At 36.6% G+C, this 71,563-nt stretch overlaps 4 protein-coding genes and 1 long non-coding RNA gene across 12 annotated transcripts; 3 read left to right on the top strand and 2 right to left on the bottom strand.

The window, feature by feature from the left end:
• Positions 1 to 5,185: 5,185 nt before the first annotated feature.
• On the top strand, positions 5,186 to 10,649 carry LOC112273606 (uncharacterized). Of its 2 annotated transcripts, none has more exons than XM_024502547.3 (15): positions 5,186 to 5,551; positions 6,006 to 6,382; positions 6,638 to 6,761; positions 6,939 to 7,059; positions 7,256 to 7,413; positions 7,535 to 7,606; positions 7,747 to 7,815; positions 8,076 to 8,156; positions 8,462 to 8,581; positions 8,896 to 8,970; positions 9,160 to 9,240; positions 9,486 to 9,559; positions 9,726 to 9,786; positions 10,044 to 10,099; positions 10,306 to 10,649. In XM_024502547.3, the coding sequence occupies exons 1-15, from the start codon at positions 5,453 to 5,455 to the stop codon at positions 10,379 to 10,381; spliced, it is 1,644 nt and encodes a 547-aa protein (XP_024358315.1). In that variant the 5' UTR covers positions 5,186 to 5,452; the 3' UTR covers positions 10,382 to 10,649. The 2 variants fall into 2 exon arrangements, 1 of the variants encoding a protein (XP_024358315.1); XR_002967090.3 differs by having other exon boundaries at positions 5,245 to 5,551; positions 8,891 to 8,970.
• On the bottom strand, positions 10,625 to 14,048 carry LOC112273608 (vacuolar-processing enzyme beta-isozyme). The gene is made up of 8 exons (XM_024502548.3): positions 13,911 to 14,048; positions 13,264 to 13,696; positions 12,986 to 13,142; positions 12,552 to 12,837; positions 12,368 to 12,416; positions 11,750 to 11,974; positions 11,429 to 11,632; positions 10,625 to 11,183 (listed from the first exon to the last, which is right to left on the bottom strand). The coding sequence occupies exons 2-8, from the start codon at positions 13,621 to 13,623 to the stop codon at positions 10,962 to 10,964; spliced, it is 1,503 nt and encodes a 500-aa protein (XP_024358316.1). The 5' UTR covers positions 13,624 to 13,696; positions 13,911 to 14,048; the 3' UTR covers positions 10,625 to 10,961.
• A 37,800-nt stretch (positions 14,049 to 51,848) lies between these two features.
• LOC112272943 (beta-xylosidase/alpha-L-arabinofuranosidase 1) lies at positions 51,849 to 56,211 on the top strand. Of its 3 annotated transcripts, none has more exons than XM_024501145.3 (7): positions 51,849 to 52,133; positions 52,373 to 53,275; positions 53,538 to 53,822; positions 53,928 to 54,097; positions 54,191 to 54,288; positions 54,367 to 55,428; positions 55,554 to 56,211. In XM_024501145.3, the coding sequence occupies exons 2-7, from the start codon at positions 52,856 to 52,858 to the stop codon at positions 55,883 to 55,885; spliced, it is 2,367 nt and encodes a 788-aa protein (XP_024356913.1). In that variant the 5' UTR covers positions 51,849 to 52,133; positions 52,373 to 52,855; the 3' UTR covers positions 55,886 to 56,211. The 3 variants fall into 3 exon arrangements, with proteins under 3 accessions (XP_024356913.1, XP_024356912.1, XP_073385614.1); XM_024501144.3 differs by having other exon boundaries at positions 51,849 to 52,216; XM_073529513.2 differs by having other exon boundaries at positions 51,849 to 53,275.
• Positions 56,212 to 56,215: 4 nt separating this feature from the next.
• Positions 56,216 to 58,510, bottom strand: LOC112272944 (uncharacterized). 5 transcript variants are annotated; one of them, XM_090245047.1, is made up of 7 exons: positions 58,358 to 58,510; positions 58,112 to 58,167; positions 57,634 to 57,841; positions 57,144 to 57,505; positions 56,943 to 57,038; positions 56,755 to 56,822; positions 56,216 to 56,643 (listed from the first exon to the last, which is right to left on the bottom strand). In XM_090245047.1, exons 3-7 carry the CDS (start codon positions 57,692 to 57,694, stop codon positions 56,478 to 56,480), a joined length of 753 nt encoding a protein of 250 aa, XP_090101173.1. In that variant the 5' UTR covers positions 57,695 to 57,841; positions 58,112 to 58,167; positions 58,358 to 58,510; the 3' UTR covers positions 56,216 to 56,477. The 5 variants fall into 5 exon arrangements, with proteins under 5 accessions (XP_090101173.1, XP_024356915.1, XP_024356914.1 ...); XM_024501147.3 differs by having other exon boundaries at positions 57,144 to 57,876; XM_024501146.3 differs by having other exon boundaries at positions 57,144 to 57,841.
• A 274-nt stretch (positions 58,511 to 58,784) lies between these two features.
• LOC149987284 (uncharacterized) lies at positions 58,785 to 59,431 on the top strand. The gene is made up of 2 exons (XR_016498802.1): positions 58,785 to 58,938; positions 59,201 to 59,431. It is a non-coding gene; the product is annotated as an uncharacterized LOC149987284 (long non-coding RNA).
• The last annotated feature ends 12,132 nt before the right edge of the window (positions 59,432 to 71,563 follow it).

Below are 71,563 nucleotides of genomic sequence, written 5' to 3'. Positions count from 1 at the left end.
AGATGCTACTTTTGATCAACAACAAACAATTCTCTTGAAGCCAAAGCATCTTCATCTTCAAGCAATGAAATCAACACTAACTGTTGATTCAACTTTCATTAAGCAAGTTCAGTCAAGTATGTCTTCTGATCCTCTTATTTGTAATATTAAAGAAAATCCTTCAAAGTCTCATAATAATTCTAAGTTTGAATTCAAGAAGAATCTACTATATTTTGATGGACGCCTATATGTTCTAAAAGGTGAAGCTCGATTACGTGTTCAAGCTCGTCATGACTTTCCAGCAGTATGACATTTTAGGTACAATAAAACTTTGGAACTAATATCTAGGGACTTTTGGTGGCCTTAAATATGGTAGGCAGTCAAAGATTTTGTACGATCTTGTGGTGTTTGCTCAAGATCAAAAACTCCTCGTCATCGATCTTACAGACTTCTTCAGCCATTATCCATTCCAGAACAACCATAGTCTTCTATTTCTATGGATTTCATCTTTGATCTTCTAATCTCAGGTTCTTATGACTCTATATTTGTGATAGTAGATCGTTTTACTAAGATGGCACATTTTGTACTATGTACAAAATCTATCACAGGTGAAGAAATAGGTAAGCTCTTTCTTAACAATATCTATCACTATCATGGATTACCCAAGGATATTATATTAGATATGAGAACTCAATTTGTATCAAGATTTTGGCGGACTATTTTCAAGATTCTAAAAGTGGATATAAAACTATCTTCGGCATTCCATCTTCAAACTGTCAGACAAATGGAGCATGTTAATCAAGTTTTGGAACAATATTTAAGATGTACCATCAACTACCAACAAGATGATTGGACAATTCTTTTACCATTAGTAGATTTTGCTTACAATAACACGATACATTCTTCTACAAAACAAACACCTTTCCTTGCTAATTATGGTTATCATCCATGACTTGATACTTTTGACTTTTCAAAAGTTGATAATCCTGCTACGAAAGATTTAGCAATTCATTTTTCAGAGCTACATGCAACGATGAAGACATAGTTAAAAGAAGCTCAAGAACAACAAAATGTCAATGTGGATGTCTATAGAAAGGAACAACCACCATTCCTCTTGGGTGATAAGGTATTTTTACTTTGTTGCAATATCAAGACCACCTGTCCTTGTGACAAGTTGGAAAAAAAAGGCTTGGACCATTTTCTATTTCTACACAAATCAATCTAGTTACATATTGTTTAGACCTATTGGAGTCAATGAAAATCCATCTAGTATTCCATATGTTTCTTCTTGAACCATACAAGATAGTGGACATACCAAAAAGAAGACAAGCTTCACCTCTTCCTATAGAAGTGGACAATAATGAAGAGTTTGAAGTAGAAGAAGTCTTAGATTTAAGGCGACATGAAAATAAATTGGAATATCTTGTCCATTGGCACGGATATGATATTAGTGAATGTACATGGGAGCCAGTAAAGAATCTTGTAAATGTAGCAAAGGTGGTGGAGGCTTTTCATCAATGACATCCATCAAAATCAAGATGAAAATCTTCTTTATAAAAGAAACAACATCTAGGCAAGACAACATTCTACTTTCAATCCTTGTTTATAGCTTCTTTGTAGTTGTGACTCTCAGGAGATGGAGAACCAACAACCAACAAATTTGACTCAAGAGACTTCGTTTATTGACCTGCCGGACGAGACATTACGATTGTCACAACCTTCAAGACGATGCAATCGAGATGAAGATCTTCAAAAAAGACACGTTCTTCGTCAAATAGATGGCGAGATACAACGCGTTTGGTTTCACGACCTTAGAAGGGACTCCCGATGTTTGGAAATTTTACTAGAGGTAGGAACAACTACAGATGGTGTTCCAAATGTTTTATTCAAAGGTAGTTATGAAGGCTTCAACAATGATCAAATAACTGGGTGATCTTCCCACCCTGATATGGCATACTACCGATGGTTGAGAGGCCCTATCAATCATCTTCGAAGAGAACAAAGATAAGAGTATGTGGTGAATATAATTTGTCGCATGATAGATTTCCTCAACATATGATTACCACTCCTCGTGGAACTCGTCCCTAGAAGAAGGGATAATGTCACGAACATATGCATGTAAGCCAATAATTACATGTATAAATAGGTAGAAGTAAGTAAAATTAAGTAAAAGTAAGTTAATTCTTTAGTATTTGATATGGTAGCTTCCTAGAAGCTTTATAGACATTGCTTTGACTTTATAGGTGCCTTTAATTGACTTTTTGGGATTAGAAACGTCGTCAACAAGATGGCCATGTGCCACACATGTTAATACAAACTAGATGCACCCATGTTGTTGTCAGAAAAAGTTTGGTTCAAATGAAGAATTTTTTTGAAATATATGTTTGTGAGTCAATGAATATTTTTTGATTTTTTATAAAAAAATAAATAAAATTTAAAATAAAGCTTTCAGCTACAAAGTAAGATAGTTAAAACTATGCCATTGTCATAGATAATATACAAAAAAAAGATAATTTTATTTAAAGAATTATTTGTAAAAATATTAAAATAAATATTAAATTATATTAAAAAATATAAAAGTGTATTAAGACATTCAAAAATTTATTAAAGTCAAATTTAAAAGATATGAAGAAAATTATTATGAAGTGTCAAGGACAAGAACATGATAAAGACAAATAAACAAGTGAAACTTCTCTCAAAGAAAGATGACAAAATAGAAATGTGATTGCTCAAAAAGACAAGTGGTGGCTCTCATTCACTGCATGCACCCCTTTTGGTTTTCATCAAAAAACTTAACTTCGTCTAGAGTTTAAAAGGAAGCAAAAGCTTGACCAAAACTTAAGCGGAGTTCATAGAGACTTCACATGGAGTTCACAAGGCTCATTATTTTTTGCAACTAAATACAATTGAAAGTGAAGTTCAATAATTTAGAGAAAAGTAGGCAATTGAATACCAGTGAGGTAAGGCACAAGTTGTGAGAGGCAATGGAATTTTGCCAGGTGCATATTATTAAATTTGTGGATTATTATTTAAAAAGAAATCTATAGAATATTTACATATTGCATAGCTCTTGAACTTATTTTTCTTATGCTTATCTCTCACTTATAATATGGCATTGTATTGTAAAGTTCTTTGATGGATAGTTAGCAAATAAATTATTAATGGATGAGTGATCAATATTTTTGAATTATTGTTGTGATAAATTATTGATTTTGAAAATTTTGTCAATTACATTTATTATTTAGAATCTTCATATACTATGCTCTTTACTCGAGAATGAAAAAAATTAAATAATGTTGTTGTATGCCTAAAGGTGAACTTTGCATTTGATTACAATAGGTTCTAATTACATTTGATTACATTTTTGCTTTTGATTTGATATGAGCCACATGTTCAAGTGCAATAGTGCGTGATATTTACATTTATTTTTTTCTCTACATTTGATTTGTTGTTTCATTTTCTACAAGTGGAATTGAAGAGAGGATATGAAGTGGTTTTGTATTTTTTTGCTTTTCTCATCCATCATATAATAAGCATAATCTGAAATTTAGAAATTTGATAAAAGTCTTAGGTGCCTTGCCAAGAGTAACTTTGGTGTATAGATATGGTGGGATTTGGTACATACGTTTTTCTTCTATTTGATTGTGTGTTTCAATTTCATCAAGTGTTGAGAATGTACACTTGACCATAGTGCAAGTTTTATGAGTTTATGAGTGAGTTCTTGGAGATTTGGCCCTCAATCCAACGAGGTTGTTAATTCTACACTAAATATTGTTTTTCAAAAATTTTAATTAGATAAATATTAGTATTTTTTATTTTTATTTTAATTAATTAATTTATTAACTTTAGTAAATCTTTAAATGTCTTAACATACTCTTATAAATTTTTAATGTAATTTAATTTTTTTTTTAATATTTTTACAGGTAATTCTTTAAATAAAATTAATTACTTTATTTGCATATTATTTGTGACAACGGCACAGGTTTACCTATCTTACTTTATAGCTAAAAGCTCAATTGTAGATTTTATTTCTTTTTATTTGTAATGTATTGTATTTGTATTTGAAAATTACTCTTTGACTCACAAACATATCTTTGAAAAATAGTGTCATTGGAATCACACTTTCCATGACAATAAGACATGGGTTCATTTAATAAGGCATGAGTTTGTCTAAAAAGGCATGGGTTCATCTAATAAGGCATGGATTTATCTAATAAGGCATGAGTTTGTCTAATAAGGCATGGATTTACCTATCCTACTTTGTAGCTGAAAGCTTCATTGTGTATTTTATTTCTTTCTATCTATGTTGAATTATATTTGTATTTGAAAAATATTCTTTGGATCAAAAAACGCTTCATTTGAATCATACTTTTTGTAACGACAACATGGGTTCATCTAGTCTCTTATATAAAACAACTCAGAGGGATAAACCAACAAGATAAATAAGAGGAGACAAGAACCAACTTTGATTGGCTATGTATCTTATTGTTTTCATTAAAAGTGAAGCAATAACTCAACTTTGGATCAATCAAAGATTAAAATGTGTATGATGTTATTGAAAGTAGCATTGTAAGATCACTAGGCCAAGAGCTCAGAAGCACCACAATGTAAGATGGCATGGAACAGAGTAGAACCACATGCAACATGGAGTTTCACATTGAATGAAGTTACAAACAAAAGGTTAATTTGTAAGACATAGTTTATAATGTTTTTACATGGGTTTCTACTAATATACATACATATATACATAAATATATATAGTTTAATCAAAGGTAATCATTTCAAACTCATATAAATTTATCATAGAAAATCCACTATATATTGATTATTTTTTCACTTTAGTGCTACCAGTTTCGAATTAAAAATCAAGCAAATATATTTTTCTTCATAATTTAGATTATTTGTAATATATTCCTTATGGATAATTATAATTAAAAATCTACATTGATATTCATTTCTAGCTCACAGTTTAATGTCTACATGTACATTTTGTAATGATCAAAACTTGATAATGGATGAATATGGATACTAATAGAAAGCAAATTCATCTAGCAAATTTATAAAGTGGTAATATCATTTCAAAATGCCACAACAAACTGTTTTGTTTGATGAGTAAATATGGAGAGAGGGAATATTATGAAGATCTCACAACCTTCGCCATGATAAGAGGTTACCCTTTAACACTTCCTGAGTGACAAATTCCGAGATTCCCTTCAACTCCATAGAGACAACTCAATAGAACAAACCGAACTTGTGTTTGGTTCCTCCGTGTAGATTGGGAACCTGGGGCCTAAACCCTAAACCTAGAGTGTACCCGCGCTTGCCCTGTGTTTGCGTTGCACACAAACTCAGTCGCAATTCCGAGTTAGGATTTTGCGAACTGCCCTTCTTCCAGCTGCATTCACTTCTCTTGTGGTGTGAAGAGGAGGAAACCTCTGTAGTCGATGCTTTGTGATTTTAAGACTCAATCGCCATGGTAGAAGCTGGATCAGAAGAGGCGATGACAGAGTCTTTGCGGGAATTGTTGCCAACTTTGCCGTCTGCAGTTGTTGTGGATCTTCTGTCTATCGGGGTAAGGCATTGTGTCTAGCCTTGAGGCTGGAATTGAGGAGTGAGGATTAATTTGGCAGCTTGTTTTGTCCGCTGCTTGAACAGTTGCCGGTGCTATCTCCGCGTTTTCAATATTTACTTCTTCATTTCCAATTGTTTTGATGAATTTGGTGGCTCCTGGTGCTGATTGAGAAGGGTGGTACACTTCCTCTTAAGTGGTCAATTCTGCTGTTTCATAGTTTTTTGGTAGCGGAGATAAGCGCTTTCTATTAGTTGAGACGATGGAAGAAGTTAATTATGTTCAACATGCACCCTTTCAGAATGAGAATTTGCAAACTTTGGCGCGGGAGAGAGTTTCTCTCCGTGCTTTATCATTAAACTTTTTACTCGCTGCTCATCAGCGTATTTGAAATGATAAGAGACACACCAGATTTATTTTCTTGCAATTCACATTATATTGTAGTGTGGTCTTGCAGGTTTGTACGCGATGTGTTCTGCGTTTCTTGAATGTACGTAGCATCGACTTCGCTGGCTCAATTCCGAGCCCTGACTTGCTTCTGGCGGAACTGAATTCATCATCATCGTCAACCTCTAAGAAAACTAATGGCAATGAGAAGACATCAACAGCAGAGATGGAATGTGAACCCACTACTGCCATTGAGCTCACCAATAAAATATCAGAGGGCATGAAGAACCCCTGTATTGTCTGTTTAGGGGCTTTGCACATGTACATCGGTGATGGGTCAAAACATCAAATTGAACAGGTTGCCCGTAAGGAAGGGTATGTTTTCGATGACTTCTGCTTGGAGGCCTCGGTTCCAGCCATCACAGTTGTCAGAGACCGATCGCTTTGGTACATCTTCTTTCCATAAGCAAGTTATCTCTCATCCATCTTCTGTATCTTTTTTGATGTATTAGCAGTCGAGAAGTAGTGGGTGTTCTTATGTGAAGGAATCACAGTGCGATCTGTTAATTGGACTTTTGTAGTTTGATCCTTGTATTTTCCTTACTGTAGATTGCTCAAGAAAGCTTGCAATCAAGAATGATCAGCCATTTAGAGCTTGTGTTGAGGACCTCATTTTCCTAAAAATGTGGCTTGTTTGTACAGGTTGTACTTGAAAAAGAAGTATCCCAAGGAGTCTATGTTTGCTCCACAATTTGAGACCAACAGCATTGTTTCTTTGAAAGAGGCAATCAAGTGGTCTGTGATTGCACCTCTTGAGTCGATGCTGGTACGCACGAGAACTTGATGTATCCAACGTGTAATCGTAGATCCAGTATATGCTTTATATCCGTCACTGCAGGATATAGTCAATGAATTGAAATTTAATTTAACGACCGGTTGGTAAATTTACAGCTTCAATTAATATGCAGGAGTGACTTGTCTGATCGGTTTTTATATTGTGTAGGCCGCTAAGTTCAATTCAAACGCTCTAGTGCGGATAGCATTGCTTTACAAGCATTCGACATCTTTGACGGAGCTCAATTTCATCAATCACTCGGGTGGAGATGCGAAACGACGACGTCGTGGTCAGTTCTATGTAATTTACTACATTCCGTTCTGCGAACTTGTTAACATTAATATATACGTTTCACCAGCTGAAATCATTAGGAGGTAGTTTAATGGCTCTAGTTTCTTTTGCCTTTTATTTTTAATATTTTTAGCGTCGTTACGCAAGTCATGTCTGTACACTTTTAAAGGTCACTGTTTGAATTTGAATTACAGGCCAGGAAGAAAGAACACCCAGTCCAGCTGCTGGTCTAGCAGCTGTAGCTGCAGTGCGGACAGCAGAAGCAGGAGAGTCAGTAGCCACTGTTGTTCGGGCTCTTGCAACCATGACGGGGGACACATTTTCGCGCCATTTTTCTTCTCCACCTCCCAGGGTACATGTATTCCCTTCTTGTTCGAAAAGTGCTTTATATATTTTTTGAACGTCATACTTTGTTATTTAGACATGCTTCCGGTCATTGACACCCCGTTGTTTTTATTTTTATTTTTATGCAGGCCTCAACACCTTGTGATCGGAGCATAATGTGCTGGCGCATGCCAGTGTTTGTTGGGGGTCGATATTTGAAGGCACTTCTTATTTCTTCACATACGAGACAAATCTATATTTGTCGCTTGGTTTCTTTCACTAGATTTTGCTTTATCAGTTGATTTACTTGTGGTTCCATTTGTTCAACTTTTAAGCTGAGATTTTGAGTATGTTTTGGCAGTTCTCAAGAAACATAAGTCAAAGTCGCTGGATGATTGATGATGAACGCATGGGAGAGGGGTCTGTTCAGGTTTGCTTTTTCTCCATGTTATTTCATGTGTACTTGTATTTGCCTTACATGGTACTATGTATGTCATATTGTTATTAATAATAAGATTCTTTTCCATCTGAATTCCTCAAACTGGCATTTGGAGGTCAAAGGATATGGAGAGTTTCTAATTTTTGAGGTTTTGAAATTTCTTGAATTTAGAAACCATAATTATACTCCCGACATAGATTTTCTTCTATAGTTCTTGCACACCTAATTTCTTTTGGGGCAATGGGTAACAGGAGGTCATCGGAAATGCGATATTTCCATATTACAAAGGCGACAGCTATAAGTTTCATGCAGCTGGCCGAGAAGATATGGACGTAAGCTCCTCTTCTCTCAGCTGCGTCTTATCATTTTCAAATTAATGTTGATATGGTGACGTGCACGTGGGTCTACTTCTGATGACTTGCTCCTGACTGTAAAGTGTAGTTATTCACTTGGTGGGGAAATTTTACTAGTGTACTGCATGGTCTTTTGTGGGATTTTGAGCTTGTTCCTTGATGTTTTTGGATTAATGGTTTCAGTTAGCGTAAGAAATGTTGGTATGAATTGTGCAGCACTAGGCGTTAGAGCTTTTTGAGTTGACCATGAAGATCCTACTGACGATATGTAATTTGCATTACAGGTGCGCATGCTAGGGCCTGGCCGACCCTTCTTATTGGAAATTTTAAATGCACGCAATATTCCATCTTCATCAGAAATTGCTAAACTAGAGGGCGAAATTAATAGTTTGAAAGAAGGCTGGGTGAGTGTCATTTAGGAACTGAAGTATTTACTAATGGCTGTGAGAACATGTCAAACGCCAATGTTGTCGCACTTTTTATTCCTGGGAATCACGTTCGTTGCCTTCAGAAATAATATGCAAAACAATAATGTAGTAATACTAGCATTATGGGTATGTATATTGCCTCAAGATGCACGCTCAAATGCTGTTTCAACGTTAATCAATATTTCTTTCAATTAATTCTACTCTTAGGACCCTATCATAACGATGGGCGAGAATGGGTTAGTCAAACTTCATTAATGCTGCCAATGATAATATGGGTGAGACCAGAGCAGGTCAAAGTCAGGGAGCTCCGGCAGGTTGGTGTTGAGGCATGCGCTATCATGCGCGAAGGAGAGGCCGAAAAACAGGTTCTTTCTTTGTCCTTATTTGGTCTATCATGAAAAGTCGTAGTTGTCTCTTTTGTATATTAAGTTGCAAGTGCTATGATTTCATGTAGAATTTGTGTGTTGTGATTTTCTTATATTTTTGCTTGAAAATAGAATTACATCAAACATTAGACACCCAACGCTTGCTGGTATTGTCTCTTTATGCCACAGAAAGAGTACGCTGCAGTTGTTTGGCTATCAAGACCAGTTACATCAGAGGATTTTGAAGCACTGTCAAGTTTGAAAGAGCTGGTAGGTGTATCACATGAAATCTTGTGTCTGGCCTAGTTTTACTTTATACATTGATTTCTGAAGAATTCTAGCCTCAAATAGTCGTCAAGTCAATTCGTGGCACCTGGTTAGGAACAATTCATTGCATAAGCATCCTGGTTCCTTTTGAGGAGATATTAAATACAAATGTTGAGATTAGAAAGAAGACAATGGTTCATATTGCTCAGGCTATGTTGGTGACCTGACATGTTAGATTTACACTACAGGAATTACAGCAAAAAACACCAGTAAGGGTATTACATCGGCGAAGTCCCCTCATCCGACCACGCATCATCCACTGGTACTCGGCCTTCCCTCTGGATTTAGCTACTCACAGGTCACACTGGTTGATTGTGGCGTCACCTAGAAATTTAATTGGAATAAGTCTTCAAAATTATGATTAACATGTGAATCTGATTGACTAAATTTCCATCTGCCATTTGTTAACATTACCACATTCTGTGCAGGATGAGGTGCGAAGAAATCAAAGACAGTCCAAACTACTTCCTATTATTTCTCTGCACGCAGGTATCTCGTCTTTCCTGAATGGGCCTGGGATGTTTAGAATGGTAACCATCCTGAAAATGCTGATTAGATGCTCATTGTTTGATAGACTTAACTGCTATTTGTTTGGATATAGCCAGTTTGTTGGGAACCGCATTTTTGAATATATTGGATCGATTTCAAAACGCGGTCACTGTGTTGACAGGATGCATATCTATGCAATTTAATATCCTTAAGCTATTATCATGTCCTCTAACCATCTCTATGCATACTATAAACAGGCAGGCACTTATATTAAGGAGTTCGTTCATGGTGATTTTGGTCGTACATGTCCGAAGTATGTGAAATTCTGCTTTTAGGCAAATTTTTTGTGTTTTTAAATTTCTAAATGTTGAGCAGTAGCTATGAGCAACAATTTTTCTTGTGCTAGTGTTCTAAGCATTTAATACACTTCCTATGTAGATCCATTACCTTTTGTATGCATTGGCATTTTTCGCTCGTTTTTACGATAATTCATCTCACATGTCCATTCGTTTCTTGCAGTGTTGGATCAATTTTGAATTGCCAAGCCGATATTCTTCAACTAGATGTCATGGACGTCAAGATGGACTTTCATTGAGAGCTACTGAAGACTTTCTCTCAGCTCATACGAGCATGCAATCTGTAGAATTCTGGTTAGATTACTGGAATCGCGTAGTGACGGTTCTCGAACTGACTCACCTGTCTCGATTCTTGATGCCCCCTGACCTTGGGAGTTTCTTCAAGGGAGCTCTATCAAAAGAATTTTTATCATAACTAAATTTATCCTCCACATTTTTGTTGTATTGGGAGAATATTATCACAAAAAGGTTGTTGATCACACTGAATAGAACTTGTTTTCATTGAAATGTATTGCACACTTTCAAATGGGTGTCTATATTGCGGATCAGAGTTCTATCTTCTGCTACATGGATATTAGGTCTAAAAAACAGAGCTGTACTATTATTGACCCTGCTTATGTGTGTGACTATATATTCTGATAGTCATGTTCTAGGCAGTCAGTAATGTTTATACGGCGATATTTGAATATTTGTATTTTGATACTAAACATTGACCCAACTGCTGACTAGAAATGTGGCTGCAGTTGTGCTATTATGTACTTAACTGGTTGTCTATGGGGTCACTTGTGATTGATTTTGGAGTTACGAACGCAGATGTTTTTAAAATTCAATGGTCTTTACAAACTCTTTAGCTGATGCACTGAACCTGGGACTATCTGCAGTCCGAAGGTCAGTGTCCGTTTCACTGAATCCACAGGCTTGCGAAGTTGCTTTTTTCATGGTGTCGAGATCAATCCCTGCATTGCATATGCTTGCAAACGCCCGCATGTGCTTCATACCGTACTGGGTCAGAGGACCACAACTTGCTTCGAAGGTACGTACCTGCGCTCCAAATCACCCAGGATGCTGATCGCATTAGGAGATGTTTTCCTTGAATGACTGTCACTAGCTAATCCTTTCAAGTACAAACTTGAAATGAAGAATTGAAAAGTGACACATCTACCAGCCATATTCCAAGCAGCCTGAATCTTTTTCATTGCAGGGAGGAACCAAAGAACCTATATTAGGCTCTTGGTCATGCTCTTGGCTGGGTATGCGAAAATTAATTGTTGAACTAAGTTACTTACCATAGCTTTTAGGCAGCTCCAGTCATCCACCAGAACTTGTCCAGCAGGCCGCACAGCTTTAAGCCTCAGGAGACTAGTGTCAAGCCCAAACATATGATCTCCTATGAGCTTGATGCTATTGTCTACGTGCATACGATGTGCAATTGTGCGTGTCAGTTCCATCCCTGCTGACTCCTTTTTTGAACCGTCAACTGCCTTGTGATACTGCAAATATTACGTTCATATCCAATTTTGTTATAGAATTCATTACAATTGTGACCGAATTCGGTCTCCACAACAATTGTGATAAAGTCAAAGCTGATGAGTATCAGTATTTAGAACCTTGTGCCACAGGTGGAGGAGCTCAGCTTCACGTTGCATAACATGCATGCCTGATGCAGTGGCTGGTGCCTTAGATACGGGAAGCTCTGGTCGAGTCACATTCTCATTTGCAGGGTCGAATCCGAGGTACCGCTCCACTTCTTCCGCATCAATTTCGATGTCTCCGTATTGCATAACATGAGACCCAGTCATGTATGTGTCATTGTCTGAGGTTCTTGATTTGACCTGCAGAGATGGAGTCCCTAGAGTCAGTCTGATGTGTCAGAAGGATAGGCATCGTTCACAGAAGAATACCGAGTTAATTAATTGCTTCATGTGCATAACTTCCTTGAGAACCCTTCCTAAAAATTCGTCAAAGAGGCATATGGTTCTGGAAATCTCTAGTATTAAGTATATGTCCGCCACCTGCCAAACAATAGGAAGAAGTGATTTTGCACTTTTTCCTATATGGATGGTCAAGTTGTGAGAAGTGGGTGGATACCACCTAACTATGAATCTATGGGGCAAGTTGAAGAATTAACTAATTGCCAAAGAGGTATAATGTGATCGGTATTGAGTTGTTGGAAATTTGCTACCAATTCGGAGAAGCATTTGATTGATTTGAATTGAGGAGCTTACGATGCGGTATTGGTCATTGAGTGTTTCCTTCTTTAAATTTTCCATCTCCCTGCAAATGTTCACACCCACTTGTATGAGCCTTGTGACGGTTTCGTTGGTTTCGTTCACGCTTTACGATTTCACAGTAGACAAAAACATTTAGTGTTTGGAACTGAGAGTTAGAGTATAGATTGTGGATGCTTACGCGTCCTCCATCCAGGAAACGCTGTAGAGATCGCCGAGGCAGGTACCAAATTCTGGAGGAGGTGGAGGAATCATGGTAGGGCAGTAGGTCCCCCAGCTGTTCTCGTCCGGATCTGAGGCAGTAGTTACGTAGATGTTCAAGCCCGTGGGCAAAAGCCCATCGAAGATACTCCCACTTTCACAAGCCTCCACATATATGACCATCTTCTTGAAGGTCCCTGCCGCTGCTTTCTTCTTCAGTGTGTCCACGAATTCATCAGCATATAAGATTGGGTCGTTGGGCATACCTGTTGGACACAATCTGGTATTTAGTCACAATATACGACCATTTACTTGTGTGGAGGATCTCCACAATCCCTTGATACTAGTAGAGGATAGACAATCGTGTGAAGATGGGTAGAGAATATGAAACTGAAGAGATGCTTCAAGACTCACCCAGGACCCCAGCACCGCCATGGTCGGCATAATAGATGAAAACATGGTCGTTTGGTCCACTGGCGACCACCTTACCGCTGCCCCCTTTGGTGGCGTCTGCGTCACCAAGAATTGCCGCATAGAAATTGCTTACCGTTATATTCTCTCCAGTGTAATCCTGAAACCAATATGCTCTTTCAAATAAATCATCTTACAACCTCCCTTAGAACTTTTGAAATTCTAATTCCTTCTAGTATGAACACTGGACTGATTTGTTTCTGAGTCTGTTGCACAGATACCTTGGGGACTCCTGGATAGACGTCAGGACCGTAAGGTTTGTTGAACACTTTCCCGCGGTGAGGATTTTCTTCATTGTTGGCAATATCATCGTACATGAACACTACTATGTTCTCTTCTTTCAATCCTCCTCGTTTCAGAATCTGATACGCATGGCAAATATCAGCTTGATGGCGGTAATTTCCGTAACCCGACGACCCGGCGATTAGAATTGCCCACCTGACGCCCTCTTCAATCTCACCCGCTTCCTCCTCAGTTTGCATGGCAATTTTATCATCCCATGGTGAGTGCATTCTGCTGAAGGAACTTGCAGCAAAGAGTGACAGCAACAAAAGGCGAAGCAGGCCTTGTACCGACCCCATTGCGATGTTTTGAAAACAGGCAACTATTCAATTCCTAAAACAATCACCTCCGCAGTGTGTCCTGTCTGAAGAGCTGCAACAGCATCCACCAAAAAACAGAAATCGTTATGGTGAACTGCAGTTGCAATATCCATGTAGTCAACAAAATATGTCATAATTTCATCTTTCCTTGCGGACGTAAGCTTCGTCTCGAATACGAGCATTCGAGATACACATCAACTCATTTTTATCACAAATCTAAAACCTCCCAGTGAGGCCGCTGCTGTCTAGTGCGCCAACAAGCTCACCTAGGGAGATTCAGGTGCTAAGCGAGATTTGCTGAAATGGCTCAAGTTCCATTGCAATGATAGTGCAAGAGAAAGGGTAGTATTTAGCTTTCCGCAAATCTTGAGTTTACTGACGTTTCCATGAAGTCTCAGTTATCATGTCACTAATTTTGAGTTCTCAGAACATGGTTTCATCATGTTGGCGTGAGACCCTCATTGGTACGAGCTCCATTAATGGACCACTTTTTAAGGGAGCAAACAAAAGTTAGATGCTGACATGAGCTTGTAACTAGATCTCCTTCCTCCAAACGCTTCGCGTTATTCATACTGCGACAACGCATGAAATTCGGGCCCACAAATGGAGCTTCGAGGGTGCAATAATGAATTCGGTGCGTTTCACGATTCCTAAAGTTTCAGTAACTACCAAGCCTTTCTCATGTTCTGCAGAATTGAAAATGCCATCTATCCATGCAAATGTGACGATGTTGTTTCACAACCAGCATCTTGGTGGTCTTCTTCCGTAGGGGCTTTTCAAAGCCATCGTGGTGTCGCATGGTGAGGAGCTGGGACTAGGATTAAAAAGAAGTATTTTATTTTACTGGTTTTTTTAAAACTTTTAAGGCTTTTGTTAGTTGTTTTTTATGCTTAGTGATCAGTTCGTTGCTTCCTTCACCAGCTATGCAGGTAAAATAAGTACTTTGGAGTGCCGAATCAGCCATGTATATATCTAACGTTCTCCTTGTCATCCAGCTGGAATGCATAGAATCTACTTTCAGTGGAGACTTCCGCATGACGCTTTCAGCCAAGAATGCTCCAAAAGATTCCACTCCGTATCTATATTCTGTGACGCAGATCCTTACTGGATAAGTTTCAGATCTTTTAATTCACCTTAAGCTCAGAATTGAAGTCAATGGGCATTATCACACATGAAACAAACTGAAGCTGCTACAAGTTATTGTATCGAATTTTGTTGCAAATCTATTAAAACGTTAACCTTCAAAATATATTGCCTTATGCGAATCGATACGTTATTTGCATGGGAATGAAGTAAAATGTTGTGTAGGGAAGTTATTCCTCACAGCTTGATGAAGCTGCAAGCAACCCTTTGTGGTGAAAACAACACTGCTGCGAACTTACGAAGCTTTCAGTTTCCGTCAATAGAAGAGACAACCGCTAAAAAGCGATTCGAGTTCCAGAAGCAAGGCGGGGACAACCGCAATATAGATGCTGACTTGCCAAAGCAACAATCCTTACAAATGCTTCTAACATCTTTCTATATAATTTGACACCTTTGGGTAATTGTTTTGCACAAATCGCTTAACCTTCACACAATCCGAAAGCATCCAAATAAGAATCAATCCATGCGGAACCAGAAAAAGAATGTTTATCCACTGGAGCCTTTTTGTAGTTCAACAGAGTCGGTTTATGGCTCCACTGACCGAAGATGTAGAGTTGTGTATCATGCACCTCAAGCAACTGAAGTGGGTGGAAGCCAAAACAAATCGGCAAGTCCACAAAAGCTTCCACTGACTGATGCCAAGGCTCCCAGCAGACGTATGTCATACATAATTCTGAAGTAAGTGTTTTTTGAAATCATAGATTTCTTTTTAAAACAAATTATTCTGAACTCTATTTTACAAGGTCATATCATGTTAGTTTAAATTGAGTTTTCTTAGATTATTCAAATAAATATAATTTAGAGATGAATTATAATAAAAGTAATGCAAAAATAAAATTCTTGTTTACTAAACCTTCAATTTTTTCTCCCAGTGCTATATTTAGAGTTAGAAAAATATCACACATCCAAAAAAGCTACTGATTAAAAAATGACAATAAAATTTATTTGATAAACATATTCATTTAAAACAATAAAATCTAAAATCTAATAAAAATATCTACTATTACATATTTGACAAATTTGCAATTACATCCTCTTTATAATATTTACAATTACTTTGAAGTACTAGAGTATGTAGATTTAACATAAATAAATTCTAATATTTGATTCACAAAATTATAATTATTTAGATATTCAAACAAATTTTTTTCCTCTAAGTTACATTTTTATGCAAAGCTAAAATGATATATATATATATATATATATATATATATATATAAATATATGGAATAGAAAATATGAAAATTTAAATATATTTTAATTGTGATTATTCTTTAAAATTTAAAAATACTAATTTATATTTTTAATTGTAAAGAAATATATTTAGTATTATTTATTGAATCATTAAATAAATATATATACAATAGTGCATATAAAAAATATTATCATTTAATAATCATGAAGAATTGATATATAATATTTTTTTAGATTTTTTTTGTTCTATAAATTTATCAAAAAAACCTAAATAGAATTATAATAAACAAATGTGCATATGCTTATTTAAACTATCATTTAAAATTTTAGTTATTAAAGTCTAAATGCAATAATTTTTAAAAATGATTTATACTTTCAAAAATATATATATACATGATTAAAATTTGATAAATTAATTTGGTATTAATAACATAAAATTTAATAAGACTAGATATTTACATATTAATAATATTATATATATACTTACTAATAATATTATATATATACTTACTAATAATATTATATATATACTTACTAATATTAGATTAGTTTTTTAATTTGTTTTTATAAATTACAAGATAATTTTAATTTTTTTGAGATTCTAACTTATTTTGAATTAAAGTACTTTTAATCACGCCATTCTCATATATATATATATATATATATATATATATGTGTGTGTGTATTTTTAATATATAATATTTTTTATAAATTTATAAAAAAATTTGTCTAATATTATGGCAATTAAGTTAATATTCATATCACATGTTAAATTAAAAAAAATTGTTAATATCAATATATCAAAATAACAAGTTAATATAAATAGTTTTATAATAACATGTCAATATGAATAATTTTGAAATAATATATTTAATATAAAAATATAATTATTTTAATATTAATATAAATACAAGTTAAGTCTATTAATGATATTTAAGTTATGAATGCAACATCTTCTTAATGGACTATAAACAAGACTAGAATTACTTAGATTTAAGAAATTTTTCATTAAAAGAAATGTTGCACTTTAAACAATAATATTTTCTCTAGAAAGTAACTTCATATCTTTATAAGAAAACATAAACTTTACTTTATTACACTTTGACTTATCAAGCTTTAATACAATGTTTGTTACTAATATGTATTACATCCTTTATTAGTATTATGGATATGAATCTCAAAAAAAGACATTCTTAATTCATTCTTGTATCATTCAAAAGAACTAGAAAGTCATTCAAAGATGATATAGTATTAAACTAAAATACCTATTGCTAAAAATAAGAAGTCTAAAAAGTCTTGAAATAAGACTAAAGACTAGATGTTAGAACATAGTCCTTAGACCTTTCTAGAGACAAGTTTCTAGAACCTTCTAGAAAGAAGTCTCTAGAAACTTCCAGAAGATTCCTTGAATATTCTCTTAGAATATTCTTTAAAGATTCCCTAAAGATTCTTTGAAGATTTCCTAAAGATTCCCTTAGAAGGCTCTAGAAGATTCTTAGAATATTCTAGTAGATTCTAGGAAGTTATTTGAGAAGCTTCCTAGCTCTTGGGTAGTTGCTCGAGAAGCTTCATAGTTCTTGGGAAGCTTCTTGATGCGCTTCTTTAGAACCATAGGCCAGTAGTATATATAGGAGTCGAGGCTGAAGAATTCTTCAGTCTCGACAACACATCTCTTGGAGTTCTAGCTCACCTTTCTGGTGTTGTTCTTGTACTCATCTGTTTAATCTAGTTCTGCCACTTCTTCTTGAACTTCTTGTTAGATTTCAAGTCTGTATTTTGTGTCCGTGACAGTTTGTCGAGACTACCTTTATCTTAATATCAGAGCTGAATCCTTCTTGTTTGAGAGCGGATTACCCCTCTTCTTGAAGGTATTCTAGCGCTTTAGGGGTTGCGGATTACCTTCCTCTAAACTGATATTTTCTCAATCACAATATCAGAGCTTAGTTCTTTGAGGCAGAGAGTGGACTACCCCTTTCCTTGGAGATACTTAAGCGTTCTAAGGGTTGCGGATTACCCTCTCTTGGACTGATATTAATTCCTTCTTTTTGTTTAGTATAGCTAGTAGAAAAGATTGTTAACATCGATTTCAGAGCTTTGCCTTCTTGATAGAGTGCGGATTACCCCTCTTCTCGAAAGCATTGAGGCATTTTTAGAGGTTGCGGATTACCCTCCTCTAAAACTGAAATCGTTTAGTGTTTTTTTTTTTTTTTTTTTTTTTTTTTTTTTTTTTTTTTTTTTTTCCTTTTCTCCGAGTAGGTTTTAGTGACAGGTAGTGCTACAATTTTCTCCAAGAGACTTAGCAATTTCTTCTTCTCTCAAAATTTTAATCCATCTATTCTCTAAATATGGAAGTAGACCAGGTCATAGACAATGCATCTCCACAAGTAGACAATAGAGTGGCAACTCTTGCAGATCTTCAAGCTCTTATGAATAGTGTATGAAAGGAGATTGCATTTCTTCGCAATCCAAGTAAAGAACCTCAAATTGATCTAATGACCGAAGAAGCTAGACGTGAAATTCATAGCCTATAACAAGAGATTATTCGACTGAGAGAAGCAAGACATGTGTCACATACGACCCCTATAGATACTTCAAGGATTAGTACGAAAGAACCAAAAGCGAGTATGCCAGACAAGTTTGACGGAACAAGAGCCAACTTCCGAGGTTTTGTGCAACAAGTACGACTTTACCTACGCCTATACCCTTCTCGTTATCCGAATGGATTTACCCAGGTTGCTTTCATAAGTACTCTTCTATCAGGAAATGCTCGCTCTTGGTTTGCTCCACTATTGGAGAAGGATTCTCCAATATTGTACGACCTAGAGGCTTTCATAGAGAGACTTACTGCTGCGTTTGGAGATAGCGATCGAGAAAGAGTGGCTGAAAGAAAGATACAAAATCTGCGACAAGGATCACGTTCTGCTGCAATCTATGCTGCAGAATTTCAACAGCTTACATGTGATCTTGATTGGAATGATAAGGCGTTCATGTCACGATTTCGATATGGACTGAGAGATGATGTCAAGAACTTATTGATCACCATGCCTAAGGCGGATACTTTAGAAGAACTTATATCTCAGGCAATTATTTGTGACAACCGCCTCTTTGAATTACGACAAGAAAGACGATCAGGCTGGAGAAATGATGGAGCATTTGCTACATTTTCAAAAGGTCCAGAGAATCACTCCACAGATCCTGAACCCATGCAAATTGATGCGATACGTTTCAAACCCCTCACAGCTGAGGAAAGGAAGCGACGGTTTGAACAAAACTTGTGTTTATATTGTGGAGAAGCGGGCCATAAAGCTGTAGATTGTCGGAAGAAACAGAAGCCTTAAACAACAAGACTCAGGAGTACAAGCATGCAGGAAAACAAAGACGCCCAGCCACAATAGGGACCGTGCGGCTGGACATCTCAACATCCAAAATTAATCAAGGTCCCTTTCTCTCAGCTCAACCTTCAGATTGTTTTATGGTACCTTTACATCTGGGTATTCAAGAACTACAAGTCGATGCTTTATTAGACTCGGGTGCATCCGCTTGCTTTATAGATGAAGAGTTTGCCAAGCTTCACAATATTTCTCTTGTAAAGAAACTTAAGCCTGTCCATGTAGAAGTCATAGACGGACGACCATTGTCTTCGGGCAATGTTATCCATGAAACTAAACCATTGAAGGTACGTCTTGAAAACCATGAGAGCAATATTGTGTTTAATGTTATCAAGACCCCTTCATGTCCTATCATTTTGGGACTATCTTGGCTTGATAGATATAATCCATTGATAGATTGGAAGTTGCGAAAAGTGACATTTTGTCATGGACATACATTGGAAGATTCTTCGAATATTCTTCTAGAATATTCTCTAAAGATTCTCTAAAGATTCCTTTAGAAGGTTCTAGAAGATTCTTAGAATATTCCCTAAAGATTCTATTAGAAGATTCTAGAATATTCTTAGAAGGTTCTAGAATATTCTGATAGATTCTAGGAAGTTGCTCGAGAAGTTTCCTAATTAGTAGAAGTTGTTGGAGAAGCGTCCTAGTTAGCGGAAGTAGCTCGAGAAGCTTCCTATTCAGTAGTATATATAGGAGTCGAGGCTGAAGGGTTCTTCAGTCTCGACAACACATCTCTTGGAGTTCTAGCTCACCTTTCTGGTGTTGTTCTTGTACTCATCTGTTTAATCTAGTTCTGCCACTTCTTCTTGAACTTCTTGTTAGATTTCAAGTCTGTATTTTGTGTCCGTGACAGTTTGTCGAGACTGCATTTTCACTGGTATCAGAGCTAGTTCCTTCTTGTTAGAGAGTGGATTACTCCTCTTCTTGAAGGTGTGCTAGTGTTTTAGAGGTTGCGGATTACCCTCCTCTAAACTGATATCTCTTCTTTCTCAATATTGGAGCCTTATTCTTCTTGGAGAGAGTGGATTACCCCTCATCTTGGAGTCTTAAGGCGTTTTAGAGGTTGCGGAGTACTCTCCTCTGAACCAATATTGTCCTCTTGTCAAAACTCTTTTTTCTTCTTTCTGAAGGTTAGCCGAAGGTTAAGACGTTAAAATGGCTGAAAGTTTGGAATCCAAACTAGACGCCATCATAAATGCTCTTGCCTCGTTGTCACATAGGACAACAGAGATCGAAGGAGTCATGGTAGGACTCCATAACAATGGAGCATTTGGGATAGTGCCATCTAAAGCATATCAGCCTCAAACTTCTGCGCCAAAAGAAGCAGTTCTACCTCCATTTCAACAAGATCGAGTAGTCCTACAACGAAAGGAGCCTCGAGTTAGTCTTCCGGATAAGTTTGATGGAACTCGTTCCAAGTTTCGAGGTTTTGTCAACCAAATCAGGTTGATAACAATTTTACAGCCCGAACGTTATCCGACGGAGGAAGCGCGTGTTGGGCTTGTTGGAACCTTGCTTACAGCACAAGCTCTGTCTTGGTTTACTCTCTTGTTCGAGAAGCGATCGCCAATCCTGAGCAACTTTGAAACGTTCTTGGAGGCGTTTGCAGAAGCATTTGGCGAGCATGATAAAGTTCGATGGGCTACAACAAAGATCCGATCGCTACGACAAGGAACACGCTCTGCATCAGTCTATGCCTCGAATTTCAGACAATTGGCAAGTGACATTAATTGGGGTGAAGAGGCGTTGGTGAGTCAGTTTTATTGGGGCTTGAAGGATGATGTGAAGGACTTGCTGTTATCTCTTCCTGATCCTCAAACGCTCAACGAAGCTATTAGCCAAGCTATAAAGTGTGACAACTGCCTATTCCAGCGTCGCCAAGACCAACGTCCAAGACACCAAATGACTCGTTACGACGTGACTATGTCTGCAAATAGCTTAAACTCACATTCGGAGGCAACAGACATGCAAATCGACACGGCGCGTGTCCGATCTCTTACTCCAACAAAGAAGAAACGGCGTATGGAGGAAGGGTTATGTTTGTACTGTGGAAAAGAAGGTCACAAGGTTGGAAATTGCCCAAAGAAGCAAAATTGGCACCCTGTCAAGACTAGAAGTGCGATGATTCTGGAAAATGACGACGCCCAGCCACAGTAGGAACCGTGCGGCTGCACAATCTAATATCACGACAACAATCAGGTTCCTCCTTCTCTGTCCAACCTGCCCGTTGTTTTACAATTCCTTTGTTTTTAGGCCCTCAAAAACAAAAAACTTTAGCTTTATTGAATTCGGGGGCATCTACTTGTTTTTTAGATGAAGAGTTTGCTAAACGCCACAAGATCCGTTTAGTACAGAAGTCCAAACCTGTTCACGTAGAGGTGATAGATGGACGACCCTTATTGTCAGGCAACGTTACCCACGAATCAGAACCTATAGAAGTGGTGTTTAAGGACCATAATAGTCACGTTATTTTTAATATTATTAGAACCCCATCAAGCCCTGTTATCCTTGGTCTTTCTTGGTTAGAAGATCATAATCCGTCCATTGATTGGAAGCTACGAAGGATAACATTTCCTGAAAAAAATAATAATAAACCTGTTGGTAGAACCTATATGAAGAAATCCATGTTTATTGGAGCGAGAGCGTTCCTAAGATCGTCCAAGGAAGGCGCACCATTTGTCATTTATGCAGCTCCAACTAGCGGCGAGAATATCTCAACATCGAATATACTAGAGCAATATAGGGATTTTGAAGATGTGTTTCAGAAGAAGAACGCCGATATACTGCCGGAACATCGACCATATGATTGCGCCATAGACTTAGAGGAAGGAGCGCAACCACCTTTTGGTCCAATATACAACCTATCGCAGACGGAGTTGGCAGAATTGCGGAAGTACATCGATGAGAATCTAGCCAAGAATTTTATTCGACATTCAAAGTCGCCAGCTGGAGCACCAATCCTATTCGTGAAGAAAAAGGATGGCTCACTGCGGATGTGCGTGGACTACCGAGGACTCAACAAGGTGACCAAGAAAAATCGCTATCCCTTACCTTTGATCTCCGGCCTCTTAGATCAACTTGGACGTGCAAGGATTTTTACAAAGATTGATTTAAGAGGAGCCTACAACCTTGTGCGAATCAAAGAAGGAGATGAATGGAAGACAGCCTTTCGTACAAGGTATGGCCATTTTGAGTACAATGTCATGCCTTTTGGTCTTACCAATGCTCCAGCGGTCTTTCAGCATATGATGAACGACATCTTTCGGGAGTACCTCGATGACTTTGTTGTCATCTATTTGGATGATATTTTGATATTTTCCAAGAATGAAGAAGAATATGAGAAGCACGTTTGTTTGGTTCTTGAAAAACTACGCGAACGAGGACTCTACGCCAAGTTGGAGAAGTGTCAATTTCACCAGAATGAGATGGAATTTTTGGGCTTCATTGCGACTACAGAGGGCTTGAAGATGGATCCAAAAAAGGTAGAAGCAATTATATCTTGGGAAGTTCTGAAGACGGTTAGAGATGTTCAGTGTTTTCTTGGATTTGCTAACTTCTATCGGATCTTCATCAAGAATTATTCTCAAGTTGCTGCACCACTCACGCGTCTAACAAGCAAAGACAAGCTCGAATGGGGATCACAAGCAGCAAAAGTATTTCAAGATCTCAAGACGGCATTCACTACGGCTCCAATCTTGGTACACCCTGACTTTGCAAAGGCTTTCTATTTAGAGACCGATGCTTCAGATTTTGCTTTGGGAGCTGTGCTTTCACAGATGGGCATAGACAAGAAACTTCACCCAGTTGCGTTCTATTCACGAAAGTTCTCTGCTGCTGAGATCAACTACGAGATCCACGACAAAGAGCTGCTTGCTATTGTGGATGCCTTCCAAGAGTGGCGTCACTTCCTCGAAGGAGCTGCACATCCAGTGACTGTTTATACGGACCACAAGAATTTGGAGTACTTCATGACAGCTCGAATTTTGAATCATCGTCAAGCTCGATGGAATATGTCTCTATCACGATTTGACTTTATTATCACCTACCGCCCTAGAAAACAGCAAGGATTATCTGACGCATTATCGAGGAGATCGTATCTTGCGCCAAAGGCTGGAGAAGCAGCGTTTGATCAACAATGTACAACATTGTTGAAACCAAAAAAATTCAGGATTTTTGCTACTGTTGCAACTATCGATGACGGCTTCCTCAGCGAGGTACGTACTGCGACCATTGAGGATTCTATAGCTCTTGACATCAAACAACGTGTCGATAATGACAAATTTAAGGTGGAGGGAGATCTTCTGTATTTTGAGGAGCGGTTGTATATCCCGAAAGGACCAACTCGACTCCGAGTACTTCAATCTCGCCACGACTTTCCAGCTGCGGGACATTTTGGATTCAACAAGACTTTGGAGCTCATTTCACGAGATTTTTGGTGGCCCCAAATGTGGAAGGATGTGAAGGAATTTGTCCTTTCTTGTGATGTTTGTTCAAGATCCAAGATCCCTCGACATCGTCCGTATGGACTTCTCCAGCCATTGCCTATTCCGCACCGACCATGGTCTTCAGTTTCTATGGACTTCATTACGGACCTACCGCCATCAAATTCATTTGACAGCATCTTTGTTGTGGTGGATCGATTTACAAAGATGGCGCATTTTGTGCCTTGCAAGAAAACATCGTCAAGTGAAGACACCGCAAGACTCTTTCTTGATAATATATATCGTTATCATGGCCTACCAGATGATATCGTGTCGGATCGAGGTACTCAGTTTGTATCTAAGTTTTGGAGGTCCCTCTTTGAGATATTGAAGGTGGATATTAAGCTCTCTTCGGCTTTTCATCCTCAAACTGACGGTCAAACGGAGCGGGTGAATCAAGTTTTGGAGCAATATTTACGATGCAGCATCAACTATCAACAAGATGATTGGACTGCATATCTACCGCTTGCTGAGTTCGCATACAACAACACTCTTCATGCGTCAACTCAACAAACACCATTCTTCTCTAACTACGGATACCACCCCAAGCTCGATTTATTGAGTTCTTCAGCAAATAACAACCCAGCAGCTGAAGGATTTGTGAAGCAACTATCGGAACTTCAAGCGACGTTGAAGCTTCAATTGCAATCTGCCCAAGAGAGTTACAAGGCATCTGCAGATAAATATCGAAATGAGGTGCCTACTTTTAAAGTTGGAAGTAAAGTATGGCTTCTTCGACGGAATATCAAGACCAAGCGGCCATGTGACAAATTGGACTATCGGAGATTAGGGCCATTTGTTATCGAGAAGCAGATCAATCCGGTGGCATATCGTCTAGAGTTACCAGCTACTATGAAGGTACATCCAGTCTTTCACGTGTCTTTGTTGGAACCTTATCGAGAGTCAGCTTTTCTCCAAAGAGTACAAAGTCCGCCACCAAGTATCTAAATTGAAAACCATGAGGAATACGAGGTGGAAAAGGTACTAGATTCACGGTGTAATAGGAGAAAATTGGAGTATTTAGTGCATTGGAGTGGATACGACATCAATGAAGGAACGTAGGAGCGTGCCGAAAATCTTGCCAATGCACCAAAAAAGGTACAAGAATTTCATCAACGATATCCTCATAAACCTAAGCCGATTCAACGATAGCTTCTTGCTGAAGCTTGCTCATCAAGTAGCATAAAAAGGGGGGAGGACACCTCCAAAACCCATAGTTCGATAGTGTAGAACTTTGTTAGCAACTATAGTTTGCTCTCATCATTTTAGCCTTTGGACATGGATAGTCAAGATACTACACTTGTTATGTCATCTCAAGTGACTAGCTCACGAAGACGACCGCGAGATGAAGAACCGCCTGCACCACGACGACGTCGGAGGATACCGAGCAACAGATCGCTAGTAATTGTATTTGAGGTCGAGCCTGCCTACGACGGTCAGCCAGAAGGTGTGTTTGGAGGACAGTTTCACAATGAAGACACAGAAATCCACGCTTGGTCAGAGGTTGAAGGTGTTGGTCACTACGGTTGGCTCCAAGGGCCGATGAATCATTTACCTCGCGAACAACAATTGGAATTCATAGCGGATGTGATGCGACAGATTTTCATTTTCTTGCGTTGGTATTGACTGATAACAACATTGCTTCTCGGAGACCTCGAAGTTAAAAGAGGAGGTGATGTCATGGACATACATTGGAAGATTCTTCGAATATTCTTCTAGAATATTCTCTAAAGATTTTCTAAAGATTCCTTTAGAAGGTTCTAGAAGATTCTTAGAATATTCCCTAAAGATTCTATTAGAAGATTCTAGAATATTCTTAGAAGGTTCTAGAATATTCTGATAGATTCTAGGAAGTTGCTCGAGAAGTTTCCTAATTAGTAGAAGTTGTTGGAGAAGCGTCCTAGTTAGCGGAAGTAGCTCGAGAAGCTTCCTATTCAGTAGTATATATAGGAGTCGAGGCTGAAGGGTTCTTCAGTCTCGACAACACATCTCTTGGAGTTCTAGCTCACCTTTCTGGTGTTCTTGTACTCATCTGTTTAATCTAGTTCTGCCACTTCTTCTTGAACTTCTTGTTAGATTTCAAGTCTGTATTTTGTGTCCGTGACACATTTCCAACAAACTCCTTGAAGGTGGAATCTGCCTAGACAATGTCTAGAAACAAATCCTTGTTTATAGGTGCAAGGGCTTTCATGAAGGAAGCCAAGCAAAATACACCTCTTGTCATCTTCGCAACTCCGACTCGAGAAGATGCAACTCCGACTTTGGTTATTCCAAAGCAGTATGAAGAATTCAAAGATGTTTTTGAAAAGAAGAATGCTGATATGCTGCCAGAGCATCGACCCTATGATTGTGCCATTGAATTTCAAGAAGGAGCACAACCACCTTTTGGACCAATCTACAATTTGTCGCAGACGGAATTGACTGAGTTGTGGAAGTACATTGACGAGAATCTAGCCAAGAACTTCATCCGTCATTCGAAGTCGCCAGCTGGGGCACCAATCTTATTTGTGAAGAAGAAAGATGGCTCACTACGGATGTGCATGGACTATCGAGGTCTCAACAAGGTGACAAAAAAGAATCGCTACCCACTGCCTTTGATCTCTGGTCTTCTAGAACAACTTGGGCATGCAAGGATCTTTACAAAAATTGACCTAAGGGGAGCTTACAACCTTGTGCGAATCAAGGAAGGAGATGAATGGAAGACAGCTTTTCGAACAAGGTATGGCCATTTTGAATACAATGTCATGCCATTTGGTCTTACTAATGCTCCAGCAGTCTTTCAACACATGATGAATGACACCTTTCGAGAGCATCCAGACGATTTTGTTGTCATCTATCTAGATGATATTTTGATATTTTCTAAGAACGAGGAAGAACATGAGAAGCACGTTCGTCTGGTACTCAAAAAACTACGGGAGCGAGGACTCTATGCCAAATTGGAGAAGTGCTTATTTCACCAAACTGAGATGGAGTTTTTGGGATTCATCGCGACTACAGAAGGCTTGAAGATGGATCCAAAGAAGGTGGAAGCAATCATGTCTTGGGAAGTTCCAAAGACGGTTAAGGACGTACAATGTTTTCTTGGATTTGCTAACTACTATCGGATCTTCATCAAGAATTATTCTCAAGTTGCTGCCCCCCTCACTCGGTTAATAAGCAAGGACAAGCTCAAATGGGGATCTATCGCAGAAAAAGCATTCCAAGATTTGAAGATGGTATTTACTAGAGCTCCAATCTTGGTACATCCGAACTTTACAAAGGCCTTTTATTTGGAGACAGATGCTTCGGATTTTGCTTTGGGAGCTGTACTTTCACAGATGGGCGTAGATGAGAATCTCCATCCAGTTGCGTTCTATTCTCAAAAATTCTCTGCTGCTGAGATCAACTATAAGATCCACGATAAGGAACTCCTTGCTATAGTAGATTCTTTTTAAGAGTGGCGCCACTTTCTCGAAGGAACTGCACATCCAGTGACCGTATATACGGATCACAAGAATTTGGAGTATTTTATGTCGGCTCGGGTTTTGAATCGGCGTCAAGCTCGGTGGAGTATGTCGCTATCCAGGTTCGACTTTGTTATTACTTATCGGCCTGGGAAGCAACAAGGGTTGTCCGATGCATTATCAAGGAGATCATATCTCGCGCCAAAGGCTGGAGATGCAGCATTTGATCAACAGTGCACGACATTGTTGAAGCCAGAGAAATTTCGGCTCAACGCAGCTATTGTACCAATTGATGCTGACTTCCTTGACCAGGTACGGGCCGCAACCATTGAAGATTCTCTAGCCCTTGATATCAAGCAACATGCTAGTGATGATAAATTCAAGATGGAAGGAGATCTAGTATATTTCGAAGAGCGGTTGTATATCCCAAAAGGGCCAACACGACTCCGAGTTCTTCAATCTCGTCATGACTTCCCAGCTGCGGGACATTTTGGATTCAATAAGACCTTGGAACTTATTTCCCGCGATTTTTGGTGGCCTCAAATGTGGAAGGATGTGAAAGATTTTATTGTATCTTGTGACATTTGTTTAAGATCCAAAAACCCTCGACATTGGCCTTATGGACTTCTACAGCCATTGCCTATTCCGCGTCGACCATGGTCTTTGGTTTCCATGGACTTTATTATGGATCTACCACCATCGAATTCATTTGACAGCATTTTTGTTGTCGTAGACCGGCTTACAAAGATGGCACATTTTGTCCCTTGCAAGAAGACATCGTCAAGCGAAGACACAGCAAGACTCTTTCTTGATAATGTGTATCGATATCATGGTCTACCAGATGATATCGTATCGGATCGAGGAACCCAGTTTGTGTCAAAGTTTTGGAAATCTCTTTTTGAGATATTGAAGGTGGATATCAAGCTTTCTTCGGCATTTCATCCTCAAACGGACGGCCAAACAGAACGGGTGAATCAAGTTTTAGAGCAATATTTACGTTGCACCATCAACTATCAACAAGATGATTGGGTCGCATATCTACCGCTAGCTGAGTTCGCATATAACAACACCCTTCATGCGTCAACTCAACAAACGCCATTCTTTTCCAATTATGGATACCATCCGAAGCTTGACTTATGGAATTCGTCAACGATTAACAATTCGGCAGCTGAAGGATTGGTGAAGGAGCTTTCGCAGCTTCAAACTACATTGAAGCTTCAATTGCAAACTGCCCAAGAATCTTACAAGGCGTCCGCGGACAAATTTCGGAATCAGGCACCTAAATTCACGATTGGAGACAAAATTTGGCTGCTTCGACGAAATATTAAGACCAAGCGGCCATGTGACAAATTGGACTATCGGAGATTGGGACCATTTGTTATCCAGAAGCAGATCAATCATGTAGCGTATCGTCTGGAGTTACCAGCTACTATGAAGGTATATCCTGTCTTTCATGTTTCTTTGTTGGAGCCTTATCGAGAATCGTCTTTTCCTGGAAGAGTACAATGTCCACCACCTAGCATAGAAATAGAGAACCACGAAGAATACGAGGTGGAAAAGGTCCTGGATTCACGGCAAAGACGGGATAAATTAGAATACTTTGTGCATTGGAGCGGTTACGATATTAATGAACGAACATGGGAGCCGGCCGAAAATCTCGCGAATGCGCCGCAAAAGGTACAGGAGTTTCATCGACGATATCCTGAGAAATCCAAGCCGGTTCGACGATAGCTTCTTACTGAAGCTTGCTCATCCAGAAAACAGAAAAGAGGAGAGAGCACCACCAAAATCCATAGTTGATGTAGTCATTCTCTCCAAGATAGCGTAGAACTTTGTTAGTAGCCCAAGTTTGTTCTTATTGTTTTAGCCTTTGAATATGGATAGCCAAGATACTACACTTGTCATGTCATCTCAAGCAACTAGCTCACGAAGACGACCACGAGATGAAGAACCGCCTGCACCACGACGACGTCGAAGGATTCCGAGCAACAGATCGCTGGTGATTGTATTTGAGGTCGAGCCTGCCTACAATGGTCAGCCAGAAGGAGTGTTTGCAGGACAATTTCACAATGAAGACACGGAGGTTCATGCTTGGTCAGAAGTTGAAGGCGTGGGCCACTACCGTTGGCTTCAAGGACCATTGAATCACTTGCCTCGTGAACAACAATTGGAGTTCATAGCAGAGGTTATGCGACAAATCTTCATTTTCTTGCGTTGGTATTGACTGACGATAACATTGCTTCTCGGAGACCTCGAAGCTAAAGGAGGAGGTGATGTTAGGGACATAGTCCTTAGACCTTTCTAGAGACAAGTTTCTAGAACCTTCTAGAAAGAAGTCTCTAGAAACTTCCAGAAGATTCTTTGAATATTCTCTTAGAATATTCTTCAAAGATTCCCTAAAGATTCTTTGAAGATTCCCTAAAGATTCCCTTAGAAGGCTCTAGAAGATTCTTAGAATATTCTAGTAGATTCTAGGAAGTTATTTGAGAAGCTTCCTAGCTCTTGGGTAGTTGCTCGAGAAGCTTCATAGTTCTTGGGAAGCTTCTTGATGCGCTTCCTTAGAACCATAGGTCAGTAGTATATATAGGAGTCGAGGCTGAAGAATTCTTCAGTCTCGACAACACATTTCTTGGAGTTCTAGCTCACCTTTCTGGTGTTGTTCTTGTACTCATCTGTTTAATCTAGTTCTGCCACTTCTTCTTGAACTTCTTGTTAGATTTCAAGTCTGTATTTTGTGCCCGTGATACTAGATAGGTATTGACAAGAGTGAAGGAGGCTTCATTCTTATCTCCATATATACTCTTAACTAGGAGCTACATAGCGATATGCTATAGGACCTCCAAAACATGTTGACTTTACAAGACACGTATCTTAACTTACAAGGTAAGTTTTCTATATGTACGCCACATAGTTAGCTTTTTTCACAAATTACCAATACATGGTTCACTTATTGACCAAGTTTCTAATCTACTAATCAACTACAAATACATGTAAAGTCAAAGCAACATCTATAAATCTTATAGGATTATTTTTTTAGAAAATATTATAAAATAAATATACTTTTATCTACTTCTGTTTAATCATATAGATAAATATTAGAGTAAATATGTATATCTATGAAATTATTTCACATTCTAGGGATAAGTTCTATGAAGAGCAATCTTCATATGTTGAAGAAATCTACAATGCGGCAAATTGTATTTGCTACATACTCTCATCTTTGTTCTATTTGAAGATGGTTGATAGGTTTTCTCAGCCATCGGTAATGTTTTATACTAGGGTGGTATTGTAGTACATGAGGTCTTGCTTGAAAATGCATTGAGTACCTGACTTTGAAAGGTAGAAGGAAAATTGTAACAATAAGATCCTAAAACTTTAATAGAATCCTAAATAAACTCAATTTAAACCTTAATAATAATATTCAAGCTTTAATCGAATCCAAAAGAAATTTTAAAGAAATTACAAAAGAAATATGAAGAAATCTTAAAGAATATATTAAAGAAATCTTAAATAAATCTTAAATAAATCCTAATCAAATCCTATTTTAATCCTAATTGAAATCCTAATAGATTTTAATTAAATCCTAAGTCAAATCCTAACTAAACCTTAAATCCTAAATCCTAAATCAAACCTTAGATAAATCCTAAGTCTTAAATAAATCCTAGGCAAATACTAAATTCTAAATAAATCCTAAATCCTTAATTAAATCTTACACAAATTTTAAGCCCTAAACATATCCTAGACTAATCTTAAGTCCTAAACAAACCTTAAATCCTAAATCAAACTTTATACAAATTCTAAATCCTAAACCAAACTACAGAAAAATCTTAAATCTTAAATCAAATGTTAGATAAATCTTAAATCTTAAACCAAATCCTAGACAAATCCTAAGCCTTAAAGAAACTCAATCTAATCCTAAAGCAAATTAGAATTCCAATATCTATTGATTAAACCATTGATCTTGCTTAAAAATTTATATACCTCTTAACTTCTTAGATAAGAATAAGTATAGTAAATTTGAAGATAATCGCACTTTTCAAATAGAAAAAAAATCCTAAAATTTTCTTGGGTATTGATTGGCCTCCTACTCCAATCTAAATATTGAACTTCTAGAGCCAATATCTTCCATTTAAACCATTTTTTCCTCCAAACTTCATTTAAACTATTAAAAATCAAATTTAGTCTCCACATTAAAAAATTTAACTTTAATTTAGTTAATAAATTGCTAAAGATCTTAAAAATACTCATTGACTCTTGAACTCTAATTTTTAAGACCTCAACTCACAAAAACATTTATACACACTTAAATCTAATCATTTAATTGATTTTAAATTTACAACACACATCAAGCACAACTATACCCACCAACCCACAAAATTATATTTGTAGATCTACTACAAAACTCTCAAAATTGCCCATAATGTCAATCTTATTTTATCTCACAAAAATTCAAATCATCCAAAACAACTTCGACTTTGTAAAGCTCTTACAAATTCATTACAAATCCAAATCATAAAAAACCAATGCTCATACAAACTCTATTAAGTTTTTTCTCAAATCTTATTCTCTGATCTACCAAAGAACCTTGGAATCACCATAGGTGCATGGTTTTGTGCCTTGAGGTCTGATTTCAATCTAGGTTAACAACCGGTCCTCTTCGGGTATTAATTCTTAGGTTCTTGAGGTAATTTTTACTAAAATCTACTCTTAATTCTTTTCTAATCTATTTTTTTTCACCTTATTTATGGTCTTACAAAGTAAGTAGAAGCCTATTTTGTAAAAATACAACATAATAACCTTTAATTTTACTATCTTTCAACTATTATCTTTATTATAAGATAATTTGCTATAATTTTTTTAAAGTAAGATCTTCTATAATATAATATTTTTTTCTCTCTTTTATTCATTAGTCATGTTACATCACGATAGCAGGAAGACCATAGTGGTATTTGGTTGTTGTTGACACATTTGTAACTTTCTTCAAATAAAACATTTGAAACACCATTAGGAGTTGTTCCTACCTTTAATAAAATTATCAAACATTGCGAGTTTCTTCTAATGTCAAGATATGAAATATATTGTATTTTTCCATCTATTCAAGGAAGGATATATTGTTCTTGAGGATCTTCATCTTGATTACATCATCTTAACGGTTGTGACAATTATAATGTGTTGTCTAATAAGTCAACAAATAAAAGCTCTTGAGTTGAATTTGCTAGTTGTTAGTTCTCCATCTTATTAATGTCACAAATAAATAGAAACTACAAATAAGGATAGAAAGTAGAATGCTATCTTTTTTGGATCTTATTTCTTTTATAGTAAAGATTTGCTATTCTTTATTTTGGTTTTGATAGATATTGTTGATAAAAAGCTTCAACTCTCTTTGCTGTATTTGCAAGATTCTTTGTTGGCTTTCATGTTAGATTACCAATATTATATCCACACCAATGAACAAGATATTCTAACCTATTTTGGCGCCGCCTTGAATCTAAGACTTCTTCTACCTCGAACTCTTGATTATTATCTACTTATATAAGTGGAGTTATTATTTGTCTTTTTTTTGAGATAAATACTATCTTACATAGCTCAAGAATAGATACATAAAATATAAGATAGATCTTTATAGACTTTGATAGATATAATTAATAAGCACCAAGATTGACTTGTTCTCAAATAGAAAAATATTCAAGCTTATAATAATCCAACTAATTACAAAGATGAGTTGTCTTAATATTACAATGGAGTAACTATACCTTATTGCTTACGTTGAATTGTGGTTTATCCTTGCAATAGGCATCCACATTGATCTTTTATTATTCTTGAATTTCTTTTAATTGCACCTTTATTCTTGCATGTAACTTTGATAAATAATTTGTTAAATCGTCTATCCAAAGATTATCAACTTTTAAAAAGTCAAAAGTATCAAGTCATGGATGATAATAATAATTAGAAAAAAAGATATTTTTTACATAAAAAAGTATATTGAATTATTGTACGTAAATTTTACCAATAAAAAAAAAAAAATTCAATCATCTTGGTGATAATTGATGGTACATGTCAAATATTGTTCAAGAACTTGATTCATGGATTTTATTTGCCTATCAGTTTGAGAATGGAAAGCCAAAGAAAGCTTTATATGTACCTTTTGAAACTTAAAAAGGCCTCTATATAAGCTTGATACAAGTTGAGTTCCTCTATCTAATATAATATCTTTCGACAATCTATAATAGTGATAGATGTTTTAAAAAAAAAACTTAGTTATTTTTTCATCTGTGATAGATTTTGTAATGGCGAGGAGTTTTGGATCTTAAAAAAATATAACATAATTGTACAAAGTTTTGGACTACCTTCCACATTTGAAGCCACCAAAAATCTCTCTATGTTAGCTCTAAATTCTTGTTATATCCAAAATGTCCGGCTACTAGAAAGTCATGACAAGCTTGAAAAATACGTAATTATGTATCACCTTTTGGAATGCATAATCATCCCTCAAAATAGAGTAGGTTATTTTTAAGCTTGAAATTAGGAAGTATCATAAGATCTAGAAGAATTATTTTTAATATGATAAACAAGAAGATCAAAGGATATACTTGATTGAATTTGCTTGATAAAAGTTGAATCAACAGTCAATATTGATTTTATTGCTCAAAGGTGAAAATACTCTGGCTTCAAAAGAATCTTTCTTTATTGATCAAAAGATACAATCTCTTTCTTTTGATATAAGATAAGAACATCTAGAAAGAGTGTTCAATAAACCTTGTTATTTTTTGGATTGATAAGTGATTTTGAAATCAAATCTTAGTAATAATATGTTCCAATAAGCTTGGTGATGATTCAAAATACGTGTTGACATGAAATACTCAAGATTCTTGTGATTTGTATATACAATAATTGGACTCAAGGTGCCTTCTAGATAATGACATCATTCTTGAAATTAATTGATAATCACTAAGAATTCTTTGTTGTGAATTTCATAATTAATCTTGACTGCCAAATTTTTTTGGAATGAAAAGCTATTGAATGGAGTTTTTTATCTACTCATATTTGTGACAATACTACATCTAAGGCAAAGTTTGATGCATCTGTTTCCATGAAAAATGCCTTTGAGAAGTTAACACAATATAAGATTGCTATAGAAGTAAACTCCTTTTTTAAAACATCAAACGATGCTTTGGCTTCTCTACTCTACTCAAGTTTGTCTTTATAAGTCAAACATATAAGTAAAGTTGCAATTTGAAAAAAAATCTTGATGAAGATCCGATAAAAATTAACAAAGCTCAAAAATATTACACATCTCTTACTGTTCTTAAAGTCTTTCAATCCATGATAGTATGGACCTTCTTTAAATCTATCATTAGCCTTTCATTGGAAATTCTATACTATTTAAGTTGACTTCCTAAACATCCTAATTTGCTCCTAAAAATCCTTTTATCTTGAACTTTAAAAATTTATTCTAGATTAGAATTCATCAATGAATAGATGAAAAGTATAGCCAAAATAGTGCTCTCTTCAATCCTAAATGTTGATTCTTCATTGCATTATGTACGTGCACATCATATCTAAAAGAATAAAAATAGATACAAAATAAATACCTTAACTTTGAGTGCCTATATCTCTTTCATAAGCACTCCAAATCTCCCAAAATTTGTACCAAAATCATAGCCAAAATCCTAAACTCTTTGATTTTAGCCTCCTAACTTTGAATTGCATCCAAAGAATAATCCTAATTCCTAACAAGGCCTCAAGTAGCCTCATTAAAGGCCATTGGGCATGCTTTTTGGCCAATAGCAATGGAGATTTTTATCATCCATTTCCATTCATCCATATAGATGCCTTAACTACTCATTTTTCTACCAAAATCCCTCTCTAATCTTTTTTCTTATAAGATTTATATAATATATGTCCTAAACACCAAATAAAAGAAACAAAATATAATTTTAAAAGTCACCAATGTCTAATAAAGGTGGCTCTAAATATATAAATCTATTATCAATATTAAATCAACTTTAATCATAGCTTTTTTTAAACTAACTACTTCAAAGTAGTAATTTAACTATATTTTGTGACTAACTAAAATCTAATAATGTAGCTCTCACCACATTGTATAATAAATTGTTGTTATAGACATATATATATATACATATATATATATAAGCCAATAATTTCTTGTATAAATAGGTAGATGTAAGTAGTAGATAAAAGTAAGTTAATTCTATAATATCTTCTATAGAAGCTTCTTAAAAGCTTTATAGATGCTACTTTAATTTTATAGGTGTCTATAATTGACTTTTTGGATTAGAAATGTGATAAAAAAGTTGGCTATATACCACACATGTTGTTAGCTTGAAGACCAAGTTAATTATATGGCCTTCATGTATAAAAACTTGCCTTATAAGTCAAGGCATGTATTTTACAAAGTCAACACATATTGGAGGTCTCATAAAATATTGCCATGTAGCTCCTAGTTAGATAGTATATATAGAAACAAGAGTGAAGCCTTATTAACTCTTGTCAACTCTATTCTTGCTTTTAGTCTAATTTCAAGAATCTTATGTTTTTTAATCTTTGACAATAGCCATTCCAATTCTTCCTTGAATATACATACTTTTTTCTATTTTATTATTCTTTTTTTTTATTTTATTTTTTTTATAAATAGATTCCACGAGTTTATGCATCTTCTTTCAGTTTGTGTCCTTAATAAATTGACAAGATTATACATACACTATCAAAGCTTTGTCCTTTCTTGATTAAGAGTGGATTACCTTTTTTTCTTGGTAAGATATAAGCATATTAGAAGTTACAAGTTATCATCTTTTAAATTGATATTGTTTCTAGAATTTTTTTCTTAATTCTTGAGTATTGTATTTTGTAAGAATAGTCACATTTGTTTTTATTGTACTAGCATAGGAGAGCCTGCTAAAATGAAGAATGCAATGGCTCAAATGCAAGAGCAAATGAGACAATTAATGCTTGCAATGCATCAACTTAGTTTACCACCATAAGGAGCAACAAGATTATTAAGCAATGAAGATATAGAGATGATTGGAATTACTTCAACATCTACACCAAGCCATCATAGTACTCCTACAACAGAACATCATTCAAGTTTCAAGGAACCAAAAATTAGATTATTTGAGAATTTTGATGGCACAAGATCTAAGTTTCAAGGATTCATCAATCAAATACAACTCATGATTGAACTACAACTTGTCACAGACATAATCATGTAAGCTAGTAAGTATATATACAAATAGGTAGAAGTAAGTAAAAATAGGTAAAAGTAAGTTAATTCTATAATATTTAATATGAAAGCTTTCAAGAAGCTTCATAGACGCTGCTTTGACTTCATAGGTGTCTTTAATTGACTTTTTGGATTACAAACATGGTCAACAAGTTGGTCATGTGCCACACATGTTGTTAGCTTGAAGATCAAGCTAACTATGTGGCCCACACATAGAAAAACTTGCCTTGTAAGTCAAGGCATGTGTCCTACAAAGTCAACACATATTGGAGGTCTTATAGAACATTTTCACATAGCCCTTAGTTAGATAGTATATATAGAGACAAGAGTGAAGGCTTCTTCACTCTTGTCAACTCCTTTCTTGCTTCTAGTCTAGTTTCAAGGGTCTCTAATTTTCTAGTCTTTTGGCAATAGCCATTCCAATTTCTCTTTCAATATATATTCTTGTTTATATATATATTTTGTTACCTCTCTTTGAGTGAAAGCTCGCTTGTCTGAATTATTTTTTCATCGAGTTCTTGTCCTTGACAGATTGACAAGAATACACCTACAATATCAGAGCTTTGTCTAATCTTGATTAAGAGTGGATTACCCCTTTTTCTTGATAAGATATAAGCATATTAGAAGTTGCGGATTACCCTCTTCTAAACTGATATTTTTCTTAGTATTTTCTTTGTTCTAAAGTCCTCTCTTCTATTTGTCTTGAGCAATATTAAAAATCTTCCCTCTTCTAAGTGTTATCATGGCAAAACTTGTTGAAATGAAGAGTGCAATTGTACAAATGCAAGAGCAATTGAGGGAGTTAATGCTTGCGATGCATCAACTCAATTTACCACCACAAAGAGCAACAAGATTGGCATGAAGTGAAGATATAGAAATGGTTGGAGCTGCTTCAACATCTGCACCAAACTATGTCCTTTCTCCTATGGTGGAACACCCTTCAAATGTTAGAGAACCAAGAATTGCCATACCCAAGAAGTTTGATGGCACCAGATCCAAGTTTCGAGGATTTATCAACCAAGTGCAACTTGTGATTGAACTTCAACCCCAAACCTATCCAATTCCAGGATTGTAAGTTAGATTCATTGATACGCTTCTTTCAGGTTCAGTACTATCGTGGTTTTCATCTTTTCTTGAACGACGAGATCTAATATTGGATAATCTAGAGGCTTTTTTGGCAGAGTTTCGATCCATGTATGGAAAACATGATGCAATTCATGTTGCAACCAATAAGATTTGTATTTTATGACAAGGCAATCGATCAATAACGTTATATGCTTCACAATTTTGACAACTTGTAACTGATATCAAGTGGGATGATGCTGCACTTATTAGCCAATTTCTCTATGGATTACAATATGAGGTAAAAAAATTAATGCTCAACTTACCTGTTCCTCAAACATTGAGTCAAGCAATTGACTTTGCTGTAAAGTGCGACAATCACCTTTTTGAATTCCGATCTGAGAACCATACAAGTGGACCTCAATGTTACTATAATTCAATGGAAATACCAACACCTCTTCAACACATACATTTGGAAGTAGAGGATATGCAAATTGATGCACTACGTTTCAAACCTCTTACTGAGCAAGAAAGACTCGTCATCGTCAAGAAGGATTATGTTTATATTGTGGACAACTAAAGTACACTGCTCAACATTGTCCAAAGAAACGATGCAATCACAAAATGAGGAGTATGGCTGTGAAAGAAGATAATATGTCGGAAAATGAATTTGTCCAGCTACAATAGGGACTGTGCGGTTGGAACCTTGCACAACATCTAGTAAAGGTCCTTTTCTCTCCTGAGAGCCCTCTCTTTGTTTTACATGAAATATTATTTTAGGACCTAAATATTACAAAACCTCTGCCTTGTTAGATTCAGGAGCCTTGGCATGTTTCTTAGATGAAGAATTTATTAAAAGACATAGCATATGTTTAGTAAAGAAAACTAAACTTGTTCATGTAGAAGTCATAGATGGTCGTCCATTGTCTTCTGGAGATATTACTCATGAAACCCTTCCTATAGAAGTAATAATCAATGGTCATAATAGTTTTGTAGTATTTAATATCATTAGATCTCCCTCTAATCTAGTCATTTTAGGTTTATCGTGGTTAGAAAAATACAACCCTCAAATAGATTGGATTTTCTAAACTCTTACTTTGTCTAAAAGTATAACTAACAATGTAGTTAATCAGGTAAAGAGTCATAAGTCCAGTTCAATTAAACCCGTATTTATAGGTACAATGCATGCTGCTATGAAAGAATCACCATATATTATTTATGCTACACCCATTTCTACTGGTGAAAAGACTTCAAGTGGCATTCCAAGCCAATATCAAGAATTTCAAGATGTATTTGAAAAAAAGAATGCAGATACACTCCCGGAACATCGTCCCTATGATTGTTCAATTGACCTTCAAGAAGAAGCACAACCGCCATTCAGACCAATCTACAGTTTATCACAAAATGAGTTGATTGAACTCAAGGAGTATATTGAAGAAAATCTAGCCAAGAATTTTATACGCCATTCTAAATCTCAGGCAGGAGCTTAGATTCTATTTGTGAAGAAAAAAGATAGATCATTGCAAATGTGTATTGATTATCGAGGACTCAACAAGATTACCATCAAGAACAGGTATCCTCTACCTTTAATATCTGGACTTCTTGATCAGCTGAATGAAGTTAAGATCTATACAAAAATAGATCTTCGAGGAGCATACAACCTAATACGCATCAAAGAAGGAGATGAATTGAAGACTGCGTTTTAAACTAGGTATGGACATTTTGAATACAACGTCATGCCTTTTGGACTTACAAATGCACCAGTAGCTTTTCAACATCTAATGAATGATGTTTTTGGAGAGTTTTTGGACGATTTTGTGGTCTGTTATCTAGACGACATCTTGATCTATTTTAAGAATCTAGAAGAACATGAACTTCATATTCGTTGTGTATTACAAAAATTAAGAGATGCAAGACTCTATGCTCAGATAGAAAAGTATGTATTCCATACTACTCAAGTCGATTTCTTAGGTTACATCATTTCAAATGATGGATTTATGATGGATCCTAAGAAAGTTCAAACTATTATAGATTGGAAGATCCCAAAAACGGTAAGAGATGTCCAATATTTTTTGAGATTTGCCAACTACTATTGGATCTTCATCAAAGACTTATCTCAAGTTGCAGCTCCACTTACACGTTTGACTTGTAAAGACAAATTCCAATGGAATCAAGAAGCAGAAGTTACTTTTGAATCTTTGAAGACAGCGTTTGTTTCTGCACCAATCTTATATCGTGTTGATTTTTTTAAAGCATTCTTTATGGAAACAGATGCATCGAACTTTGCTCTGGGTGCGATTTTATCACAAATGGGAATAGATGACAAACTTCATCCAATAGCCTTTCATTCAAGAAAATTCTCAACAGCAGAAATCAATTATGAGATCCACGACAAAGAACTTTTTGTAATTATGGATTCTTTTCAAGAATGGCATCATTATCTAGAAGGCGCTTCCAGTCCAGTCACCGTGTATACGGATCACAAGAACCTCAAATATATTATGTCGACTCATGTATTAAATCGTCGCCAAGCTTGTTGAAGTATGTCTCTATCAAGATTCGAGTTCATCATTACTTATTGGCCACGAAAACAACAAGGTTTGTCCGATGCCTTGTCTAGATGTTCTTATCTTGCACCAAAAGAAAGAAATGCAGCTTTGGAGCAACAAAGAATGGTTCTCTTGAAATCGGAGCAATTTTATCTTCGAGCAATAAAATCAAAATTGACTGTTGATTTAACTTTTCTTAAGCAAGTGAAGTTAAGTATGTCTTCAGACCGTCTTGTTCATGATATCAAGAATAATTCTTTTAAATCTCATGATCCCTCTAAATTTGAATTCAAGAACAACCTACTCTATTTTGAAGGATGCCTATATGTTCCAGAAGGAGAAGCACGTTTACATATTCTTCAAGCTCGTCACGACTTTCCAACAACATGATATTTTGGATATAATAAGACTTTAGAGCTGATATCTAGGGATTTTTGGTGGCCTCAAATGTAAAAGGCAGTTAAAGATTTTGTACAATCATGTAATGTTTGCTCAAGATCGAAAACTCCTTGTCATTGATCTTTTGGACTTCTTCAACCATTATCCATTCCAGAACAACCATGGTCTTCTGTTTCTATGGAATTCATCACGAATCTTTCAATCTCAGGTTCTTATGACTCTATATTCGTGATAGTAGATCGTTTTACTAAGATGGTACATTTTGTACCATGTACAAAATCTATCACAGTTGAAGAAACAGCTAAGCTCTTTCTTGACAATATCTATCGCTATCATTGATTATTCAAGGATATTATATGAGATAGAGGAACTTAATTTGTACCAAGATTTTGGCTGACTCTTTTTAAGATTCTAAAAGTAGATATAAAACTATCTTCGGCATTCCATCTTCAAACTGATGGACAAATGGAGCGTATTAATCAAGTTTTGGAGCAATATTTAAGATGTACCATTAACTACCAACAAGATGATTGGACAACTCTTTTGCCATTGGCAGAGCTTGCTTATAATAATACGGTACATTCTTTTACAAAACAAACACCTTTCTTTGCTAATTATGGTTATCATCCACGATTTGATATTTTTGACTTTTCAAAAGTTGATAATCCTGCTACAAAAGATTTGGCAATTCATTTATCAGAGCTACATACAACGATGAAGGCGTAGTTAAAAGAGGCTCAAGAACAACAAAAGGTCAATGCGGATGTCTATCGAAAGGAACAACCATCATTTGTCTTGGGTGATAAGGTATTGTTACTTCGTCACAATATCAAGACCACTCATCGTTGTGACAAGTTGGAGTATTAAAGGCTGGGACCATTTTCTATTTCTACACAAATCAATCCAGTTGCATATCGTTTATATCTACCGAAGTCAATGAAATTCCATCCAGTATTCCATGTGTCTCTTCTTGAAGCATTCAAGATAGTAGACATACCAAGAAGATGACAAGCTCCACCTCCTCCTATAGAAGCAGACAATAATGAAGAGTTTGAAGTACAAGAAGTCTTAGATTCAAGGCGGCGCCGAAATAAATTAGAATATCTTGTCCATTGGCGAGGATATGGTATTAGTGAATGTACATGGGAGCCAATAAAGAATCTTACAAATGCAACAAAGGCAATGGAGGCTTTTCATCAAAGACATCCATCAAAATCAAGATGAAAACCTTCTTTATAAAAGAAACAACATTTAGAAAAGATAACATTCTACTTTCAATTCTTGTTCGTAGCTTCTTTGTAGTAGTGATGCTCAGGAGATGGAGAACCAACAACCAGTGGATTCGACTCAAGAGCCTTTATTTGCTGACCTGTCGGACGAGACATTATGATTGTCACATCCTTCAAGACGACGCAATCGAGATGAAGATCTTCAAGAACGACATGTTCTTCCTCGAATAGATGGCGAGATACAACGCATTTGGTATCACGATTTGGGAAGGGACTCTCGATGTTTGGTGATTGTGCTAGAGGTAGGAACAACTCCTGATGGTGTTCCAAATATTCTATTCGAAGGAAGTTATGAAGGCCTCAACAATGATCAAATAACTGGGTGGTCTTTCCGCCCTGGTATGGAACACTATCAATGGTTGAGAGGCCCTATCAATCATCTTCGAAGAGAACAAAGATTAGAGTATGTGGCGAATACAATTCGTCGCATCATAGATTTTCTTGACATATGATGACCGCTCCTCATGGAACTCTTCCTTAGAAGGAGGGGTAATGTCACGGACATAATCATGTAAGCTAGAAATTATATATACAAATAGGTAGAAGTAAGTAAAAGTAGATAAAAGTAAATTAATTCTATAATATTTAATATGGAAGCTTCTAAGAAGCTTCATAGACGTTGCTTTGACTTCATAGGTGTCTTTAATTGACTTTTTGGATTAGAAATGTGGTCAATAAGTTGGCCATGTGCCACACATGTTGTTAGCTTGAAGATCAAGCTAAATATGTAGCCCACACGTAGAAAAACTTTCCTTGTAAGTCAAGACATGTGTCCTACAAAGTCAACACATATTGGAGGTCCTGTAGAACGTCGCCACATAGTCCCTAGTTAGATAGTATATATAGAGACAAGAGTTAAGGCTTCTTCACTCTTGTCAACTCCTGTCTTGCTTCTTGTCAGTTTCAAGGGTCTCTAGTTTTCTTGTCTTTTGGTAATAGCCATTCCAATTTCTCTTTTAATATATATACTTGTTTATATATATTTTGTTACTTCTCTTTGAGTGAAGGCTCACTTGTCTGAATTATTTTTTCATCGAGTTCTTGTCCTTGACACAACCTCAAAGTTATCCAACTCAAGGATCATAAGTCTAGTTTATTGAAACACTACTTTTAGATTCTACTTTATTATGGTTTTTATCATTTCTTGAAAGACATGATTCAATGTTGGATAATTTGAAAGCATTCTTAGTAGAGTTTTGATTTACGTATGGAGAGCATGATGCAATCCATGTTGCAACCAATAAGATTTGTATCTTACAAAAAGACAATCAATCAATGACATTATATACTTCACAATTTTGATAATTAGTGACAGATATCAAGTGGGATGATGCAGCACTCATCAACCAATTTTTCTACAAATTACAATATAAAGTAAAGAAATTGATGCTCAATTTATTTAATCCTCAAACATTGAGTCAAGCAATTGACTTTGCTGTGAAATGTGATAATTGGCTTTTTAAATTTCGATTATAGAATCACATAAGAAAACCTCAACATTATTATAATTCAATGACAACACTAGCAACTTCTCAATCTAAATATTTAGAAATAGAAGACAAGCAAATTGATGCACTATGTTTTAAACCTCTTATTAAACAAGAATAGACTTATTGTCGTCAAGAAAGACTATGTTTATATTATCGAGAAACTAACCATATTGTTCAATATTGTCCAAAAAAACAACACAACTACAAAATAAGGAATATTGCTATCAAAGATGAAAACATATCAAAAAATGAATTTATCCAGCTAGAATAGGAACCATGCCGCTAAAATCTTATACAATTTCTAATAAAGGTCTTTTTCTCTATTCAAAATCCTCTTTTGTTTTATAATAGATGTGCATTTTGGATCTAATAATCATAAAGCCTTTGTTGTAATAGATTCAAGAGCCTCAGCTTGTTTTTTAGATAAAGAATTTGTAAAAAGTCATAAATGTATTTAATACAAAAAACCAAACATGTACACATAGAAATCATAGACATGCGTCTATTATCTTCTGGAGATGTTACTCATAAAACACTTCCTATGGATGTAGTAATAAATCATCATAATAGTTGCATAATTTTTAATATAATTAGATTTTCCTTTAATTTAGTCATTTTGGATTTATTGTGCCTAAAAAAATATAATCCTATGATAGATTGGATTTCTCGTAAATTTGACTTTTCTTCAAACATCATTAAGAGTTTTTCTAATCTAATAGAAAGCCATGAGTCTAGTGTAGCCAAACTTGTACTTGTAGGTGCAAAAGTTTTTTTGCATGTTACAAAAGAAGGATCATCTTTTATTATTTATGCCACACCCATTTTAAATGATGGAAAGATTTCATGTAAAATTTGAAGTGAATATCAAGATTTTCAAGATATTTTTGAGAAGAAGAATGCAAGTATTCTTCCAAAGCATCATCCATATGATTACTCAATCAATCTTAAAGAAGGCATTCAGCCGCGATTTGGTCCAATCTATAGTTTATCACAAAATGAGTTGGTTGAACTGAAGAAGCACATTCATAAAAACTTGGCTAAGAATTTCATATGCCATTCAAAATCTCTTGTAGAAGCTCCTAACTTATTTGTGAAGAAAAAAGATGGATCATTACGAATGCATGTGGATTATCAAGGACTTAACAAGATTACCATCAAGAATAGATATCCTCTACCTTTGATATCTAAACTTCTTGATCAATTAAATCAAGCTAAGATCTATACAAAAATAGATCTATAAGGAGCATATAATCTGGTTTGCATTAAAAAAATGAGATGAATGGAAGACTACATTTTGAATAAGATATGGATATTTTGAATATAATTTCATGACTTTTGGACTCACGAATGCACTAGCTGCTTTTCAACATATTATAAATGATGTTTTTTAGGAAATTTCTAGATGATTTTGTTGTCTATTACTTAGACGACATTTTCATCTACTTTAAGAATACAGAAGAACATGAAATTTATATTCGTCGTGTGTTACAAAAACTTAAAGATGTAAGATTGTATGCCAAGATGAAAAAGTAAGTATTCCACACTACTCAAGTTGACTTCTTAGGATACATCATTTCAAACAATGGTCTAATGATGGATCCTAAAAAAGTTCATATAATCATAAACTAGAAGATTCCAAAAATAATAAGAGATGTATAATGTTTTTTGAGATTTGCTAATTACTATTGAATCTTCATCAAGAACTTTTCTGAAGTTGCAGTACCACTTACACGCTTAACTCGTAAAGACAAGCTAAAGTTTAATAAAGAAGTAAAAGCATCATTTGAAGCTTTGAAGAAAGCTTTTACTTGTGCACTAATCATAAATTGTGTCGACTTTTTAAAAGTATTTTTTATGGAAACAAATGCATTTGACTTTACTTTGCGTGTAGTCTTATCATAAATAGGAGGAAATGACAAACTTCATCAAGTAGCTTTTCATTCAAGAAAATTTTTAGTAGCCAAGATTAATTATGAGATCTATGATAATGAACTTCTTATAATCATGGATTCTTTTTAAGAATGACATCATTATTTAGAATGTGCTTCAAGTCTAGTAACCATATATACAAATCACAAGAACATTGAGTATTTCATGTCAGCATGTATTTTAAATTATCGCAAAGCTTGTTGAAGCATGTCTTTGTCAAGATTTGAGTTCAATATCACTTATCGGCCAAGAAAACAACAAGGTTTATCTAATGTCCTTTTTAGACATTTGTATCTTGTACCAAAAGAATGAGATATATCTTTTCATCAATAAAGAATGATTTTCTTGAATTTAGAGCATTTTCAGCTTCGAGTAATGAAATCAACATTGATTGTTGATTCAACCCTGGTAAAATAAATCCAATAAAATATATCTTTTAATACTCTTATTCATAATATCAAGAATTTTTCTTCTAAGTCATAAAATACTTCTAAGTTTGAGTTCAAAAATAACCTACTCTATTTTAAAGGTCGATTATATTTTCCAAAAGCAAAAGCATGATTACATATTCTTCAAGTACATCACGACTTTCCAGCAACAGGACATTTTGGATACAATAAGACTTTAGAGGTGATATCTAGAGATTTTTGGTGGCTACAAATGTAGAAGGATGTGAAAGACTTTGTTTAGTCATGTGACATTTGTTTAAGATCAAAAAATCCCCGTCATCGATCTTATGGACTTCTTCAACCATTATCCATTCCAAAACAACCATGGTCTTCTATTTTTATAGATTTTATCACGGATCTTCTAATCTCAGGTTTTTATGACTCTATATTCGTGATAATAGATCGTTTTACTAAGATGGCACATTTTGTACTATGTACAAAATCTATAATAGGTGAAGAAATAACTAAACTCTTTCTTGACAATATCTATCACTATCATGGACTACCTAAGGATATTGTATTGAATAGGTGAAATTAATTTGTATGAAGATTTTGGCAAATTCTTTTCAAGTTTATAAAAGTCGATATAAAACTATCCTAGGCATTCTATCTTCAAACTGATGGATAAATATAGCATGTTAATGAAGTTTTGGAGTAATATTTAAGATGTACCATCAACTATCAATAAGATGATTGGACAACTCTTTTGCCATTGGCAAAGTTTGCTTATAATAACAAGGTACATTCTTCTACAAAATAAACATCTTTCTTAGCCAATTATGGTTATCATCCATGACTTGATACTTTTGACTTTTCAAAAGCTGATAATCTTGTGGTAGGAGATTTGACAAATCATTTTTCAAAGCTACATGCAACAATAAAGGCATAGTTAAAAGAAGCTCAAGAATGACAAAAGATCAATGTAGATGTCTATAAAAAGGAACAACTACAATTAAACATGGGCAACAACTATGGTTACTTCATCGCAATATCAAGACCATTCATCCTTGTGATAAATTGGTCTATTGTAGACTTGAACCTTTTCTTATTTCTGAACAAGTCAATCTAATTGCATATTGAATACTCTTACCAAAGTCAATGAAGATTCATCCTATATTTCATGTATCTCTTTTTGAACCATACAAGAACGTGAACATATCGAAAAAAAGACAAGTGCCACCTCATCCTATAGAATTAAATAATAATAAAAAATTTGAAGTAGAAGAAGTCTTTGATTCAAGGCGGCATCAAAATAGATTGAAATATCTTGTTCATTGGCTAGGATACGATATTAGCAAATACACATGGGAGCCAACAAAAAATCTTGTAAATGGAGCAAAGAAGGTAGAAATTTTTCATCGATGATATCCTTCAAAACTAAGATGAAGACCTTTCCTATAAAAGAAACAAGATCTAGGTAAGTTAACATTCTACCTTCTATACTTATTTGTAATTCTTATGTATTTGTGATGCTAAAGAGATAAAGAATCAATAGCTAATACATTCAACTCAAGAGCTTTTGTTTGTCGACTTGTGAGATAAGACATTGTGATTATCACAACCTTCAAGATGATGCAATCGAGATGAAGATCCTCAGGAACAACATATTTTTTCTTAAATAGATGGCGAGATATAATACATTTGATATCATGATCTTGGAAGAGACTCTCGATGTTTGATAATTTTATTAGAGGTAGGAATAACTCCTGATAGTGTTACAAATGTTTTATTTGAAGGAAGTTATGAAATCCTCAACAATGATCAAATAATAGGGTGGTCTTTCGGCCCTGGTATGGGACACTATCAATGGTTGAGAGGCCCTATCAACTATCTTCAAAGAGAACAAAGATCTGAATATGTGGCAAATACAATTCATCGTATCATAGATTTCTTCAACATATGATGACCGCTCTTCATGGAACTTGTTCCTAAAAGGGAGGATAATGTCATGAACATATACATATAAGTCAATAATTATCCATATAAATAGATAGAAGTAAGTAGTACATAGAAGTAAGTTAATTCTATATCTTCTATAGAAGCTTCCTAAAAGTTTCATAGAAGCTACTTTGATTTTATAGGTGTCTATAATTGACTTTTTGGATTAGAAATGTGGTCAACAAGTTAGCCATGTGCCATACATGTTGTTAGCTTGAAGACTAAGCTAACTATGTGGCCTATATGTAGAAAAATTTGCCTTGTAAGTTAAGGCATGTGTTTTATAAAGTCAACATATATTGGAGGTCCTGTAGAATATTGCCATGTAGCTCCTAGTTAGATAGTATATATAGAAACAAGAGTGAACCCCTCTTCACTCTTATCAACTCTATTCTTGCTTTTAGTCTAATTTCAAGAGTCTTATGTTTTCTAGTCTTTGGTAATAGCCATTCTAGTTCTTCCTTGAATATACATACTTTTTTCTATTTTATCACTTTCCTTTTGATACAGATTCCACGAGTTTACGCATCTTCTTCCAGTTTGTGTCCTTGACAATTATACATTAAATATATATGATCACTATTTTCACATGGTAGCGGAACCACAACATGACAACGTGGTTAACTTGTTGACTAAGTTTTTAACTGACTAATCAACTACAAACACATGTAAAGACAAGGTAGTGACTATAAAGCTTTTAGGAAGTTATTCTAGAAAGTATTATAAAATAAATCTACTTTTACTTACTTCTACTCAATTATATAGATAAATACTAGAATAAATATGTATATTTGGGACAACTAGTGGAAAGTGTTGTGTATTATATTAATTAAAATAGGAAAAATATATTGGTATTTTATATTAGAAGATATTACTCATAATATTATAATGTCTATTTAATTATCATATATATATATAATTAAAATTAGACATACATATATATAAAAAAATATAAAATATAAAAGTATAAAATATATATATTTATATTTTATAAATAATCATATATTTATATTTTATAAATAATCATATATTTATATTTTATAAATAATCATATATTTATATTTTATAAATAATCATATATTTATATTTTATAAATAATCATATATTTATATTTTATAAATAATCATATATTTATATTTTATAAATAATCATATATTTATATTTTATAAATAATCATATATTTATATTTTATAAATAATCATATATTTATATTTTATAAATAATCATATATTTATATTTTATAAATAATCATATATTTATATTTTATAAATAATCAAATATTTATTTACATAATTTATTCATACTAGCTTTAATTATATTATAAATCATAAATTATCAAATTAAATTTTATGTATATATATATATATATATATATATATATATATATATGAATTTTAGTTAAAAGAACTTAATTTTATATGATTATATATATATATATATATATATATGAATTTTAGTTAAAAGAACTTAATTTTATATGATTATATATATATATATATATATATATACACACTTTGCTAAATTAAAAACATCCACATCTATATATGTATATATATGTATATACATAGTCACATACATATAACAAAAAAAAAAATTATAAATAGAAAAATAAAAAAGACAAATAAATCTTTTTATTGGTCAATGACTTATATAAACCTTAAGTAAAGTTTTCATATGTAAAAGAGAGTTTTTATAAAAATATTTTTAACATGGAAAGAACAAGATAATCTACAAATGTTTATAATAGTGGTGGTGCCCGCAATATCAAAATAGTCATGAAAGCTTCACTTTCACATTAAGAACACTATTAAATGGCATCAACTATCTACATATGAGCAAAGGTATTAATAGAATAATACAAGTAAATTAATAGAGATAGTTGGATAACTTTTTTATTTACAATCTATGCTTTTTATAAGTATTACTTGTGTGATCAATTGCACATAGAATTCCACCATTGTTTCACTAAATAATTAAATAAATATATATATATATATATATGAATAAATAAGGAAAAACCCATGTTAGGCACAACAATCTTTGGCACTGCCATCCATCCATTTGCTAGTTCATCCATGTTCCGCCCATGAAAAGACTTCTTTAGGTCTTTATCTTATACCTATGTTGTTTTATATAATAGATACATTAAAATAGAGATATGTAATAACAATAATAATGCAGTGAACATGGAGGGGAAAGTGAGCGAGGAATGCAGGCAGGGGAGAGAGCCCAGTCCACAAGTACAAGAATGGGCGACACAAGCATCACTCTCGTAATGGAGCGCCAGCTCTTGCCAAGCGTGTGACCACCCACTCACCCACCCACTTGCTCTTCATCACCATCACTCACGCAACAACGCAACGGATTCATGACCACCACGCTCCCCATCCCCTCCTCCTCGTCGTCATGGACGCCGCTGCTGGTGCTGCCTATTACCATCCCCAGCGAAGCCAATGTTCTCTACAGAAACTCCACTGCCCTGCACCCTCCACGTATGTGCCGATTTATTCACACCTGGGAAGCCCGGCACGGATGTCGTGCACCCAAGCAATACCCCCCCCCCCCCCCCCCATTGCCTTTGGCCTCAGCAACGCCCTTGAACTCATGCACTGCTGATACGCCGATGACGATTGCGTACAATTATGAGAGACTGAGCGATGCTCTCATGTGCGAGACGCTGACTGTCGGCTCAGGAGTGTTGATTATCAATTGACAATCAACCAACTTGAGAAGCGAAGAATTGGTTTTTAGTTGGTGGGGTGCTGCATTCCGATTTCTCTTTGGTTGGATTTGAAAGGACTGATTCGTACCCATTTCGCCTCGGTCGCGTAATTACTTGTTTGGGAGCCATATGGGAGACACAGTAAGATGGGAATTACCGTACAGGGCACTACCCATGTGATTGAATGTTTAGGTGTGCCCTGTTTGAAGTAATGAGCTTCGGATTGGAGTGTCAAGAGGGGGAAACGTTACCGAAGTTAAACCAAGTGCAAGCATCAGCTAGGGTCAGGTAATATGGGCTTGCTCGCTAGGTAGTAGAATGAAGCTGCTTTGCATGACTGACATAAATGGCGCTGGAATGATGAGAGAAGCATTATGTGTGAGGATATCGGATCGTAACCTCCTAGCCAATGCACTCGGAGAACACCACCCGTATGGAGTTAAGAGTGCCGGGAACATGGATCAAAGTGCATGTGAGCCCTTCGAGTACTATAAGCTAAACCACAAGCTTGTAAGTCTGGAAAACATCCAACACAATCAAATACTCACTGATGTCTGCTGCGAGCTTTGATATGCTAAATAACCCAAATATTGGTCAAATAAAAAATAAAAACGTCAAAAAGACAAAGAGAACTTAATCAAACAAGGAGTAAGCCAGCTGGATCTGACAAGCAAAGTTGATAACTTGATTTCTTTGTTTTACAGGCGCAAGATTACATTACGAGAAAGCTCACTCGGCTAAATGTACAGATCTTCAGTGTACCAAAACATGGTGATTTTGTTTGTAGTAAAAGCTGGCAGAGTACCAGGAGTAACAAGGAGATTGACTAAGCGCCAACCTGCAATTGTGAATGATATGGCTTTTACTGAGACCTGGCCCTTCTAATCATTGTGTCCATTCTGCTGCGCTAGCTTAAGTTGGTTTCTGTTACCACGACATCTTACTGTTTACACAAGATGGTCCATATCCAGAAACGCAATTGAAGAAGAGCAGAGAAGTTTGAACTTGAAACAGCCAGTGTCTCAGCTGGAGTATATGCATGGATGGAGGAGGATAAGCAGCCTGTCAATTCACTTCCTATGGAAATGATGCTTCATGTCAAAAGAGTCCTCATTCCAGGCTCACCACCTTCATGTGGTTCAGATTAACGCTGTGATGTAGTTGAGCCACTCATCTCCAGATTCCACGTCCTCCAATTTTTACAATCATGGACTCAAATATTCACTTAGTTTCCCAAGAACTCTGAAACTTGAAAAGATGCAGTCATTTAGGGTTGATCTCCAGAAAAAGCACCACTATCGAATCAAATTTATAAGAAAGTTTGAAGGACTGCCAATGAGACGCAGTATCCTTGTGAAGAGCATAACATCTAAACTTCAACAGTGGAAGAGTTGTCTCACTTAGTCGTTTCAAGGGTTCTCTCATCCCGGAACTAGTGTTATCTGAGTGAAATCTTGGGATTCCCGAGCAACTTAATTTGTGTACTAGAGATTAACTGATGTACTTTCTTTTGAGCAGAGCTTGACGAGAGTGGCTGTCATTCTGTTGTCAACTGGTCGTCTGGGCAGTCATAGTTTGAACCTCAACGGAGCACTGCAGGGTATGTCTAGTCGTCTCATGAGAAACAGGCAGTGGTCTTGTCATGCGTGACTTCGATCAACAGCAACCCATTCCCTTGCCACCCCTCTGCTCTTTCTCTCACTATCAGTCCTCCCTGGAACCTGCTGCAAGGCGTTTTGGAGGGAAATATCTCATGCAAATTCATAAGGTTTATAAAAACGAAAGACCACATTCACTCGTCAAGGGCGTGCTGCCTTTTGAAGCTGTGTTTTAGCATCCTTCGCAACCTTGGTATAGTCATCTCGTGTTTTCTGGTCACTCAGACATAGGAGCTAGTCCCTTTCTCCTCTTGTGCCTTGTTGGAACTCAAGATCGAATTACAAGGCTCAATCTTAGATGTGCAGTACTGGATAGCTAGACTTGAATCATTGGTGGTCGTGTGTGCAGCATCACTGTCATTAAGCTTGAAGTCCAAGCTGCTTCGTTAGTGCAACAGTTCAAGGGTTTCAACTTCTTGTTAGTACAAAAGGCAGCTGGAGTAACACGACCTCTTGTCCCTCTATCTACTGGATAATGGGTCTTTGTTTACCTGCTGCAACTACCGCTCTACAACGTCGACCGGGTGCACTGAGTATCAATTCGTGCATATATTTTCTTTTGCGGTGTCTGAAGCAGATGTCTGGTTAGATCTCTCGAAGTAGTCAAGGACGAGAGAGCAGACAACAGATAAAGGTCTTTCATTTTCCAGTGTTTTGTCATGAACGCTGGAATTGTGAACACGCACGACATAACTGCTCAGAATCCAATGTCATCCCAATCTTCAATTGCCTCGCAGTGTTGACGCTTCTGTTCTTCAACTGCAAACACTAGTACGAGCTTTGGAGCTAATAGTTGCTGCGTGCAGTCTAGTGATTCGAAAGTTGACTGTTCATGGTACCGATGGCACGAAAGATCGAGACACTATTTCCTCTACAAGGTCGCATGTGCTGGCTTATAATTATTCTGCTTCTGCAACCATTTCATAAGGGGGCTGCATTGGAGTACGCTTGCAATTTCGACAAGGATGACAACCTCAAATCCATGAGATTCTGCGACACCTCCCTGTCTGACGAAATTAGAGTGTTTGACTTGGTCTCCAGGTTGACATTGGAGGAGAAGGTCACTCAGCTGGTGAACACAGCCTCTGCCATTCCTCGCCTGAGCATTCCTGCTTACGAATGGTGGCAAGAAGGTTTGCATGGAGTTGCTCATGTTTCCTTCGGTGGATCACTCCCCAGGGCCACGAGTTTTCCCCTGCCAATTCTCACGACGGCGTCCTTCAACAAAGATCTGTGGAATCAAATTGGCCAGGCCTGTGTTCAACACCCTTCACAGACTCTCTCCCACTTGAGCCTATCGATGAGCAACATACACGGCATCAGAATGCGAACAATCTGTGTAGCTATATATAATTGTAGAATTGTGTAAACGACTCGACGCACTGCTCATCAATGGGCAGCAGGTGGAGATTAGAATGCAGCATGCTATTCTTCTATTTCCTATTCCATTGAATCAGTTGGAAATATTTCGATCTCTTCTGTCTCTGAGTAGGGTTCATGTTTCTACATTGCAGGTAGTTTCCACCGAAGCACGAGCATTTTACAACGATGGAATAGCGGGGTTGACGTACTGGTCACCTGTGATAAATATAGCTCGAGACCCGCGGTGGGGCAGGATTCAAGAAACCTCAGGCGAGGATCCATACACCACGAGCGCCTACGCCACCCACTTCGTCCAAGGAATGCAGGAGGGCGATGCAAACTCAAAGAGGTTGAAGCTTTCAGCGTGTTGTAAGCATTTCACAGCCTACGATGTTGATAACTGGGAAGGCATTGATCGCTACCATTTCGATGCCAAGGCAAGTGAAATTTTGTTGCAGACGGCCTTCAAATTAAGTGATGAGTTGCAAAAATCAGAAAAAATAATTGCGCTAATCCATCGTTTGTCGATTGAATGATGCCAGGTGACGCTCCAAGACTTGGCAGACACCTATAACCCGCCATTTCAGAGCTGTGTGCAAGAGGGGCGGTCAGCGAGCTTAATGTGCTCATACAACAAGGTGAATGGAGTTCCCACATGCGCAAACTACGACTTCCTTGAAAATACTGTGAGAAGGGCATGGGGGTTGAATGGGTAAGATCAATTTTCATACCTTTGATTGAGCTGCGACCCGGATTTTCAATAAGAAGTTTACATATTTTACTGACATTAATCTCATGGGAGTAGGTACATCGTCTCCGATTGTGATTCCGTGCTGGTGATGCACGAATCCACAAACTACGCGCCTACCACTGAAGATGCAGCTGCTGATGCTCTGAATGCAGGTAATGTCTCGCTACGCATCCATGAGATTAGCTCAAAATGGGTTTGAGGCCTCTAAATGGTACAACGTTGGCTCTCAGGTTTGGATCTCAATTGCGGAGACTACCTCGCATCCTACACTGAAGGAGCTGTTGCAATGGGCAAGGTCAATGCATCGAGAGTCGACAATGCAGTGTACAACGTTTTCTTGGTGCGCATGCGCCTAGGGATGTTCGACGGAAATCCAGCGAACCAAGAATTCGGAAACATAGGAGTTGCCGATGTTTGTACACCCGCCCATCAGGAGTTGGCTGTGGAAGCAGCACGACAAGGCATTGTCCTTCTGAAGAACGACGGAAACATACTCCCCCTCTCTAAGAACATCAATACAGCCGTGATCGGCCCAAATGCGAACGCAACACACACAATGCTTGGCAACTACGAAGGCATCCCATGCCAATACATCACCCCACTTCAAGGTCTGGTGAAGTTCGGGAGTGGAGACTACCACAAGGTATGGTTCTCGGAGGGATGTGTCAACACAGCCTGCCAGCAAGATGATCAAATCTCCTCGGCTGTCTCCACCGCGGCCGTTGCAGACGCTGTCGTTCTCGTTGTGGGTTTGTCTCAAGTCCAAGAATCCGAAGCTCTTGACAGAACAAGTCTCCTCCTTCCAGGTTACCAACAAACATTGATAGACGAAGTTGCTGGCGCGGCTGCAGGGCGTCCAGTAGTCCTCGTGCTAATGTGCGCAGGACCAGTTGACATCAACTTTGCAAAGAACGACAAGCGCATTCAGAGCATCCTATGGGTAGGTTATCCTGGCCAATCTGGAGGTCAAGCTATCGCAGAAGTCATCTTTGGCGCGCACAATCCTGGAGGAAAGCTACCCATGTCTTGGTATCCGGAAGATTACACTAAGATTAGCATGACTAACATGAACATGCGGCCAGATTCGAGGTCGAATTATCCAGGACGCACCTACCGATTTTACACTGGCGAAAAGATTTACGACTTTGGTTATGGCTTGAGCTACACTGAATACAAACATTCGTTTGCGTTGGCTCCGACAACTGTGATGACACCTTCGATACATTCCCAGCTCTGCGATCCCCACCAAACATCCGCAGGGTCCAGTCTGCCATGCTCCCAAGCACACCAAGGTGAACTTCATTTTGCTTGTTGCAAAATTCAAATGTAGGCTGATTTAGTTCATGTTCTTATTATCATGTTCTGTACTGATATTCAAACGAAAAAATTCATCCTCACACCTCACATTTTGTCTCAGAGACTTGTTCATCGTCCAATTTTGATGTGCACATCAATGTGGAGAATATTGGCGCGATGGCTGGCAACCACACCCTTCTCCTCTTCTTCACGGCCCCCTCTGCAGGAAAGAACGGAACTCCACTGAAGCAGCTTGCGGCGTTCGATTCGGTTTACATCAGAAGTGGAAGCCAGGAGAAGGTGGTGCTCACTCTCAATCCGTGTCAGCACCTTGGAACTGTGGCGGAGGATGGTACTCGCATGCTGGAGGCTGGCAACCATATTCTATCCGTTGGTGATGCCAAGCATTCGCTGTCTGTTTTATTTTCAGACACATCCGGTGCCAGATACTGATTCTTCTCTCTGGTTGATTCACTTCGCGCACTAGATTTTCTATATTCTGACTAAAGTTGCTTTCGAATCGATTTGTCCCAATTCATTCGCATTCATCGGATTAATTGGATTCTCCAATCTGAGATTCAAGATCTTAGTAGTCTAGATAGTATCAGAATTGTCATTTGCGCTCCCGTGCCGTCCCAACAGGACTAGCTTCTGCTTGGTCTTCGCCGACGAGAACTAGAAGAATAATCAAAAAGACGTGCTTACTCACGTTACATGTAGATTTAGGGTTTGTCTGGAATGTATAGAGAACATGTAAAAAAATGATTCGTGTCAACCCAGATATTTGTGCACTGCATCAATTGTTTAGAATTTTCCTTGCTGTTCAAGAACAAATCGCCGTGAGGTTGGTAATCAGACGTTTTTGTTGCTTAATTTCAAGGACCAACCATATCATGTGCATGCGTGTCTGCTTGTTTAAGTGACTAAATTTAGAGGTGATGCTAAAAAGCTCTTCTTCACAAATTTCGGAAAGGCAACTATCTCACTACATTTATGTCTTTTTTGACAAAGAGAAAGCTATGGCAGTTAATATTCCCCGACTCAGCTACTCTTTGTGTCTGTCAATTGAGCCTTCACTTGGAAAACATGTCTCTCGCGGTGATTTAATTAAAAATTCCAGAACTTTTTTGTTGTACTCCCAGGGTACCTCAGCTTGGGGTACATGCGCAGCATCTTTCAAGATGACCAAGTCTGCTTTATCGCCAAGGCTTCTGCAAAGGAGAGAACGAGAATTCCAGGTGTAAAATATCAACACAGCGGGAAAATTTCTGAAGTCTGAAAAGACCTCTCTAGAATGTAGGAAGAGGGTCTCGGAAACTTACTCCTTTAATCTGTGGGCATAAATTACGTTGAAGACTGGATCATGCTCACCCCATATCAGGAGAACCTCCTACAATATTTGCAACATTACCGACTGTTTAGCTTTCCGCAGCAGCAGAGATTGTGTGGTGAACCAAATTGTACAAACTTACGCATTAAGTATTTGTCATTCCAATGCAGAAGTACACACCTGATTAATTTTAGGCAGTGGGGGTGCATCAGGTTTTCTGAGCTGTAGACCATCCAGCAGCTCGAGCTTTTCCTTCCTGTTCACGTTGAATAACACCTGCAAATTTGACAGCGTTTAGAACATTTGTTCATTCGAAATGCGCTGAATCTAATGGTGCAGACTAAAATTAAGCCGCATGTTTCTCCAGTAGCACTGACTAACATTTAGTACGTCGTTGCAGATGAATTCGGGAACGGTGAACGGTGGCTGTTTATAGAAAGCCAAAATACTGGCTCTCCTAATACCCTCGGCGTCATGTGGTTGCAGGATTTCAGTCACGTCCTTCGTCTTGAACCTCCTCACCATGGCCTCGTCTGTCTCTGGTGTCATGTTGACAGCAGAGCTAGAAATCACAAGCTTTTGCACGGCATGAGGATACATGTGAGCCATTCTATAGCCCACAAATCCGCCGTAGCTGGTACCCACGACACAGAACTCTTGGACATCCAGATGTTGCAGAAGCTTGTATACGCATTCTGCTTGGAAAAATTCAGTTCTGGCCTTGTTGGTGGTGAAGGATCGTCCTGCGAACAGGAGGTTGGGAATGAAAACGTCAAAGGCGCTGGAGAAGCTGGACACTTGTCGGCACCAAGTGTGAGAGTTGAGTCCGAAAGCATGAAGGAGCACTAAGGATGGTTTTTTGGTGGAGTACCCTCCTCTGGTTTGTCTCGCTCCGTGATTCTTTGGCATCCAGCATTCCATGGTTGTGCCATTGTCAAGCTCCACAAGTCGGCTATGGAGACCGCAAAAGTTCATGTATTTGCCTACGCAGAAGTTGAAGATCTGCGTAGGGCTGAACCCGAAAGGAATCCCCATCATTGTTCTAGCGCAGGCTCTTTATGAATCTTCGGCAACTTGACCTATTGCGAGTGTCACACATATATGAGTATCCTATCTGCAAGTAAACCATGCGCTAAGAGCACCATTGGAAGGATTCTTTCCAGGCAGGTTTTTGCGCTTACGCTCAACATAAAACTCACGATAAAAAGAATAAATTAAAATAAATTAAAAAACACTCCGAATATCGAGAGGACATCACGCAACAGCAAAAAAGAGTTATTTCGAGGAGTCATGAAGAGGACCAAGACTGAGCTACTACACTCCAAATGAAATGAAAACAAAACTCATACCCTTCAAGCGCACCCCCACTTCGAAAAAGGTCCCAATCAGACGGATCCGTCTACACCTGAGCATGTGAACATCAACATCAAGGTCGGTACAAAGCATACCAAATTCACCACCCCACTCCATCACCTCAACCTCAGGATCACACATTTAACCTCACCACACCCGCCCACGCACACTGGCACAATGCACACACCACATCACGCCATCAAAACAACACAAACGCGGCGTTCGGTTCTTGTGACGCTCACCTCAGAGACGAACTGCGAAACAGGGGAAGAGGGAGTAACATATTCTTCCAGCAAACGCCGAACCACCACCACCTCTCCAAGATTCCCACTTCCTCAAACACCGTACCAGAACCTCTTCGCCGCGAGGTAGAGGTAGAGCCACTCCTGCCTGCAAGTCTTGATGGTGACAACGACGGTGCATGCACACTCTTAAGAGCTCCCCACTGTACTTCAGCGGATTAAGTGATGCACATGTGATCACGCACAGAGTGTGCAGTGCTGCAAACTCTGTCGTCCTCCCCCCACCCCCCACACTCTGTGTTGTGGTGGATAACTGCAGACCAGCCATGATGTCAAATCCTGGCACGGCTTGAGGCTGAGACTACTCCATGAGACTGGATACACGCTTGTCTCCGGCGCTGGCTCCTAAATAAATCCCACAGGACAGCTCCTCCCCTTTGTTTTTCCTCAGTTGTCTGAGCGTCCTTAGAACTGTTCACCTTTTCAGAGTTATGTGAGATATGGCTTTGATGCTGCTGCTGCTGCCGTTGCTAAAGCTGCTCTTTGGTGCAGTGCTACAAACCCACTTCGGTGGTTAGCTTGTACTGTCGCTGTAACCCACTGGCTTGAAGTGCACCCACATAGTTTGTTTCTTTGTTCATTTTCAGCGTTTTATTGCATAGTTGCAATCGACGATATGCAAACCCACTGGTGTTGTGGTTCGACTGAAATGGTGACATGTCAACGAGGATAGAAAATGGTGCATTTTTGCATCTATTGAAGTAGTGTTTACTCTATTTTAATTAATTAGAATGCATTGCTGTTTGAAAGTGTCAAAGATTTATGAAGAATTTATTGATGCAGGTAAAAGGAAATGTTCAATCCTCGGAAAGTTTGAGATAGTAAGTTTTGAAACATCACATTATCTTGTACATCCAATGGATGAATTTAAATATTTTGTGTGTTACTGTATGTAGTACAGTACTTGTGACACACTGTGAATTACATAATAGCCAATGTGGTTAACATGTTTAGGTTGTCAAAGTCATTTGTATCTTGAAACACAATAATAAAAAAAAAAAAAAAAAAAAAAAACACATTTTCAATTGTTTAACATGTTTTTTCTTTACTTCCATTCAAGTGGTGCTAGCTACTTCTTTGCAAAGATAAATTGTAAAATTAAAAAAATATCTAGAATTATAAAATAAAACTTGGAATTTAAAGAAGAATATCTTATGACAATACAAGCTTGAAATGTTAAAATATATATATATATATATATATAAATAAATTAGAAATATAATAACGCTAAATCATAGAACAACATTCTAGAATTTTATTACTTTTAATAATATTATAGTAGAATAATAAAATTTAAATCTATAAGAAATTAAATTTAAATCTATAAGAAATTAAATTTAAAAAAATTGATATAAGATATGACATCAAACTATTGAGGTTTTTATATTATTTAGAAGGTCACTAAAAATAATTTAGTAAAAAAGATGCATTTGATTTCTTTATGGTACATATTAAAATAATAACTTCATATTCAACTACCAAAAGTTGTTGCAAAAAAAAAAAAAAAAAAAATGTTCCAAGTAAGAATAATTTATAAAAATTAATCAAGAATCATTAAATATCACTTTTAGATAATATTGAGAATTTTAATATTAAGGTTTATTGAAAGAATGTCAGGGATATGAATCATGAAAAACTAAAAGGCCAATACATTTTTATGTAACTAAAAAAGAATACATAATTACTCAAAGATGATATAATATTAAACTAGAATGGCTATTGCCAAAGATAAGAAAATTAAAGACTCTTGAGACAAAACCAAGGACAAAAAAAATATTGATAAGAATAAAGAAAACTTTACTCTTGCTTCTATATATACTATCTAATTAGAAGTTATGTGGTGGCATTCTATAAGACCTTTGACATATGTCTAACTTGTAAGACAAGTTTTTTATATGTGCGCCACATAATCAACTTGTACTACAAGCCACCAACATGTGTGATACATGGCTAACTTATTGGCCAAATTTTTGACCCATCAAAGAACTACTAATACATAAAAAATCATATCCATATCTATATAGCTTCTAAAAAGCTTCACCTTAAGATGTTATCAAAGCTACCTATATTTATCTTCTATCAATATTTTTTTATTTAAGTAATTTAGTATCACGGACATATGTATTTATTCCAATAATTACCTATATGATTAGGTGGAAATAAGTAAAAGTAGATTAATTTCATATTATCTTTTAGAAAAGCTTCTTAGAAGCTTCATAAATGTAATTTTGACTTTATACAAGTTTATAGTTGATTGATAGGTTTGAAACTTGGTCAACAAATTAACCATGTACTATATGTGTTAGTAGCATAGAAAACAAGCTAACTATATTGCATATATATAGATAAGTTATCTTGCAAGTTCAGATATGTGTCTTACAAAGTGAACACATGTTGAAGGTCATATAGAACATTGCCATATAGCTTTTAATTAGATAGTAAATATAGAAGTAAGAATGAAGCCTTCTTCACTCTTATCAATGGGTTTCTAGTTCTTAGTCTTATTTTAAGATTTTTCAATCTCCTTGTCTTTGGCAATAGCCATTCTAATTTAATCCTATATCATCTTTGAGTGTCAAGGACAAGAAATTAATAAAAACAAATAAACGAGTGAGACTTTTCTCAAAGAAAGATGATATAATAAAAATAACTAAATATGTATATTAAAAAAGAAACTGGAATGGCTATTGCTAAAAGATAAGAAATTTAGAGACCCTTGAAACTAAACTAGAAGAAAGAAAAGAGTTAACAAGAGTGAAGAAGGCTTCACTCTTGCGTCTATATATACTATCTACTTAGAAGCTACATGGCGACGTTCTATAGGACCTCCATAAACGTGTTGACTTTGCACAACACGTGTCTCAACTTGTAAGATAAGTTTTCTCTGTAGATGCGACATAGTTAGCTTAATTTGCAAGCTACCAACATGTATGGCACGTGATTAACTTGTTGACCAAGTTTCTAACCTACTAATCAAGTATAAACACATATAAAGTAAAAGCAGTGTCTATGAAGCTTCTAGGAAGCTTTTCTACAAGATATTATGAAATTAATCTACTTTTATCTACTTCTACATATTCATATCACTTAGGTAATAATTATAGTAAATATATGTCTTTGATATTACTCCCCTTCTATGGATGAGTTCCACAAGGAGCGATGATCACATGTCAAGGAAGTGTCACGGACACAGAGTATAGACTTGATATCTACTAAGAAGTTCAAGAAGAACTGGCAAGAACTAGATTAATCAGATGAATATAAGAACAACACAAGAGAGGTGAGCTAGAGCTCCAAGAGATGTGTTGTCGAGACTAAAGAACTCTTCAACCTCGATTCCAATATATACTCCTATTTAGGAAGCTTCTCAAGTAACTTCTACCAACTAGGAAGCTTCTAGAAGGTTCCAGAGACTTGCTTCTAGAAGGTTCTAGAAACTTATCTCTAGAAGGCTCTAAGGACTATGTCCCTAACATCTTCTACCAACTAAGAAGCTTCTAGAAGGTTCCAGAGACTTGCTTCTAGAAGGTTCTAGAAGCTTGTCTCTAGAAGGTTCTAAGGACTATGTCCCTAACATCACTCCCTCCTTTAGCTTCGAGGTCTCTGAGAAGCAATGTTGTTGTCAATCAGTACCAATGCAAGAAAATGAAGATCTATCGCATAACGTCTGCTATGAACTCCAACTGTTGTTCACGAGGTAAGTGGTTCATCGGTCCTTGAAGCCAACGGTAGTGGCCCACTCCTTCAACTTCTGACCAAGCATGAACTTCCGTGTCTTCATTATGAAATTGTCCTCCAAATATGCCTTCTAGTTGACCATCGTAAGTAGGCTCAGACTAAAATACAATCACCGGTGATCGGTTACTTGGTATCCTCCGTCGTCGTCGTGGTGCAGGTGGTTCTTCATCTCGGGGTTGCCTTTGTGAACTAGTTGGTTGAGATAATCTGACTGACATAGTATCTATCTCTTGGCTATCCATATCAGAAGACCAAACTATGGCTACTGAAAAAATTCTATTTTATCTTGGAGAAAATAACTACATCAACTACGAATTTTGGTGGTGCTCTCCCCCTTTCTTATATTCTTGGGTGAGCAAGCTTCAAAAAGAAGCTATTGTCGAACCGACTTAGGTTTATGAGGATGTTGTTGATGAAACTCCTGTATCTTTTGCGGCGCATTGGTGAGATTTTCAGTTGGCTCCCATGTTCGCTCATTAATGTCGTAGCCACACCAATGAACAAGATACTCCAACTTGTCCCACCTTTGCTGAGAATCCAGCACCTTTTCAACCTCGTATTCCTCGTGGTTCTCGACCTCAATACTAGGTGGCGGACATTGCACTCTTCCAAGAAAAGATGACTCTCGATAAGGCTTCAACAAGGAAACATGAAAGACTGGATGTAACTTCATAGAAGCTGGTAATTCCAGACGGTACGCCACTGGATTGATTTGCTTTTGGATGATAAATGGTCCCAATCTTTGATAGTCCAACTTATCACATAGTCGCTTGGTCTTGATATTCCGTTGAAGAAGCCATGCTTTATCTCCAATTTTGAAAGTAGGTGCTTGATTTCGAAATCTATCTGCAAACGCCTTGTAGGATTTTTGAGCGGATTGTAATTGAAGCTTCAACGTATTTTGAAGCTCTGATAGTTGTTTTGCAAATCCTTCAGCTGCTGGATTGTTATTTGTTGATGGACTCAATAAATCAAGCTTTGAATGATACCCATAGGTGGAAAAGAATGGTGTGTATTGAGTCGACGCATGAAGGGTGTTGTTATATGCAAACTCGGCTAGCGGCAGATATGTGGTCCAATCGTCTTGCTGATAGTTGATGCTGCATCGTAAGTATTGTTCTAAGACTTGGTTCACCTGTTCTGTTTGACCGTCAGTTTGAGGATGAAAAGCCAAAGAAAGCTTGATATCCACCTTCAGTATCTCAAAGAGAGATCTCCAAAACTTTGATACGAATTGGGTTCCTCAATCTGATATGATATCATCTGGTAGTCCATGATATCGATATACATTATCGAGAAAGAGCCTTGCTGAGACTTCACTGGACCATGTCTTCTTCCAAGGGACAAAATGTGCCATTTTTGTAAGTCGATCTACCACGACAAAGATGCTGTCAAATGAGTTCGATGATGGCAGGTCCGTGATGAAGTCCATGGAAATTGAAGACCATGGTCGACGTGGAATCGGCAATGCCTGTAGGAGTCCATAAGGGCGATGCCGAGGATTCTTGGATCTTGAACAGATGTCGCAGGAGAGGACAAAATCTTTCACATCCTTCCATATTTGGGGCCACCAAAAATCTCGAGAAATAAGCTCTAAGGTCTTATTGAATCCAAAATGTCCCGCAGTTGGAAAATCATGGCGAGATTGAAGAACTCGGAGTCGTGCTGGTCTCTTTGGGATATATAACCGCTCTTCAAAATATAAAAGATCTCCCTCCACCTTGAACTTGTCGTCATTGGCACATTGCTTAATATCAATTGTTACTGAATCTTCAATGGTTACGGCACGTACCTGATTCAGGAAGTCAGTATCAATTGGCATAATAGTAGCGCAAAGCTGAAATTGCTCTGGCTTCAACAATGTCGTATATTGTTAATCAAACGCTGCTTCTCCAGCCTTTGGTACAAGATACGATCTCCTTGATAAGGCATCAGATAGTCCTTGCTGCTTTCCAGGTCGATAAGTGATAATAAAATCGAACCTAGATAGTAACATACTCCATCGAGCTTGACGTCGATTTAGAACTCGAGCCGACATGAAATACTCCAAATTCTTGTGATCTTTGTATACGGTCACTGGATGTGCAACTCCTTCAAGAAAGTGATGCCATTCTTGGAAAGAATCCACTATAGCAAGAAGTTCCTTATCATGGATCTCATAATTGATTTCAGCAGTAGAGAACTTTTGAGAATAGAATGCAACCGGATGGAGCTTCTTGTCTTCTCCCATTTGTGAAAGTACAGCTCCCAAAGCAAAATCCGAAGCATCAGTTTCTAAATAGAAGGCCTTTGTAATGTCTGGATGTACCAAGATTGGAGCCGTAGTAAATGCGGTCTTCAGGTTTTGAAACGCCTTCTCTGCTAGAGGTCCCCATTTCAGCTTATCCTTGCATGTCAACCGAGTGAGAGGAGCAGCAACTTGAGAGTAATTCTTGATAAAGATCCGATAGAAGTTGGCAAAACTAAGAAAGCATTGTACGTCTCTAACCGTCTTCGGAACCTCCCAGGACACGATTGCTTCCACCTTCTTGGGATCCATCTTCAAGCCTTCTGTAGTTGCAACGAACTCCAGAAACTCTATCTCTATTTGGTGAAATAAACACTTCTCCAATTTGGCATATAGTCCTCGCTCGCATAGTTTCTCCAATACCAAACGAACGAGTTTTTCATGCTCTTCCTTATTTTTGGAGAATATCAAAATATCATGCAAATAGATGACAACAAAATCGTCAAGGTACTCTCAAAAAATATCATTCATCATATGTTGAAAGACCGCTGGAGCATTGGTAAGACCAAAGGGCTTGACATTATATTCAAAATGGCCATACCTTGTACGGAACGCTGTCTTCCACTCATCTCCTTCCTTGATTCGTACGAGGTTGTAAGCTCCCCTTAGATCAATTTTTGTAAAGATCCTTGCACGTCCAAGTTGTTCTAAGATACCAAAAATCAAGGGTAACGGGTAACGATTCTTCTTTGTTACCTTGTTGAGGCCTCGATAGTCCACGCACATGCGCAACGAGCCATCTTTCTTCTTCACAAATAAGATGGGTGCTCCAGCTGACAATTTTGAATGACAGATGAAGTTCTTGGCTAGATTCTCGTCGATGTACTTCCGCAACTCCGCCAACTCTATCTGCGATAGATTATAGATTGGGCCAAAAGGCGGTTGTGCTCCTTCTTGTAAGTCTATGGCGCAATCATATGGTCTGTGTTCCGGTAGCATGTCGGCATTTTACTTTTGAAACACGTCTTTAAAATCCTTATATTGCTCTGGTATACTTGTTGTCGAGATCTTCTCCTCGGTAGTTGGAGCCACATAAATAACAAACGGTGTGTCTCCCTTAGACAATCTTATAAACGCTCTTGCTCCAATAAATAAGGATTTCTCTATTCGGGGTTTTCTACTAGGCTTGCTCGTGGGTGGTTTTGTGAGAAAGGTCATCTTTCGCAACTTCCAATCTATGGATGGGTTATGCTTTTCCAACCAGGAAAGACCAAGAATAACAGGATTTGATGGGGTTCTAATAATATTGAAAATAATATGACTACTATGGTCCTTAAACGTCACTTCTATAGGTTCTGATTCATGGGTGACACTACCAGACAATAAAGGTCGTCCATCTATGACCTCAACGTAAACAGGTTGGGATTTTTGTACTAAAAAGATCTTATGACGCTTTGCAAATTCTTCATCTAAGAAACAAGCAAATGCTTCTGAATCTAATAATGCTAAGGTTCTCAGTTTTTCAGGGCCAATAAGCAAAGGGATTGTAAAACAAAGGGCAGGTTGAGCGGAAAGAAAGGAACCTGGTTGTTGTTGCGATATTTCACTGTCCAGCCGCACGGTTCCTATTGTGGCTGGGCATCTTCGTTTTCCTGAATAAACGCACCTCTAGTCTTGATAATACGTTGATTTTGCTTCTTGGGGCAGTTTTCAACATTGTGACCTTCACCGCAATACAAGCATAGACCTTCCTCCATACGCCACTTTTTTTCTTCTAGAGTAAGAGATTTGACACGTACCGCATCAATTTGCATGTCTTCTACCTCTGAATGTGAATTCACACTGCTTGCCGACATAGCTGGGGTGTGGCGAACCGTATGTTGTTTTGAACGTTGGTCTTGGCGACGTTGGAATAGGCGGTTATCGTACTTCTCAGCTTGGCTAATAGCTTTGTTGAGCGTTTGTGGATTAGGAAGAGTTAACAGCAAATCCTTCACATCGTCCCTTAAACCCCAATAGAATTGACTCATCAACGCTTCTTCGTCCCAATTGATGTCGCATGCTAATTGCCTGAAGTTCGATGCATAGACTGATGTAGAACGAATTCCTTGTCGTAGTGATCGGATCTTTGTTGTAGCCCATCGAACCTTGTCGTGTTCACCAAATGCTTCCGCAAATGCCTCCAAAAAGGTTTCAAAGTTATTTAGTATGGACGATCGTTTCTCAAACAAAGGAGCAAACCATAATAGAGCTTGTCTTGTAAGTGAGGCTCCAATAAGCCCAACACGTGACTCCTTCGTTGGATAGCGTTCAGGCTATAAAGCTGTTATTAACCTGATTTGGTTGACGAATCCTCAAAACTTGGAACGCGTACTATCGAACTTGTTTGGAAGGCTAACTCGAGGTTCCTTATGTTGTAGAACTAGCGGTGTTTGTCGAACTTGAGGTAAAGTTGCTTCTCCAAGTGTAGAAGTTTGAGGCTGGTGCAACCTAGATTGTGCCATCCCAGATGCTTCATCATTATGAAGCCTTGCCACGACTCCTTCAATCTCTGCAGTTCTTTGTGATAACGTAGCAAGGGCATTCATGATAGCATCTAACTTGGACTATGAACTTTCCGTCATACTAATGTCTTGGCCCCCGACCATTCTAAGAGAAGGACAGAAATGACTCTACAAGAAGACAATATTGGTTTAGAGGAGGGTACTCCGCAACCTCTAAAATGCCTTAAGAGCTTCAAGAAAAGGGATAATCCACTCTCTCCAAGAAGAATAAGACTCCAATATTGTAACAAAAGAAGTATCAGTTTAGAGGAGGGTAATCTGCAACCTCTAAAGTGCTAGTACACTTCCAAGCAGAGGGGTAATCCACACTCTAATAAAGAAGAAACTAGCTCTGATATCTGAGGTGAGTGAAGTCTCAACAAACTATCACGGACATAGAGTACAGACTTGATATCTACCAAGAAGTTCAAGAAGAACTGGCAAGAACTAGATTAATCAGATGAATACAAGAACAACACTAGAGAGGTGAGCTAGAGCTCCAAGAGATGTATTGTCGAGACTGAAGAACTCTTTAGCCTCGATTCCAATATATACTCCTATTTAGGAAGCTTCTCAAGCAACTTCTATCAACTAGGAAGCTTCTAGAAGGTTCCAGAGACTTACTTCTAGAAGGTTCTAGAAACTTATCTCTAGAAGGTTCTAAGGACTATGTCCCTAACATCTTCTACCAACTAAGAAGCTTCTAGAAGGTTCCAGAGACTTGCTTCTAGAAGGTTCTAGAAGCTTGTCTCTAGAAGGTTCTAAAAACTTGTCTCTAGAAGGTTCTAAGGACTATGTCCCTAACAGGAAGTCTATGATGCGGCGAATTGTATTTGCCACATACTTTGATTTTTATTTTCTTTGAAGATGATTGATAGGGCATCTCAAATATAAATAGTGTCCCATATCAAGGCAAGAAGACTACCCAATTATTTGATCATTATTCAAGCCTTCATAATTAGATCTTGTTTCTTTTATAAGGAAGGTTTTCATCTTGATTTTGTTAGATGTCGTCAATGAAAAGCCTCCACCGCCTTTACTGCATTTACAAGATTCTTTACTAGCTTCCATGTATGTTCACTAATATCATATCTATGCCAATGGACAAGATATTCTAATTTATTTTGGTACCACCTTGAATCTAGAACTTCTTCCACTTTAAACTCTTCATTATTGTCCACTTCTATAGGAGGAAGTGGAACTTTTTTTTTTTAGTATGTCTACTATCTTGTATGGTTCAAGAAGAGCTATGTGGAATACTAGATGGATTTTTATTGTCTATAGTAGGTATAAATGATATGCAACTGGATAGATTTATATAAAAATAGAAAATAGTCCAAGTCTTCAATAATCTAATTTTTCACAAGGATGAATGGTCTTGATATTGCAACAAAGTAACTATAACTTGTCACCCATGTAGAATGGTGGTTGTTTCTTTTGATAGATATCCGCATTGATCTTTTATTGTTCTTGAGCTTCTTTTAACTATGCCTTCATTGTTGTATATAGATTTGACAAATGATTTGCCAAATCTTTTGCCATAGGATTATTAGCTTTTGAAAAGTCAAAAGTATCAAGTCATGGATGATAACCATAATTGACAAAGAAAGGCGTTTGTTTTGTAGAAGAATGTACTGTGTTATTATAAGCAAACTTTGCCAATGGCAAAAGAGTTGTCTAATAATCTTGTTGATAGTTGATGATACATCTTAAATATTGCTTCAAAACTTAATTAACATGGTCCATTTATCCATCAGTTTGAAGATGGAATGCTGAAGATAGTTTTATATCTGCTTTTAGAATCTTGAAAAGAGTCTGTCAAAATCTTCATACAAACTGAGTTCTCCTGTATGATATAATATCTTTGGATAATCTATGATAGCGATAGATATTTTCAAGAAAGAGCTTAGCTATTTCTTCACTTGTGATAGATTTTGTACATAGTACAAAATAAGCCATCTTGATAAAACGATCTTCTATCACAAATATAAAGTCATAAGAACCTGAGATTGAAAGATTTCTAATAAAATCCATAGAAACAGAAGACCATGGTTGTTTTGGAATGGATAGTGGCTAAAGAAGTTTGTAAGGTCGATGATGAGGAGTTTTTGATCTTGAGCAAATATCACAAGATTGTACAAAATTTTTGACTGCCTTCCACATTTGGAGTCACTAAAAATCCTTGGATATTAGTTTCAAAGTTTTATTGTACCTAAAATGTCCTACTGCTAGAAAGTCATGACGAGCTTCAAAAATACGTAATTGAGCTTCAGCTTCTGGAATATATAGGTATCCCTCGAAATATAGTAGATTGTTTTTGAATTCAAAATTGGAAGTATCATAAGACTCTAAAGGATTTTTTTTAATATCATGAATAAGAAGATCAGAAGACATACTTGACTGAACTTGCTTAATGAAAGTTGAATCAACAATTAGTGTTGATTTCATTGCTTGAAGATGAAGATGCTCTAGCTTCAAGAGAATTCTCCATTGCTGATCAAAAGCAGCATTTCTTTCTTTTGGTACAAGGTAAGATTGTCTAGAGAATACATCTAACAAACCTTCTTGTTTTTCTAGTCAATAAGTGATCTTGAATTCAAATCTTGACAAAGGCATACTCCAATAAGCTTGGCAATGATTTAAAATATGTGTTGATATAAAATATTCAAGGTTTTTGTGATCCGTATACATGATGACTGGACTAGAAGCACCTTCTAGATAATAGTGCCATTTTTTAAACAAATCCACAATTGTAAGAAGTTCTTTGTCATGGATCTCGTAGTTGATCTTGGCTGTTGAAAACTTTCTGGAATAAAAAGCTATTGGGTGAAGTTTATCATCTGTTTCTATTTGTAATAATACAACATCCTAAGTAAAGTCTGATGCATCTATTTCCATAAAAAATGGCTTAAAAAAATCAATGCGATACAAGATTGGTGCAGAAACAAAGGCTATCTTCAAAGCTTCAAATGCTACTTCCGCTTCTTGATTTCATTGAAGTTTTTCTTTACAAGTCAAATGTGTAAGTGGAGCTGCAACTTGAGAAAAGTCTTTCATGAAGATCCGATAGTAGTTGACAAATCCCAAAAAGTATTAGAAATCTCTTACCATTTTTGAGATCTTCCAATCCATAACAGCTTCAACTTTCTTAAGATCTATCATAAGTCCATTATTTGAAATGATGTATGCTAAGAAGTTGACTTGAGTAGTGTGAAATATACACTTTTCTATCTTGGCATAGAGTCTCGCATCTCTTAGTTTTTATAACACATGACAAATATGAAGTTCATGTTCTTCTCTGTTCTTAGAATAGATTAAGATGTCGTTTAGGTAATAGATAATAAAATCATCTAAAAACTCTTGAAAGACATCATTCATTACATGTTGGAATGTTGTTGGTGCATTTGTAAGTGCAAAAGGCATGACGTTGTATTTAAAATGTCCATACCTTGTTTGAAACATAGTCCTCCATTCATCTCTTTTTTTGATGCATACCAGATTGTATGCTACTCGTAGATCTATTTTTGTATAGATCTTAGCTTGATTCAAGTGGTCAAGGAGTTTAGATTTCAAAGGTAGTAGATACTTATTCTTGATGGTAATTTTGTTAAGTCCTCGATAATTAACACACATCCACAATGATCCATCTTTTTTCTTTACAAATAAAATTGAAGCTCTTGTTGGAGATTTGGAATGATGTATGAAGTTCTTGACTAGATTCTCTTCAATATACTCCTAGAATTCAGCCAACTCATTTTGTAATAAATTATAGATTGTTCCAAATGGTGGTTGAGCTCCTTTTGGAAGGTCAATTGAATAGTCATAGGAACGATGTTCCAAAAGAGTATCCACATTCTTCTTCTCAAATACATCTTAAAAATCTTAATATTGGCTTGGAATGTCTTTTAAAGTCTTTCCACCAATAGAAACAAGTAAGGCATAAATAACACAAGGTGATCCTTCTTTTATAGCATGCAAGAAAGCTCTTGTATCTACAAATATAGGTTTAATTATACTAGACTCATGACTTTCTACTTGATTAACTACGCTCTTAGTTATACTTTCAAAAAAGTGAAGACTACGAGAAGTCTAATCTATTTTAGGATTATATTTTTTTAGCCATGATAAACCTAAAATGACTGGATTATAGGCAGATCTAATGATATTAAATATTATAAATCTACTATAACCATTAGTTGTTACTTCTATAGGAAGGATTTCATGAGTAATATCTCTTGAAGACAACGGATGACCATCTATGACTTCTACATGAACAGGTATAGTTTTCTTCACTAAAAGTATATTATATCTTTTAGCAAATTCTTCATCTAAAAAATATGCTGAGACTCTTTAATCTAACAAAGTAGAGGCTTTGTGATGTTTAGGTCCTAAAATAAAATTTATTGTAAAACAAAGAGAGGGTTTCAAGGACTGAATAGGACTTTCACTAGGTGTTGTACAAGGTTCTAGTCGCACAGTTCCTATTGTAGCAAGACAAACTTGTTTTTTGACATACTATCTTCTTTGATAGCTGTATTCTTTATTTTAAGGTTGCATTGCTTCTTTGAATAATGTTGAATAGTGTGCTTTGGTTCTCTACAATATAAGCATAATTCTTCTTCATGACAATGACTCTCT

The sequence above is a fragment of the Physcomitrium patens genome, chromosome 20 (genome assembly GCF_059467195.1).
Source record: "Physcomitrium patens ecotype Gransden chromosome 20, ASM5946719v1, whole genome shotgun sequence".
Taxonomy (NCBI): Eukaryota; Viridiplantae; Streptophyta; class Bryopsida; order Funariales; family Funariaceae; genus Physcomitrium; species Physcomitrium patens.
The sequence above is the reverse complement of the archived record's forward strand: the minus strand, read 5'-3'. Positions and strand labels throughout refer to the sequence as shown.

What these genes read in the sequence shown, in the direction of transcription:
- LOC112272944 (XM_024501147.3), bottom strand. Translation starts at nt 57,800, where the DNA reads ATGATGGGGATTCCTTTCGGGTTCAGCCCTACGCAGATCTTCAACTTC. An exon ending in TCTGCAACGACGTACTAAAT is followed by an intron (nt 57,039 to 57,143) that starts GTTAGTCAGTGC and finishes TCAAATTTGCAG; the next exon opens with GTGTTATTCAACGTGAACAG. An exon ending in CACTGCCTAAAATTAATCAG is followed by an intron (nt 56,823 to 56,942) that starts GTGTGTACTTCT and finishes CAAATATTGTAG; the next exon opens with GAGGTTCTCCTGATATGGGG.
- LOC112272943 (XM_024501145.3), top strand. Translation starts at nt 52,856, where the DNA reads ATGGTACCGATGGCACGAAAGATCGAGACACTATTTCCTCTACAAGGT. An exon ending in TGTGGAATCAAATTGGCCAG is followed by an intron (nt 53,276 to 53,537) that starts GCCTGTGTTCAA and finishes TCTACATTGCAG; the next exon opens with GTAGTTTCCACCGAAGCACG. An exon ending in AGGGCATGGGGGTTGAATGG is followed by an intron (nt 54,098 to 54,190) that starts GTAAGATCAATT and finishes TCATGGGAGTAG; the next exon opens with GTACATCGTCTCCGATTGTG.
- LOC112273606 (XM_024502547.3), top strand. Translation starts at nt 5,453, where the DNA reads ATGGTAGAAGCTGGATCAGAAGAGGCGATGACAGAGTCTTTGCGGGAA. An exon ending in TTTCTTCTCCACCTCCCAGG is followed by an intron (nt 7,414 to 7,534) that starts GTACATGTATTC and finishes ATTTTTATGCAG; the next exon opens with GCCTCAACACCTTGTGATCG. An exon ending in TGGGAGAGGGGTCTGTTCAG is followed by an intron (nt 7,816 to 8,075) that starts GTTTGCTTTTTC and finishes AATGGGTAACAG; the next exon opens with GAGGTCATCGGAAATGCGAT.
- LOC112273608 (XM_024502548.3), bottom strand. Translation starts at nt 13,623, where the DNA reads ATGGGGTCGGTACAAGGCCTGCTTCGCCTTTTGTTGCTGTCACTCTTT. An exon ending in TCCTCCACCTGTGGCACAAG is followed by an intron (nt 11,633 to 11,749) that starts GTTCTAAATACT and finishes TAATATTTGCAG; the next exon opens with TATCACAAGGCAGTTGACGG. An exon ending in GGAGCTGCCTAAAAGCTATG is followed by an intron (nt 11,184 to 11,428) that starts GTAAGTAACTTA and finishes TTTGGAGCGCAG; the next exon opens with GTACGTACCTTCGAAGCAAG.